Source organism: Spea bombifrons, chromosome 13 (genome assembly GCF_027358695.1).
Source record: "Spea bombifrons isolate aSpeBom1 chromosome 13, aSpeBom1.2.pri, whole genome shotgun sequence".
In the NCBI taxonomy this organism is placed as follows: Eukaryota; Metazoa; Chordata; class Amphibia; order Anura; family Pelobatidae; genus Spea; species Spea bombifrons.
The window spans coordinates 2,361,768-2,426,807 of record NC_071099.1 but is presented as its reverse complement, the minus strand read 5'-3'; the positions used below and the strand labels follow the sequence as shown (position 1 = coordinate 2,426,807).

The 65,040-nt window shown below is 40.0% G+C and overlaps 3 long non-coding RNA genes across 3 annotated transcripts; all 3 read right to left on the bottom strand.

The window, feature by feature from the left end:
- Positions 1–7,004: 7,004 nt before the first annotated feature.
- LOC128472015 (uncharacterized) lies at positions 7,005–8,076 on the bottom strand. The gene is made up of 5 exons (XR_008346140.1): positions 8,008–8,076; positions 7,875–7,926; positions 7,544–7,607; positions 7,384–7,460; positions 7,005–7,183 (listed from the first exon to the last, which is right to left on the bottom strand). It is a non-coding gene; the product is annotated as an uncharacterized LOC128472015 (long non-coding RNA).
- Positions 8,077–15,568: 7,492 nt separating this feature from the next.
- On the bottom strand, positions 15,569–16,504 carry LOC128471360 (uncharacterized). The gene is made up of 3 exons (XR_008346105.1): positions 16,335–16,504; positions 16,080–16,184; positions 15,569–15,698 (listed from the first exon to the last, which is right to left on the bottom strand). It is a non-coding gene; the product is annotated as an uncharacterized LOC128471360 (long non-coding RNA).
- An 8,327-nt stretch (positions 16,505–24,831) lies between these two features.
- LOC128471021 (uncharacterized) lies at positions 24,832–25,877 on the bottom strand. The gene is made up of 3 exons (XR_008346086.1): positions 25,822–25,877; positions 25,258–25,318; positions 24,832–25,079 (listed from the first exon to the last, which is right to left on the bottom strand). It is a non-coding gene; the product is annotated as an uncharacterized LOC128471021 (long non-coding RNA).
- Between the last annotated feature and the right edge of the window lie 39,163 nt (positions 25,878–65,040).

The window sequence follows — 65,040 nt, the reverse complement described above, 5'->3', positions numbered from 1 at the left end:
GATTCATCAAAAGACTGTTAGAACATGTATTAAATAAACACATTTTTTCTTGTTTTGTTCTAATAAATCTAAATATTACTATGAGCTATAATATGTAAACACAGCTCACCGTTGTGGGTAAAAGAGTTTTAAGGTTTTTATCCAAAAATGTGTTCATCACATTTGGCAAAATGCTGAAAAAAAACAGGAAGAAAACATCAACAGCATTTAAATATTTGTATTGAGTCAATTTATATTTCCATTACATTTAGATTTGTGTAAGAATCATACCTACCCCTTTGGCAGGTTAGCCTTAACATCAATGAGGTTGATCTGACATTCACTCCTAATGAATCTGGGGCAGCTAGAGTTGTCTTTATCAACACTGGTATAAGTAACAATGTTTACTTCCATCTTCATGTCCGTCCTTCCTCCAAGGAAACTATGAAACCATAGAACATGTACTTGTTGCATAGGTTGTGACTTGGTACTTATAGCTACATACACGGTTCTAGTTCTTATATCATGCCTCCTACCTTTTCCCACTAAGATGTATCTTGTTGGTCACAGACATTCGAATGCCAGTTCCTGGTAAGAGGTTGAGGGAAATTTCAGTGAACTGGAGTTCTTCAACCTTAATACTATGGATAAGACATATGATATCAAAACACAAATAGTCTATCTCCATGTAGACACACCTGGTAATAACAGATTTTGTATCACAGTTGCTGAAAGATATGGTAACTCCATGATTCCAGCTACTATCTGTGGTTGGGATGAAGCCACACAATACCTCATATTGTAGATTTTTCTACACTAGGACAATCTGGTGTTAGGACTGCTTCTTGGTTGTTAATGCAGAGATAAGCCGCTATGGTAGCCATAATGTGAGAGAGAGATTGGTAAAACAGTATGCATTACTTTGATCATTATACTACCAGCATCTTATCATTCTACATTCGCCATTCATGGTTTTAGTTTCACAAATTAAGGTTGGAGGTCCATGTGGTCTACTATTTGACGTAATTGAACTAGGTACTATTTTTTTCTTTCTATTACCTCCAATCGTTTTGAAAAGCTATTAAAAGGGGCAGAATATTATTTCCAACCAATGTATATAACGGAAATATTGATCAACATGTTTTTTATTGAACAGTAAGAATTATAACTTCATAGAATTCTGAAATATTCCTTTAAACGAGAGGTATTTATGGAGCAATTAAATAAGCAAAATAATTAGTCGATACACACTGTACTCTATCCCTGTGTATATTAGAAAGCATAAATAATACGGCACTCCTTTCGTTAATATTTTCACGTAGTTAATATTTACTATTTAGGTGGTGACCAATATTGGGTTAAGGTTATATAGAACCAGACGTTTGGTGTGAAATGTGCACCTCACCACTAACATGGAGGGATTACGCCAGAGGAATCCGCTATTAACTCACAGATCCACATCCCTTTTAGTTTAACTTACGAAGAATGCAAGTTCTTTAGACCACACTTGAGTATTTATCTTGTGGAATAAGGTTGCCTTTTCAGACCCAGACACTACTTTACACAATCTGTATCAAATAACTTCACTGACATTATTTCTGTCTCTTTTCTGCAACATGACGAAATGTTGGGCCACAATGGCACGGTGAAACTAATATGGAGCCAACACAAACATAGTAAACCTACGCAGCCCATGTAGGAGGATGCAATACCGAACAAAATACACAATGTTGTAGGTCCCTCATTTCTATAGAATTATAACACAAATAGGCTTTCCTTCAGAAATTAAACAAATGAGGGGATGTCACGTGACCCCTTCAATTAGGAGACAACTTGGAAGTCCTACTAAAAGTTTTCCTTGGTCCTTTTAGCGAAGTAATAAATATTATAAATAGTACATTGAGAAAATGTATTATTATAATTCATACTTACTGTGAGATGCCCTTGAGAGGACTAGCACCCTTTTTACCAAGAACGCTCTTTGCACCAGGTAGCTTTGCCATTTTATCCAAAGTCTCTTTATTTGTTAATATTTCTGTCACCACTGGAAAAAATGATGAGGTAAATCATCATTTGAGGTTTAAATTAGACAAAAACAATCCACACAAAGAGCTTCAAAACATATTTGTTATATTGTTTCTTACATTGTTACACATTATATTTTCCATGACTTAATCTGCTTTGAACAAATTGGGCTTGAGTCAGTGACCTGACTAAACCTTAATTGGTCTCAATCAAAATAAAAAAAACACAGAAATTCAACCACTTGTCTCTCCCTAACCAGCCTAAAACTAAGGTAGCGCATGTAAGTGTGTTCCCTGTGTGGTGTCGACAGGGGGATCATGCCCCCCCCACATCATGCTGTGCCCCCCCCAATAAAAACGCTGTATGGCACCCAGACGGAGGGGAAAGAGGGGTGCCGAGTGGTCGCTCATGAAAGAGTTTTCAGCTCGGTGGTAGGAGCGTGAACCTTCTGTCCCGGTGCCGGCGCTTCATGCTGAGCTCCGGAATATGAAGTCATATCTGACACTCAGCAGTGAAGCTGCGCACCAGAGGGGATGAAAGGGAATAGTGAATGAGGTAGATAATGAATTATTGTGTGAATGAATGAGAGAATTAGTGAATTAATGTGTGGGTAAATTGCTTGGATGATTTGTGAAAATGCATTAATGGATATGTGTATCATGGATATGATATAGGGAAAGGAAAGACAAGCAGGGTGTTTGAGCCTTGGGGACCAAGATGGCACAGGGCGAGGCTGTTTATGCTAGGTTTCCATACATTATTTATGTAAACCTGCAAATACAGGATTTGTATGTCTTATTCAGTTGATTAATACCTGCAGTGCTGTTTCCATGTGTTGTTTATTTGAGCTATTCCTTCAGTGCTGAGGTTACATGTGGTTTTCAGTTGATCAATACCTGCAAAGCTGGGTTTGTGTGTTATTCTGTTGATCTATACCTGCTATGCTATGTTTCCATACATTATTATTGTATACCTGCAAATGCAGTATTTGTATGTCTGATTCTGTTTATTTGATCTATACCTTCAATCCTGAGTTCACATGTGATTTTCAATTGATCTATACATGCAAAGCTGGGTTTGTGTGTTAATGTGTTGATATATATCTGCTATGCTATGTTTCAATACATTATTTATACCTGCAAATATAGGGTTTGTATGTCTTATTCAGCTGATCTATACATACGTGTGTTGTTTATTTGATCTATACATACATTATTTGTATCAGTGTTTCAAGTTATATATTATTCTACTGCAAAAAAGGGATGGGGAGAAAGTGGGGTAGTATATAGTGAGGAAAAAAGATACCTGATGGAGAGAAAGAAGGGGGTATCTGATGGGGAAAAAAGCTATCCCCCCAGATTTGTAGGGATTCCTATGCCCATGACCACAGTCCATTAATATTAAAACTTATTGAAACTATTTAAATAAACAAATAGGGAAAGAAATGCAAGCTGTTGGCGTCCTTGGGGCCACTAAGTTGGAGAATGCTGCTTCTATCTTCCATGTGTGTTAGGTTTGGCGTAGCGGTAAACCAGGCAAGACTTCCCATTTCAATGTCTTCCATTATGGCCATTAATAGTCTACCTAGTTCTAGGTTTCATGTTTTCTACCTATGAATTGATGTTTTATACCTATTCTGATAACTGAGTAGTCTACCTTGTACTGTCTCAAATGTCTACCTCGTTAAAAATTGGTAACCTTGAACCACCTAATATGGATGACATAATAATAATAATACTTCAAACACAAGTCAATTATTATAGCCTTTAAAAACCTAGAACAAAAATGGGTACTGATACCACTGAATGTTTTTGTTGCCTTAAATAATCATTAAATGGTCTGTATTGTAGAAACCATGGGGTAATGGCCTATGTAAACTAAATTCAAAAGTGCTAAATGAATAGGTATGACCTGTCCATTTGCAGTGTGGTTCTTACCATTTTGTAAAGCGCAGCCATCCAGCTGAAGAACTGGCCCAATATCCTGGGTATGACATGCCACTGGAAGGGTGAAGAAGACCATCAGGTACCAAAACTGGGACATGTTCTCAATTCAAACTGTACTGTAAGGATATCCACTATGAGACCAGGAAAAATGGTAAAACGTAACTTTATGCTTTTATGCACAATATTTACAACATTCAAACTCTGCAGAAGATATAATGTAGAGTTTCAAACAGATATCTATACAAATGTTTAACTGCAGTACCCAATATCCTTTACTGGCTCAAATACCAGCTAATGATAATTTCACTAAATCTCTACTGCCCACCTATCTTTTTTTCTTTTCTCCATTCGTAGGACTTTCGGGACAGCAACCTTTTATGTATTTATTCTTTGCGCTCACAAGTATTTATACAACACAGCAAGTCTACTGAATCCAGGAAGCTGTTCAAATAGCTGGTTTTAATTCTGCGCTCTTAAATTACTTGTATCTCACATTTCAAGAGCTCTGTTTGCTGGGCAAATATTTTCATAGTACAAGCCAAGCTTTAAATAAGGATTAGTGTATAAGGATAAGTCCATTATAATGCATTTCCTTGTTCCTGACTCATCCTCTCCTCATAAGAACATCAAACAATATTATTTGTGAATGGAAGATGGTCATTTTCAGATGATTTGAAATGCAATGGCAATTTTCCAATATTCATTAGTAAAACCACTGATTGTTTTGGGTTGACCTATTAAGTGCTATATGACTAAAGCAGCATGGATGTTATCATTGTTCTTATTATAGTTGACGGTCAATAATCACTTTTCTTGGGTCTTAAAACAGAGTCCTCTAGGGCAACTAGACTCTGAAACAGCATGTAGCGCTAGATGTATCTGTGAACTGACCAATTCCAAAATCTGATCCTGAGGCCAAGAAGTCATAAGCCTCCTCAGCACTAAACCTGCGCTGCATCATACTAAAAAAAAAAATAAAGTAAAAATTAACCCCAAGAGCTTTAAAAAAGTGCAGTAAGCAAAAAAGAGGTGGCTGGGAACCTATTTTTATATTTTTTATTTATATCTGATTTCAATTTTTTATTAGTTTTTATTTCAATTGTTATGTTTTTATTTACATCTTGAAACTAGATGGTTCCCTTTATGATTTCATGGTGACATCACTGGAGTCATTATTATTGTTAAATGTTATTACATTTTTATTTACGGTATTTAACAATTTTACATTTTTCAAATGATTTATATATATATTTGTTTTATTCTTAACCCCAAGACGTACCAGGCATGTCAATTGTCACGAACTACATGTTTTTCCGTAACATACCTGGCACGTCAATTGCCGTTAAGGGGTTAATCTGTGTAAGAAATCATTTGCCCTGCCAGACCCAGCTAAGCCAAACTCTGGACTCTTCTCTGTTCTGTTATTACTGCTTTTTGGAAAGATGAGATGGGAAGCTAGATCTCAAACCGTCTGCCACATACAGCAGCTTTTCTGTCGTAAAATAGTCCATTAATTTAAACTAATTACAAAATGTCATTAAACCTCCTACGTGTGTTGAGCCAGCTCTGGAGCTGACATGCCAAACACGTTTCCCGCGTGGCAAATAGCTATGGGCCAAGTACACATGATGGCTGGAGTGTCCTTTTAATAAATATAATTATTTTATTAAACTCTATTAAGGTGATCTCTGAATTTACTCTACATTAAGCCGGTTTCCCAGCAAGGCCTTTAAATGAATCTATTGATAAAATAATCCTTATCCCATTTTTATCTCATTTTCTGGATTAAGTCTTGTTAATCATTTCATGAGCGTGAGGATTTATCTTTATCTGTTAGATATCCAGAATCATATTTCCGCATGAGACAAAGCCGCAGTGATGCTTCTTTTCCCAGTCTTTATTACGATGACGAGATATTCGCATTGGTTCGGTCAATGTGAGGGAAATATGATACATAATATTGTGGATCAATTTACCCTTTCATAAACCTATACTACAAAAGGAAAAACAATTAGTGTAGCATATTACCTGGGGTAATAAACAATGTATGCTGCACCAGACCATAAGATTCATGTGAAGTAGATATTAAAGGTGTGATATAGATGGATGGGGCAAGTCATTGGCAGGCATGTTTTACCTGATGGTTCCTCTAAAATTTACAATAAACAAATACTCCAGGAATCTGTTTGGTGTGGTTTACATGATATCCAGTAACTACATAGAAATCCAAATATGTAGCTAGAGCCATATAACACATAAAATAAAATGAAGAAATAAACAAGTCTTACGTTCGCTATTCTATTATTTGCAGGTCATCACTCCTGTCTGTTTTTAATTCTTTCTGTAGTCCTCTAATAGTTTCTGCCCCACCATTTCATAAAGATATCCTTAGATATATGTTTGTCATTTATCGTTTTCCCATTTTTCTTTTTAATTTCCGTATGTTATTTCAAAATGTTTTCTTGAACACATTTTTTTAATAGCAGCAGAAGACTTTCTTCTGTGTTATTGGTTGAAAGAGTATTTTTGCTAAAGGAAATAAAATGACAATGTTGCTTAAACTATTGTTGTTTAACAGCTTAATAGTTGCTGATATTTTGTCAGGTAGGAACAGCAATTCTGTAGCCTAGATTCCTTGCTCAGGTATACTTTGCCTGTGACCCTTGGGCTACGTCCTGATGGAGAATTTGACTTCTTGCCTGTTTACCTGACTATGAATCTCGATCGTCTGATGCACTTCTGGTTATCCTTCTGTATCATGCTGCTGGACCTGGCTGTGTGCCTATTTACAATGCTTGTGTGATTTGTGGCATACAAGTTTGCAAGTGTGTCCATTCCTCGCAACTGGACTACACGTTTTAGATTGTGTCCCTGTGTGGGACCCTGACATTACCATCCTAGAAAGTCTTCGGGCCTACCACCACCAACCAGTTGAATGGCCCACTTCTTCATCCTTGTTCAGTTATGCAGGGTAGTATGATTTGATTGAGTATAACATGTTTCACAATAATAAACAGTAAGAAGTTAAGCAGAAGAATAAACCAAAAAAAAAAGTTTGTTTCATTGCACAGACGTTTAATGTTATACTTAGAGCAATCGGACTAAAAAGTTATTTTCCATGATCCGACCTTCTGCTTGGCACTTTGTCTTTAATTATTGGGTCTTTTCCCATAAGCAGATACTGACATCACTCATTTAATGTACTGAATATCACAAGACATGACCGCATAATCCTATAAAGAGAGTGAGAGGCATTAAAATACAATTGGAGACAGAGTTACTAAACAGTGAGTCCTAGTTAAGCAGTGGTGAGATAAAATGTCATCTCATCAACTATACATTATCAAGAACCAATTCAGATGAGTTTCTCTTGGAAGAATGACATATGACACCAATTATATATAACTCTCTATATTGATCCAGGTTTACTTACCTCCTTTACTTCTACAACTTGATGAATTAATTGTACATTAGGTAAAGATGGCAGTGATACGCCAATACTCAGTGCCTCTGTAGGAGAAATAAAACCAGTCAACATGGACAGACCAACTCAGGCTTATGGGGGCAAGATTGTTCTCCATAGTACTACTTACCGTTGATCTGAAGCAAGTAAGCTTTTTCAAACACCCTTCGCATGTATCCAGACAGCAAAGATGCCTGTGGGACAAAGTAAATGAAAAATGGATTTAAACCCATGCACATCTTAAATTCAGTGAGGTTAATAAAATCACTATTACATGCCACATTGATAGTGGGGGTTTGTATAGTTGTGAATCGTACGTTATACGACCGGCTATTATAAGCCCTTTGTCATTTAACAGAGGCAGCTTAGATGTTTCCTCCCCAGTAGCTTGACAATCTGAGCATGTGTCAAGAACATAAGAGATCATTATCACGAATGACCTAAAAATCTGCTGCGCTCACCTTGCATTTACTTTGTCCAGATGATGCGGAGACGAAAGCAAGGTCTAGATCTCTATGGGGAAAAAATGTTCATTATATTGACCAATTACCAACACATTAAGAATGAGTTAAAAAGTTAGAAGCAACAACAAACCCTTTTAATGAAACAGATATCTGCAGTTTTCCTCCTTTTACATTCAGTAAAGCAACCAAGTTAGCACCCTGTAATAGCAAGAAAATAGAGTAAATTGCAGGTCCGCTTCAGTTACATGGAAAGTCTAATTATGGCCAAGAGATGGCCTGCTTGTGGTAGACCAGAGAATATAGACTACATCATACAATTCCATGATCATAGAATCATCATGGAGCTGAAGTTCCCGAACTGTATTATTGTTCTCTACCTGCAGTAGCCTTACAACTGTGAAAGCTGGCTTTTACTCACATAGATCAACCATGATACTCACCACACTGACTGTCATCAGATGTTGATTATGTGAGCTGGAGGATACCGCAAACATCTCCACCAAAGGAGAAATCTGAACAATTAGTTGATTAGACTGAAAAGTTACAATGGGAGTTTGGCTGAGTACGATGTTCAGGTTCACTGGCAGAGACTGAGGGTATTTCGACTTAATCTGCGTATATATAAGACAAAAGACAAAAAGTATATATTAGTATTAGACCTGACCAAGAGCAGAGCTCTAGCTTTGAAGCCATCGACTACCTCCACAGCCTCTGTCCTCTCAGAAGCCACCTTAGAAAGACGCACTGCACCAGATGCAACATTATTTGTAATGCATTACGGTCCTTCCATACTGCAAATGGGCAGGTTGGGAGATCAGTTCTGTCCCTTATAACCAGGTGACCATATCTATGGCACTTTGCCTTGTTGGCCTAGACCAGAATATACTAATGCAAATAGGTACTGCTACTATAAATGTAACCTTGGACTTATTGTGTTGGTCTCATCTTGTCCAAGACATTTTCTTTTCTTTTATAAAGTAAAGTTTATTCAGATTTTAGTAGAACGTTTCAATACCGTTCCTGCAGTTACAAGAACAGACTGAGAACTCCTCGTTTACAGAGGAATCCCTGTTCATTTAAATTGGACAATGTTACATTCATGGAATATTTTTGCGGGGAAGCTTAAACCTAGAACACAAAGACTATGTCTCGTAAAAACTCAAGCTCCTGTGAGACCCATCAAGCCAATTCCACTAGGTTTATTGCCATCCCATAACTACATGAAGGAACCCATGGCCACAAAGAGATAAGAAAAAGAGCAATGTAGAAGGTGCTCCAGATATATTTTTATGGCTACTAAATCAAAAGACAATTTAAGATGTGTAGAGTAGAAACATCAAATATTTTTGTGTATTGATAGAAAGAAGCATATGTGTTATAACCTCTTATAAAGTAAAAGGTGCTTTCTTTATGTAATGTACATAAATTCTTGAATTTATATTTCATTATATGAAGGGACAATGCATGTAAAGTGATATAGAACCCTTGTGTTCAATTCTGATTATCACCCCAAATTTGTAGTTCTTAAGGATATGCAACTAGACTGAAAATAATATGTATATCTTGAATCTAGAATAATAACCTCAGGTATGTGGCATCCCAAAGCAGAAGTACTCAGCTGACTTGAAATAGATGCCTGCAAAAGAACAAAATAATATTATTTAGTAAATTTCTGTATATAGTTTTCATGGCTATTTTCTGGTGTAATTTTAGGCAGGTAAAAACACACCTGCAGTTGACAATAGGTCTCACAACAGTCTCAGGTTTCCCAAATGCATAACGTTATACTTTACAATGGTCAACGTCCAGCTGTACCTACAGTATGTAGCTCTGTTGCCTGTTTGAATGTAGGTAGCAAGGGGTATAGTTCTTAAAGGGCAGCGTTCACAGGACAGGGCAGTAATGCCACTTACACCTACAATCCCCTTTGTGTATCTTCTGACCCACAGGATGAACCAGGGGAGGGCTGGCAGCCTAAGGCCTGGGGGGCAAGTCTAGTCAACTGGCCCATTGCACCATCAAAGCGGCTGCGAGCGACATTGAAAGTGGCCGTCGTGCGGCAGTCACTCCACCAGCGCCTAATGAAATTAAAGTGGCCGGCGTGCACACACCGCATGCCTCAGCTCTTCATTACACCCCTTTTAAGACGTGGGAAGAGGAGCTGAGGCATGGCCGTTGGGTCTGACTGCCGCATGATGCAGGGGCGTACCTAGAGTATTTGGCACCTGTGGCAGACCCTGTATGTGGCACCCCCCCACACATACACACTTTAAAACTGCATAGTTTATATGGTTAGGCAAACATTGACAGGGGTACAGCATAACTGTTATCATTATATACTTAGGGATTATGCTGTACCACCGTCAATGTGTGCCTATACATTGAGCCAGACACTGACAACCCCTATCACTATATACTAAGCCAAACATTGATGTGGTGTAGGCTTACCACTTTAGTGACTGGCATAGTATATAGTAGGGATGCACCGAAATGAAAATTCAGTTGGCCAAAACTGAAAAAAAAAACTTTAAAATACTTTATTAAAAGTAACACCAAAATTAGACAAAAAAATCAACAACAATATTAACATATATATATATATATATATATATATATATATATATATATACACACACACATATATATAACAACAATCACAATCCTATCATGCCCAGGTTCTAGCATGTGCTGGTTGACTTAGCATGATAGGAGTGTGATTGCTGTTTGCAATTATATATATATATATATATATATATATATATATATATATATATTAATACTGTCATTGAATTATTCTGTCCAATAAAAGTGTTAACACACCGAAGTTGGACCAAAAAATAATTTATAACAGCAATCACACTCCTATCATGCCTAGGCAGCCACTACATGCTGGAATCTGGACATGAAAGGAATGTGATTACGGACTCCCTATGCCAAGCTATCCCCCAACACTTACACATCCATGCTATCTGAAACCCTCATTCACAAACATTCAGCATAACACCCATCACTCTCACACACTTACATTCAGCATAACACCCATCACTCTCACACACTTACATTCAGCATAACACCCATCACTCTCACACACTTACATTCAGCATAACACCCATCACTCTCACACACTTACTAATCCACTCTCTCCTACCTTTTCTTCTTTCACTCTCACTTTTCCTCCTCCTACTCTTCTTCTACTTCTTCTTCTTCTTCCTGTCCTTCCGGTGCACTGAAGACGGTGGGCGTGGCTTCAGTGTTGTGCGCCGGGATTTGACATCAAGTCCCGGCGCACAGCCGCGCGCATCATTTCAGAAGGCGTGCCGGCATGGTGGCACCCTTCAGATGAGCGGCAGCCGGGGCGGACCGCCCCCCCCCCCCCCCGCCAGGTACGCATGACGGCCGCATTCAATCCTGCTCGCGGCCGCTTAGTTTTTAACTTTGCGGCCGCTTAGTTTTTAACTTTGCGGCCGCAGCCGCATTGAATGCTCGTCCGTCCGGCCCACCGGCCTGGATTTAGGGCGGCCTGGGGGGCAATTGCCCCCCCCGGCCCAGTCCGCCCCTGGGATGAACCCAGTATTATAGTGATGCCTAAAACATGTTTGGGAGATTGTAATGAGAGGAATTTGATTCTTATTTGTCATTCGTATATTCTTTATTACAGCAACTGTGGTGAGAGCCCTGAGACTACCCTATGATGGACATCTTGCAACTCATTAGTGGGTCCAGACCCTAATTTTGAACAACCCTTATCTAGAGTTTCCGCTTGCATCTCAGAGTCACTGGGTGACCACAGTTGGTGAGTTGCTACATAGTTGTTGATCGATTTACATAGCAACTGGTATTTTTAGAGTGTCTTTCTCTCAAAGCCCTTTTAGCACATGTTCTCAGAACTAACCGAATCGGTTTGTTAGTAAAGGTAATTATCAAAGGAGTTATCTCACCCATACCAGAAACATCTCAGTAATAAAGACCCAATTTATGGTGAGAACACTAAATGTGTTATTTCTGTGTTTAGATATACAAACCCCATATACAATAATGAAAGAGCACATTGTGAAGTTATTAGGCTATTGCACTTACATAGTTTGATGGGATTTTCATATTAAACCCTCCTGAGGACTGAAAGGCTGTAAACAGAGAAATAAAAAAGTCCTGCGAAAATCCCATATTGACCATAGAATCCGAAGAACCTGCTCCTGGAGGCAGAGTGAATTCATGTGACCCAGTAGGTAGCTCAACAACCTGATCGTGTACGGTATATTCAACCTGAGAATAGAATGTGGCGGTCAATATACATACATTATTATTATTATTATTATTGCAGTACAGTTCCAGACAACTTCCCATGGAAAAATAACAATAATTATAATTAATCTGTTTGGTTAAACCATTTTCAATACATGTTAAATTGCATCGATGAAGGTAATATATTGATTTACAAATTTGATCAGAAGAACTTTTGAATCATTATATTAAGAGGAATACACACTTATGGTAACAAGCAATCCTGTTTAGATTTAAAAGGCTTTACTGTCTATGTTGTCACCACCTCCACAGGTAGTGTATTCTTACCATGAAGACCATGAAGAATGGTCTTTTGTAAGATAGAACCATAGGTCATATAATGCCTGATCTCTCGTTATCTGCTCTGTTTGTGGACGATTCCCCCTGAAGGAGTCTGATGCAGACCTTGAATGGATGCGTTTATTGGAAAGAGATTAACTTTAGGAAACGCTTTCCTAGTGCAAATAAGCTACTCATAATATATCCTCTATATTAATGTTGTAAAAGTGCATAGTCCAAATAAGCCGTAACAAATATTTGAAAGTTTAGAAAAAGTCCTTTAATAAACATTTTTTTTGGTGAGCCTGTCTGGATATTATATTGTTCTTTTAATTGACCATGTCAAAATCTCTTTAATTCTTACCAATTTTGATATTGTCATTTTTCCATTAATTTATATCTTTAGTATGGTCCTGGCAAAAATGGAAACTGTTGTGCACATCAGTATAAATTTAATGTCTCTTTCTTGTGGACGGCAAATATACTTACATTCATGCCCATGTCCATGTAGTCATCAGTTACAACAGGAGGACTGGGAAGACTGTACTGCAACGCAAGGTCATCGCTAATGGGACTAATTTCTAGACGTGACAGATTGGAACGCTAGTTAGTATTCAAACAACACTATTATGATATTAAAGCTTCTTTTTTTGCATAAATTATGTTATATTTAATTAAGGTAACAAAAAGAAAACATAAATTGTGGTGTATTATAAAATTCTCACGTAAAATACTTATTATAAGTATATATATTTTACTTTGCAGAAAAACAAACTGTTGAAATACAAATTGCACTCCCGTAATACTCCCCTGTTACCTCTAGATTAACCCCTTAAGGACAATGGGCGGTCCCTAAACCCATTGAAAACAATGCATGTACATGTACGGGCTTTGTCACTAAGGGGTTAAAATATTTTTTTGTGCTGTCAAAATATTAAACAATATTCGTCATTTAAATTTATATTGATTTATTAACATACTTATCATTTGTCATTGAGTACATAATAATTTAAAATAAATAGCATTGAATGAAAATAAAAATAAATTCCCTCACCTGCCATCAGACCCAAGTCTGCGTTCAATCCTAGAAAAACATTAGAAACCGATACACACAACTAGAGGGAAAAAAATCATATATTGTTAGGCTAATAGGCAAAGAATACACATTACTATAAGAAGAACAAACATGGTGATTTAGTTCTTTGGTTTACTGGGATTAAAAAAAGGACAGAACCCCATCACGTCTTACCCTACAGAGCTCAGAATTGTAACTGATAATCTTTTTCTAAGTTTGTTTCAAGAAAAATGCCATTTGTTTAATTCGACTTGATTCCTCATACAAATAAACGTTAGTATTTGTGGACTCATGTGGCCTGACACGTGTTTCTGATTGTTCCCTACCCTTCCATTTATTGGATGTGTTGAACTTGTCGAGTTGTATTTGAACAATGAACACAATTGCTAGGAAAAGCTGCTTTAGGAGCATGTAAAGGTGCTCTCATTGGCTGTGTATGGCTATGAAAATGCGTGGACTGTAGGCTAGATTTGGGTGCCGACCAACTCTTTGTGTTCTTCTTCGTGGGGAAAAAAATCTTCGTATTCTATGAATATTCGCCCATTCCTGTGTTCGGTTCAGGCGAATATTTGTGTACATTCTTTGTGTTCATTTTTTTAAATTATTTTTGAGAAGGGGGTTAATATGGGATTAACGCGGTATGCAGTGCCAACATTTTAAAAGCCTGTATGAGCGACTCTATTGGTCGCCGGCCGGGGTCTCCTCTGCCATCAACCAATGAAGTGCATCAGACGAGCCCCCTGCTGGCGACCAATAAAGTCGCTCGTATGGACTTTTAAGGCCTGACACCGAAACTTTGCCTGGGGAGGGAACAGGCATTAAAGGTCCATAAGAGCGACTCTATTGGTCGCCGTGACTTTGTGTACAAACCCTTCATGTTTGTTTTCATCTTCGCCCGAATACGAATGCACATGTGTACTGCAGACTGATACGTCATGACTGGGTCGCATGAACAAAAGAACTAGCTGCATTTTACACTGAATTTACACTGCATTTTATTTACTGAAATAAGGATCAGTGAAGTTTTGGTTGAAAACGCAACTGTGTTTTTATAAAGTGATTTTAAATGCAGCCATATATACTATATCACAAAAATAGATTTGGTAAGAGCCTACTCACTGAAATCTTGTTTGGGTAAATCTATAAAAAGGGCTCATGAAAACACAAGACTCCCCTTAAATATTTTTTTCAGCTAATGGATGATTCCAGCAAATTTCTTAACTTACCAGCTTCTGTTAAAACTTACCCTGTCACTAAGAATGGTGTGGATATGTCCTTGAATTGCATTCACTATTGGACGAAGTAAGCTGAAATTCAGAAAAGAATTGAGAAATCATTGCTCTTTGTGAATAATTCGATACAAGTTTTGATAATTATGCAAATATCTTTTTTTTGTCTTTTGCTGTCTGTCATTATGGAGCTTGATTTTGCTATTATATAGCTTGATCATCTATTTATGGGTAAATTAACCCCTTAAATGATTGAATTGTAAAGCATCTAAAACATCTAGCGGGCTACATGTTTAGAATCCACAGAGCCCTACAGAGATGATGATGATGGTCTTTCATTATTCTTTTATCAGCTTTGTCTAAAGCCACTATTCTTTAAGACAATTTGCTACAATTCAACCACTGTTTTCCTTTGTCAGAATTCTAGAAAAAAAAAGGTCAGATGGACAGTGTGGTATTAAGCAAAATAACTGTATTTTCACATTATACCTAGTCCTATTATACCTAACACGCATTAAAAAAATAGACTATAATTAGTGGCATTCTGCGGATCCAAAGTATCCCTTTTCTATGTCAGAACTTAAGCAACAACAAAACAGTATAAAAATAACAGAATAAGTAAAAAAAAAAAAAAAAAAAAAAAAAAAGGAATAGATATCTTTGCCATTGCTTAACTCATAGATGATAAGCATGTGTATTAAGCATGGTACAATAATGCTATTAATATTTCAAGAGTTTGTATTAAATATAATAAATATAAAAACAAACATAAAAAAGTGTGTACTTGATTGATATTTGAATTATTACCCAAAGCCTCCAACTGTGATGTCTATATCTCCAAGCAACGACTTGCATGCAGTAACAGCTAGAATAGGGAATCCTTTGGATGTCTTTGAGACCTTGACATCTGCAAGGACTCCAGCTCCTACTCTTAATTCAATTCCACCAATTATTGCACTTAAGAAAACAAAAAAAGTTGTATCATTCATGATATAAAAAACACAATAAACAATGTTGCGTGCCTACAACGTGACATTAAATGATTGGAAAGAACAGTTTCTGAAACAAACAGAATTACTCATTCCCTCGCAATTACACATTATACATCCCCTGCATATCTCTGGAATGATGGCGCCATCATTCCAGAGATATGCAGCAGCTTGGAGCCAACATTGGTATAACGGTATATGGGAGAAGTTAGATAAGTTACATCTTTTAAGACAAATCTCAGATAAGACTTGCGTTTCTTAGATGATGTATGATTACTTATCTTAAAGCTTCATACCAAGTGCCGAATTAACTTCACCTGCAGTATATTGATTGATCACAGATACTTACAGCTTTCCTTTGATATGTAGGTTAGTGTCTATTGACACTTGAACTCCGACTCTTGGTACAAGTTTCACATTTAATTCTGGAAGTTTGACGTCCAGTATTTTTATCCTAGAGTAAAATAAATATATTAAACTTGGTATTCATTATAAGTCAATGGTGTTTGTGTGTGCGGGGGGGTATTTCTGTGGATATTTTGGATAAGTTCAATATAAAATGACTTCCTTTATCCAAACGCTTGGAAATTCCTTGAATACGTACCCTACAAGACTGACTATATTTCCAAGAACTTTTCTACCAGCTCCAAGGAGTCCTCCATTACCGATTATCTTCCCAAGTAGTCCTCCTCCACGCCCACCTTCTGTTTTCTGGGATAGTTCAGGAATTGGAATAATGCCAAAAGCTTTTTGTATATGTCTTCTCTGAGTTTGACAGGCTTTCCAAAGTGAAGCACAAAGAACCACAAGAGATATTTAAGTCAAATGTCTTGGTTATGCCAAGGTAAATGTAATGGTGTTACTTACCATACTCCATCGCTTGATGCTTGATTCTCAATACAGTTTTGCAAGGAGTTGTCCCCATTGGAGAAACCCATAAGAACAAGATCATAGCCATACATAGCAACTTCATCATGTCTTCAGCTTAAATTAAAAAGAAAAAATGAATAACAAAACAATGTCTAGAACACTACTTAGGAGATTATATAAATTTAATCTGTTTTGAACATTAAAACCAGGTTCTTCTCATCTTTCATGATGCTGTAGATAAAAGTACTCCATTAAGAACATCTAGACTGACATCATTTGCCTACCTGGGAACTCTCAATATTAGTATCTAGATTTTTACACCAGTCTAAGGGTTTCGAGATAATTAGACAGAGTTTAATGGTCGTGCAGTGTGCAGTTAACTTAATTCAGAATATCGTAACCACCATTTTCCTATTGACTCAAAAATGTCACATGTACAAACTCCCTTAAAGCCAATTATTCTTTCAAGAAAGTACATTTTCTAAAATATTTTATTATGTTAATATGCAGCATTGTGCATCTCCCGGTATCCATTCATCCTTTTCTCTCAGAATTTATATTACTTTTTGTACATTTAAATATCAACCATGTATCAACCATGCATTACATCCCAAAATATACACTATAGAATAACGTACAAGCATATTACGCCCCTGCAAATATGTAACTGTCTAAGAAAACAAAAGAAAAGGAAACCAACCAGCTACCATTGTAGTGTTATTTTGTGAGTGTTCCAAATGCTTGTCTGTCCTAAACTATTACTTGCTTCATCCTCTTTTTCAAGGATCAGAGGCAAAAGTTGCTCCTACGCCTCCACAATAACTAGAGGGAACCTGGTTTAAAGGATCAGTATACCTACTCTTGTAACGCTTCTAAGGTCTCGTTTAGTTGACTAGGTTTCCGATGTGATAAATAATTATAACCTCTTTGAAGACCTCTTAGAGACACAGTGTTTGGATAGTTCTTGCATATTTGCTCCTAGCACCCGTTCATCTTTAATTGCTATTACTGTAGGTAAAATATGATATTTTTATTTTCTCACCTGGATTTCTTATGTGTTTAAAAAGGTTCGTTCCTCTGGTTCGTGGCTGCGCACTGGTTTTGAAACAGCGGTTTTTATACCTGGTATCCACAACGTTTCTGAAAGATAGAGCAAATAGTATAAGGATTATCCATGGGGTGTAACTCATCGAAGTTACAAAGGTGGTATTTGACACGTTCAAATAAAACCTATTGCCAAGTTAAGTTTCTTTTTCTCACAATGCCCTGAATTCACAAAACAATCGGAGAAAAATCTTAAAAAATGTTTGAGGAAACAATTGAAACAGGATAAATCTAGGTCAGTGATGGAGATATGCGCATGATTTTGGATATGGTAAACACAGATGTCCCAGTGTTTCCAGTGCCAAGCAGAGGTTTCTTAAAGGTCCATGTAATATGCTGAATTTAGCACTTCTGTAACTACTAATGTTGACATTAGAAATATCATTCCAAGTTCTAATGAATGTTCTTCCCTGAAATTATTTATGAATCATGTAATATTTTGCTTATTTCAGATTTTTCGAGGTAATGCTTAATTGTCATGTGCATGAAAAAGGTTCTCTTAAAAGTTCCAGTGCTTCATCTCATATGATGAAAAGTGATGTATGAATGGAACATCACCTTTGACATAATGATTTAAGAATACTCTCTTGCTAGCATGTAACACAGAGGAGTAGGTAGTGTCTACATGATATCTAGAGGGCCACTTGGGTCTTGCTACCAAGTCAACAGGTTATCAGACTGTCCCTTGAGTTTGAGAGTCCAATTACAATGTAAAGCATGGCATGGGGCTCTGTCACATCTCAATTGGTTAGGATAATCAACTTGTAACTCCAGTCCAGATTAAAAGTAGTACCCTCCCCAGGCAAACCACTGAATGTGGGGTATGTCTAGGTTATGTCTTCTGTGCCGGTAATTTGCTGGCCATCTCTGCTCATACACAAACGCCCAACAACATCATCCAACAAGATCTGGAAGCATTATCCTTTTGGTAGCTGATGGATTAGTTATATGCTAACCCAGATGTCATGTGACATTAGTATTGGTTCCTCTATGGTCAAAACACAAAGGTTCCCTTGGCCTGTATTTTATGGTTGACATCCTCACAGATAATCTACCAGTGTAGAATGGCTGAAATGAGCTTCTTGAAGCTCCTTACGAGGAATGCCTGCATTATTTTGGAACAAAATTTCTGTTGTGAGCAACTGACCTCTTATTCTGCCTGTGGGTACCCATTTCTGTTTACTAACTGAATATATTGGTCGTTGCTCAATGGAAATTCAATCCAAATCTAAAAATAATTCAGTATCATCTTATCATGATACTGATATTTTTCGTCAGCTCAGTTCATGTTCAGTGAAAGTCAATAAAGAATTGCCAGATTCAGATTCATTGTGCCATTAGCTCAAGACGCTATACAGGATTTTTGTAGGCTATTCAAGGTCAAACCCACTAAACTTATTTAAATAAGCAGGTTGCGTTAAGCTACACCAAGGCTGAATAAACATTCTGACAGCAAGTGAGAGCTAACTCCTGAAGAACTAACAATAAGTGTTTATTTCAACGCTTAGACACAGAACATGGCTTAGTGTGAGGCGTGCTTTCCACTTCTTCTCACACTGCTGGCCATCACCAAAAGACCAAAGCACTGTCAATTACATTGTTACATTTATTTGTTTTGCTAATGTAAGAAAGGCAAAGCTTTGGTAGTGAAAATTGTACTTATTTATAATGATCTCCCAATTTAACCCTAGTATTCACCAGGGCAGCATGTTTTCAGAGTATTTTCTCCATTAAGCTACATAGGGTTTGAGATACAGCATCCACATTCATAAATTGGAGATCATAGCAGCCTTCTTATTGTCCAATCAATTGGCTTTGATCTGGTGGCCTTCATTGTAGAGCCATCTTATTGCTGACCGGGGCAGGACACGTAATATATTTGAGAATAATAGTCTTCTTATAAAGAACTAATGCTGTTATAAGCTCTATTTTCTATAGCGATAACAAACGCTATTTATTCTGAACCCATGTTAAATAAGGTCCCTGGAACAGTAAAAGCTATTAAATCATAGCTTAGTAACAGATCACTCTGCATTATGGGTCTAGAGCCAGTTAAGCTCTGGGAAGGACAGGCAAGCTGCCCACGGGTGCTTGCCCACAAGGGATCAAAAATCTGAGAATCCCGAGAACCAACTTAGATCTGCCCACTTCCCCCTTAAATAGACCACAATGTCAGTGGGACCGCCAATCTGCATCAGCCGGACGGCCACCAACGTCGACTTGACCTCCCGCACATCAGCCCAAAGTGGATTTGCTTCCTGCGTCCTGCAAGGGGGGCTTTGGGTAGCCAGAGTGCAAAAAGTTCCCAGGTGTGGAAATAATTACCCCAAAATCTTTTCCTCAGATGTGGAGGTTAGGACAATATAAAATATTCAATGCTCTGCCCTTGGGTTTGTATGCCCCAGGTGCATTACCTTGAACTTTTCCCCAATTAACATCATGTGACAGAGCTCTGACCATTTTTCCAGTTTACGTTAATCATTTGTCATTAGAGTTATCCCTCCAGGAACATCAACCATGTTGATCTTTGTATTATCAGCAAAAACACATTAATTATATATATTATTATACTAGAAGCATTAATGTTTTTTTGAGAAATGTATTGCACTTGAGAAATGTATTACAGTTCATTTATTATAAAATCATATTTATATGTATATTAGCATCCATCTCCTTTTGTCCAAACCTTTCCATAAGGAAACATTATAGTTGCACTTGTACAAGAAATGCATGCATTACTATAAATACATTAAGTTGTCCTGTATCCATAACGTCCATTACAAAAGTTGCAGAGGTTAAGTGTCACTAGCCACTCAGGGGGTAAGTATATCGAGTGGCGTCGGCAGGGGGGGGTCAGAGGGGGCCATGGCCCCCCTACATCATGCTGTGCCCCCAGTGTGCCCCCCAATTGAAACGGCAACCGTTCGGGCACTCTCTTTTCCATGAGGCCTCTGCCTTGGTCGCGGACCAGGGAGACAGAGGCCTCGCAATCCCACCGCTGGACTTCTACAAGGTAAAGGGGAGAGGGTAGAAAGTGAGGCGGAGGTAGATAGGGTAGGGAGGGAGTGGGGGTAGCTAGGGTAGGGAGGAAAGGAGAAGGGGTAGATAGGGAGGGTGGCAAGAATATTGAAATAAAGAGTCAGAATGAGAGAGAGAATGAATGGATTAATGTGTGGATGCATTAATGAATATGTGTAAATAATTTGTGTGAAAGAATAAATGATTGTGTGAATGAAAGTGAAATAGTGAGTGACTGTAAAAGTGTTTGTGATTCATAGGTGTATTATTGATTTGTCAAAAAAGCACAGATGTATAAGCAGGGTGTTTTAAGCACTGTGGACAAAGATGGCACAGGGTGTTTATGGGACAAAGATGACGTACGCTCAGCTGTTTGGGTACAATGTTGACTCATGCTGGGCTGTTTGGTGACAAAGATGGCACGTCCTATGTATGTGTAATTTGGGTGCTGGTCAGGTTTTATGTGGGCAATGTGGACGCCAGGGTTGGCATTGGGGTGTGCGACCTGTGATCTATGCCTGTAATTTAGGGGGTTTTATCTATACCTTTAATGCAGAGTTTATATGTAATTTCCAATTGATCTATACCTGCAAAGCTGGGTGTGATTCTGTTGATCTGTATCTGCTATGTTACCATACATTATTTATGTTTACCTCCAAATATAGGATTTGTATGTTATTCAGTTGATCAATACCTGGAGTGCTATTTCCATGTGTTGTTTATTTAATCTATACCGTCAGTGCTGAGTTTACATGTGATTTCCAGTTGATCTATACCTACAATGCTGGGTTTGTGTGTTCTGTTGGTTTATACCTGCAATGCTATGTTTCCATATAATATTTATATATATACCTGCAAATACATGTTTTTTTGTCTTATTAAGTTGCATGTGCTGTTTCCATGTGTTGTTTATTTGAGCTATACCTGAACTAAGTAAAAGAGCGGTATGGTTTAGTGAATGAGGGGACAAAGGGACTCTGGGGATGATTACAGAGGAGAGGACCTCTCAATGTCACGGTGCAGTCAGAAGGACTGACTCTCACTGTCTTCCCCTGATCTGCAGTCAGTGTGGCAAATATATTTTTTGGTGTGGTAGCGGAGGGAGCGTTGAGCGGGGCCCAAGGAAATGCTTGGGTAGGGTCCAATTTTTTCACTATAAAATATATTGGCAACAGGTTCTAATATTTATATATATTGGCAGCAGGGGCAAATATATATATATGTTTTGGCAGCAGGGGCTAATATTTATTTGTATATTGGCAGCAGGGTCTAATATTTATATATTGGCAACAGGGTTTAATATTTATATATATTGGCAGCAGGGTCTAATATTAATATATATTGGCTGTAGGGGCTAATATTAATATATATATCGGAAGCAGGGGCTAATTTTTATATATATATATTGGCAGCAGGGGCTAATATTAACATATATTGGCAGCAGGGGCTAATATTAATATTTATTGGCAGCAGGGTCTAGTATTTATATTCATATTGGCAGCAGGGTCTAATATTAATATATATTGGCTGCAGGGGCTATCATCAAAAAATATTGGCAGCAGGGTCAAATATTAATATATATCGGCAGCAGGGCATAATTTTTATGTATATCGGCAGAAGGGTATAATATAAGTATATATCCGCAGCAGGGGCTAATATTAATATATATCCGCAGCAGGGGTTAATATTAATATATATCGGAAGCAGGGTATAATATTTTATTAGTGGTTTTTTTTTAAAGAAAATGTATGCAAAGTCAGGTTGGTGGATTTAATGATTAGAGCAGTGATGGCGAACGCGTGGTACGCGTGCTGCTATTGGCACGCCGAGCCGTCTCTGTAGGCACGCCGTGACCAGGGCCGGACTGGGATACCGGGAAATTTCCCAGTGGGCCGGCAGATTCGTAGGCCGGGCGGCTGCCCGAAATCTAATCTGAACGTCCGGCGCTACTTCAATTCTTTTTTTACAAAAGTATTAAAGCAGCGCCGGCAGGCGGCATCAGCACTCAGCGGCCGTGTGCGATGGCCGCCTACTGATGGGAGCAGCGCGAGGGGTGAAAGCCCCGCCCCCTCGCACGGACCTTTCACCCCTCATGTTGCTCCCATCACTATGCGGCCATCAGATTAATGGAAATTTAATCGAAACGGCCGATGCGTGCTGACGCCGCCGGCCGGAGCTACTTTAATACTTTTTTTATTTTACTTTATATGGCAAGCCGACCCGGCATATTCAATTTAAAAAAAAAAAAAGAATTAAAGTAGCTCCGGCCGGCGGTGTCAGCACGCATCGGTGCGGACCGCCCCCCCGCCCCCTGCTAGGTACGCTACTGCTGGGGCAGATGTCTGGCACTCCACCAGAATTGATCTGTGTTTGTTTTCTGGATGTACCCTGCAATACGAAAAGACACCAGATTCTACTAACTTAATCAGGTTCTATTAACTTAAGTAATTGAAAGCTCCTTGACATGGGGCTCTGTGCAAAAGAAAATACAAAGGGGGTAGAAGGGGCTGTTGGTAACCCTATTAGAGGAAGGGAAAGATTGCATCAGGTTCTGGGCAACAGCGACTCGCGTGATATGCCTTTTAAGGCATTTATGGAGGCAGAGGGGCATATAGGGGGTTAAAAGCAGGCAGAGTGGCAAGTCTGGGGCAGATGTGCATAACTGGGGGGGGCAGGTTGGCAAATAAAAGGAAATAAAAACAAAAACAAAAAATGTCTCAATCTAAAAATGTTTGCAGTAGTAAATGTTTTGATTCCATTATGTGTAATATATTTCATTTATTAGGGCCTTTTAACAGTTTTGCTTTCTGGTATTTTAATACAAATAATATGATAAAAAGAATGTTTTATAGTTATTTGTACGGCAAATAGTGTGACTCGGGTATGTATAAGGGGTGCGTGTGGGTATAAGAGCTCAATCGCGAGATAAACTATATGGGGCTGCTCTCCAAATGTTTCCAGGGCTGCTTTTCAATCGCAGTCCGGCCCTGGCCGTGACTACAGTCATACACTGTAGTCACGGCGTCGGCTCCCGCGGACTACATCTCCCACAGTTCTCTGGGGAGAACCCTCCCCAGAGAACACTGAAGCCACGCCCCCCCGCTCTCAAACATTCAGGTTTAATTGCAGTGTTGGCACTTTGAAAAAAATAAGTTGTTTTGGTTTGCAGTTTGGGCACTTGGGCTCAAAAAGGTTTGCTATCACTGGATTAGAGTATGATAAGGACTGGATCGCACCTTTTGTTTATGGAAGGTATAATTTATTTATGGAAATGATTTCAGGTAATTTGACCGAAAGTATGTGGAGGGCACTGGGTCCCCCCTCATAATTATAGAGTTAAGGTGTTCGTGGTCATGTAGTGAAGATGCCATACATTCAACATCTGCACATGTGCGTCAAAGTTTCAGTCGTTACATGGAAGCTTTGCAATGCTCAATTAAAAAGGTTTAATTCAATTAAATCACTTAACGCATGGATTCACTTACAGTAAATTCATGCCTGTTTGTGATCCTTCATGTCTGCCATTCAACACGCCTACCCTAGACTATGATGGCACTGTGTAAGTTGCCATGTACTTGTATAATTAGTAGAGTTATGGCCTTGTCCCACATGTCAATGAGCCCCTTGGTGCCTATGAGACCACCTGCATACCACCTCATTAGAACAATCAGCATCTTCCCGATTGGCCCCACATGTCCAAGTTTGAATCTATTGGCCACTTTGAAGGGACACTCACTCGTCACCTTCACTGTCTCATTGTTCTAACTATAACCAAACCGTTTCGTGTCTTGTCTGTTTACCCTTAACTTTTGTCTTTTGTCCTTTAAAATCCTGTGTTTACCCACAATAAACATTAGTTGTTTTTGCATCTGATTCTGTGCCGTGTGATCACAGTTCATTTTGAGGTTCCCTTCCAGAGTAGGACCTTGTTCCGAGGACCATGGCAGCTACCCATCTGTAGCTGGCTCAAAGCATGACGACCATGACAAGGATGGCCAGGAACATCCCAGAAGATCCCTTGTTCCCATTACAAGATGCACATAAGGGAACATGGGTAAATTTGAACATGACTTGGCCTCTCCTTCCAAAAATGTCCTTAAGTGCCCATTGTAAAAATTTGCATAAATACAAACATCTTCAAATGTACGATAAAGTTATCATTAGAAGCCAAAAAATGATGCAATGTATGATTTATTGAAAATGTGTAGCCTCTATTACAAAAACTTTGACATCACATTAACAAATGTTAGGGAAACACTAGAATATTTATTCTACTGCCATCGTTCCCTTTTTAATCATCTGGGATTGTGGAGGAAATAGGATTATGAGCACACCAGTGGGCCCGTGTAGCAAGCATCTGCAAAGAGCAAAAAACAAATTAGTTTCAACGAACAGATATAATCTTCAAAGCAAGTCATGTTTGTCCCACTGTCCTGTGTTTGCAACGTGGGGATCAAACACAACAGTGTTTGCAAAATGTGCAGTTCTTTGTAAGCCGTCGTACTTGTATGTATGGCTGGAAGAAGTGTGCTTACCATGTGGAAAATCGGGATCTTGGTTTATAGAAGCCACCCACTCACCACATCGAGTAGACCACTATAAGGAAATATGGACATATATTTTAATTCAACATATTTAGCACAAATATTCACATTTTGACATACAATTTTAGTTATTATATTAGCTGTATGATTTCATTGCTTTCTGTTACTTCTTTGAATTAAAACAACAAAACGCATTTTGTTTGTGACGTTTAAATTCCATATGGGATTATTTAAAGGTGAAGAATCCTGTCGCTATATAAAACCATTGACTTATGATACTTGAGGACTGGAAGTCATATGATGTGCAGTGAATGCATATGGAGTAGAAATGAAAAGGTGATTAACAATACAATTAGCTATATGGCTATACTTTGAACCACAGGTCCCTAGTGCTGTCAACAGCAATTGCTAAACACTCCGTCCTGTATGCTGTTACCTTTTGTATAATGAGTGCTGTGGTTCTATTACTATTTTTTGTTAAGACACCATTACGCTATTAGGCAAAACCTTAGATGAGATTGTAGAGTTGTTCAAGTGTTGATTTTAATATCATACCTTGTCAAGAAGGTTTTTTGTGAGCTCTGCATAAAGAGTGCATTGCCCTGCCAGAGTTATTCTGAAAGAGAATATAAATTGTGATTAGTAACATGAATGGAATAAAGTTCAACCGGACATTAGAGTGAATTGCATGATACGTGAAGCTAACTTCCAAAAACCCTGCATCCTCAATATAGTGGCAATAAGGACTCGTCCAAAGACCCTTTGAACTTTAGAACAGTTAGGACTTCATTGTTTCTCCTCCCCATTGTATCAGCCATCACCGGGCCCTTCCAGTATACTGGGTTTAGGGCTTACCACTGTGACTACTGGTGGCTTCATACCTCTACAATGTCCACAATCATATTTAGTTTTTAGTTACACATTTTGAAAGCCAAACAAACTGTATAGCAGTTACCCGGTTAGTTTTTTTTTAACAAATATTCCAATACTCACTTAGTTAAACCAGCCAGTTTGGCAGTACGACTTCCTTTTCCATCAAGACTTCCTTTTCCATCAAGACTTCCTTTTCCATCAATTTCTGTGCCAATGTAACCTACAATTTCAGCCTTAATAATTATGGTGATAGTAAGTACCAAGTTTCCTGATACATCTGCTATAGGCACTGGGAGCATCCCGCTTGTATCCCTGAAAAGACATGTAAGCATTAGACATTGTTTCCGAAAATCAAGACTTGCATCACGCAAGATATACAATTATGTTTTTTCGTTTTTTATTGATAATAAGGCAAAAACATCATGAACTTATAATGTACAATGGACTTATCCTATATTATAAGGCTTAAGAAGCAGGTTTAATACACATTAAGTTGTGTCTTATCATCCTAAAGGGAAACTGCTGCCATTGCAGCTTTCCATAGGTTTGTTTAATGTATGGAACTGCAAATGTCGATTTGACAGATCTGCTTTAACAAAGATGAATAGTGCAGCACACTATTTGTTCTGTCAAAGATTAAGGATATCTGGTAAAATCTATTTATGGAAAAAGTTAATATACTTACGTAAGTTTAGCTTCAATCAATCCATTAAAGAATAACTTTATTGTGTCAGACCCATCATCATTTGTGTGAACGGCCACACTACGGGCCTGGATTAGAAATCGCTTTAACTCTAGACTGTAAAAAGAAGGTACAAATATATACAGTATATATATATATATATAAACACACTTTGTATAGCTAGAGTTGGTCTATTTAACTGCTTAAATGCCAATACATCAGCTTGGAATCAGATGGTATTGAAAACCCTAACCCCAATATGTTATTGGTTACAGGGCTAGCTAAAGATCTTGGCGCCTGGGTCAGGGCCACTTCTGGAAGTGGAAGGTGGCCCAGGGACATTGATTCTCAGTGGCCCAAGTGCATCCTCCGTCTTGCGGGACCTGGGGAAGACCCCCCTCTTACTGCATAGAAGTTACGGCCCTAATTAGATACATAGTATTAGTGAAATTGTAGTCACATATTTTTCTCTTGATGTTGGCAAGCTAATATCAAATTTGTGCTTATGTGACAATATTTGTTGTTTTGTGTCATTATTGGTCCTGGAAAAAAACGTTCTGTTAAAGTTACTTAACAACTGGGGGCGGGGGCGATGAAAATGAACATTTACATCTCCTTAACACTGGGCATTGCACATATCAACTCAACAAATCCCCAATCAATTTTTGGTTTGATCCAATAAATCACAAGTGATTGAACAGCAATCCAATGGTAGACTGTAATCAGTCATTATTATTATTATTATTTTTTTTGTTTGTGTTATATAGCGGCATCAGATTTCGTAGTGCTGTACAATGGGTCATAGCCTCTTCAGAATAGCTATGTTCCTACCCTATGGTTGGTTAAATTCCCCCACTGTACTAACTTCTAAAACTTATGCTTGGAAGCTTTTCATTACATTATATGTGTCTCAGTTTATTTCGGTCTCTGATCCCATTGTTTAAGATTATGACCTCTTTTTCTAACATTTCTCCTCCTTTGAAATAACATTTCCCCATGGACATTATATATATGTTTCAATATCCAAAATAAAATGTATCAATGATGTATTTTTTTCCATTTCAGTCTATGGGTGCTTCAATTATTTGTGATAAATGTATTTGTCGGAAAGGAAACCAGTATTTACCTTCATTATTTACCATTATCTATGTTCCATCACATACTTAGTTACCACTATAACTATTAGTATATATATATATATATGCTTACTTACTTTACTAATATCAGAGACGCCTCTGCATTGTTGATGTTTATGTTCACAAGAAGCGAATCAAAAATCTCTTGAGGTTTTTTAGCATTTTTAAAATCTGCAATATAATATCATACATAATGTAATCATTTTTGTTCTATTTCTCTGACTTACAGAAGTAATATTGGACATTTATAGCTTTCTTTGATGTTTATTTCTAAGATTTAGATCAAAAATATGATATAATCTGCCATTTTTTAATCTCTATGCATATAAAAGCCTTGTCATGATAGGAATTGTAAAAAACAGACCGAGAGTGAAAAGAAAGGAGGAAAAAGAATGAGGGACAGAAATATTATGGACATTAAGTAGATAAAGGGATTTCTGGGGGGCAGAGTGGCATATAGGGGGGTTAAAATGCATATATGGGAGGCAGAGTGCCATATAGGGGGGTATAAGGCATTTCTGGGGAGCAGAGTGGCATATAAAGGGGTATAAGACATATCTGGGGGCAGAGGTGCATAACTGGGGCAGATTGGCAAATAAAAAGAAATAAAATCAAAAAATAAATATATCTGTCACGTTCTGCCCAGGCTGCGGAGCTGCATATCTGTCTTGTTTCAGTTTCCCTGTTTTGCTTCGATCCATTCCTGGATTTCCTTTTGCTCTGTTCTGATCTTCCATTCCTTGCTTCTGCTTCAGCTCTGTTTCCTTTATAAGGTGTGCCCCACCCGTGTGTTCTGTTTGTCTCAGTCTTCAGTCTAAGGTATGTCTCAGTGCTATGTGTTTGGTTTACATGTGTGGTTTGTTTCGTACCACTGTCAGCAGGGATTAGTGTTAGGACCCACCGTCATTGGAGTACTTTGGCGTAGTGGTGGGCTAAGCATACTATGGCCATATCATGTGACGGAATCTCCAATTGTTATCAATGAGTCTTAGGCTAGTTTCTGTATTCATGTTTGTTTGTATCTTATGTTCCTTTGCCCTTCTTCCTTGTATCATCTGAGGATTCTGGTTCCTCTCTCCTCTCCCCATGTCCTAGTTAATATGGCCTATCCTTGCTTAAATGAGAAGCGTCCAAGGATTCCGGCTCCTCACTCCTTCCCCTGCGTTCCTTGCCTTCTTCCCTGTCCTTTGTTGTGCCCTGTATCATGTATATCTTGTTTAGTAATGTTTTATCCTTGTCTGGTTCACTGTAGTACCCTGTAACATGTATATCTTGTCTGGTTATGTTTCGTGCCTGGTCTCCCTATCCCTTGCTTGTTATGTTTCTGCTATATCCTTTGCTTAGCTTCCATACTCCCTGCCTGCAGCATCCTGCACATGATTCTAGTGATATCTTTCATGCCTGCTCCGGGGTGCCTGCAGGATATCAGTTTACTTCATTCTGGACTTCAGCCGCTGCTATATCAGGGCGCTGGTGTTTGGCTGCACAACCCTAGGTGCTCAACACCTGCATCAGGCCCTGTCCAACTGCACTGTGCCTCCTGCATACAAACATCGGGCGCGCTGGGTCCTTTCAGCCATCTGCTTGGACCCAGTCCGTGACAATATCTTAATCATAGTTTTTATTAACTATGAAAAAATAGTTTACATGAATTAACATTTACTGGTTAAACTTTTTTCCTATAGGGTCGTCTTATATTCAGGCTTTTTCTTTTTTTCCTAAATTAATATTAAAATTTTGGGGGGTCGTCTCATAATCGAGCAAATACGGTATATGTTTTTTACTTTTCAATTATACTTTATTCACATTGGTACATGTTACATTGATACAATAGATATATTAATTGTATTCAATACTGCACAGCATTTTATTTATTCACTTTAATAATATATTTGTTATAAATTATTGAGCGCTGCACTTTATCTACTTTATCTAATTAATAGTCACATGGGGGTCACGTGCTTAGTGCTGGCAGCTTTTCCTACTTTTTGCACAAAGCACCAAATATTAGTTTTTATTTTGTACATATCACAATTTATAAGTTTATTTGAAGTGCCTTAAATCACTTTGATCTATGGTAACAGAAATGTTATGGGAAGAGAGAAGAAAGATAGAGCAACAGATGGAAAGAGAATATAACAAGGCAGAGATAAGAGAGAGAGACGGGGAGACAAAAGGGAGGAGGTGCAGTGGGACAGAGTTACAATTGCGTTGTGTGACTCTATGGTAAGATTACCACAGCTCCCATATGTGAGGAGCCATAGACCAAGGCTCTGGACAAAGTAAGGTGTGATAGTGTTTTAAGGAGTGAGAATGTTTTATTACGAGTGTGTAGTAGAGTAGAGTATTTTAGTGTGTATGTGTTAGTATGTGTGTTGGAGTGAGTGTGTGTGTCCTAGTGCATGTATTAGTTCTCTACCATATAACATTATACCTCATACAGTAACAGTTTAAATAGACAGCTACCTAGTGACTGGGTTTGAACATAAAATATATTTCACTTACATTCTGATATTTTACAATAGCTGCAGTGAGCATCAATGGGTAGGAGGAAGTATCCAAGAATGAAAGCCAAACAAAGAATCTTCCACATTTTTGGTGGACAATTTGCTTGGCTGGGAACAAAACACAAAATGCACATTTAACACCATTGTATCATAATAAATGCGGCAGGGATGAAAATATCCTTGGCTGTTTGTGAATTGAGAACCAAAATTATTGGAAAAATCAAATTATACCTGCCTTTGGATAAATTATTCTGGTTAAAAAGACACAATAGTCCATAAATTGCCCCCTAAATCCATAACCACAGGCTACAAAACATTATTTTCCTACTTATGCCCCAAATAAATCAACCTAGATTTTAATTAATCTCTACCCAGGAAAAATGAATAACAACATAGTCTTGAGTGCATCAATGATTTCTAGAACAAAAAAAAAAAACTTTATCAGAAGAACACCAATAGATTGTATGATTATTGCATTGGAAGTAAAGACGAGCATATGTTAAAATAGATTTTAGTGGTGCTTTTTTAATCTTACCCAAGCTTCAATGGTGAGATGAAATGAGATATCTGGTCACCTGTTGATGGGGAGTCAGAGCAGAAGGCTGTTTTATACTTATAAAATAAAGTATTTGGTAAACATCATTTATTATTTTGTTCCAAAGTAAGTATGACTTAATTACGTTGGAAGCAATTGTGAATTTGGCCCCCAGGCAATTTTATTCTTGGGCAGTTGATCAATTTTAAAAACTAATCTGGCACTAGTTGAAACAATTGCTTGACGCCGCAGGGCTGGCACACCACGTTTTTTTTTGTTCCTAAATTCTAATTCTAAGTTCCTTATTCCTAGATTTGCTACCTAATTATAACACAATTTGCAAATGTTGGCATATCTGCGCCGTATGCAGTATTAAGATGATATGCTAATATCAACACATATCAGATTTCTGTAAAATTCAGGATAGCCATATTTTTGTAAAAGTATAACAAAATAGATGGCTCCTATTTAAAGAAAAGATATTTGGCTATCAACCCATTGGTTCTTCAACTCCTGGATACCTAGGATCATAGATTGACCTTGATTGGACTTGCTAATATGTTCTGCAAGTCCTAAAGTAAATTTCCTTTTGCACTGTAGGCAAGGATCACTACACAGTGAGGTCACCTCTCAACTTGCACAGACGAAACATAATTTGGCAGGATGTGAGGACTTAGGTAATAAAAATAGGTATTGCAAGTAATAGGGATTGATTAACCACAGAGCAATCTGTGTCCCATTACTACCCTTCACTCACCAACAGTAGCCTGTACTCTGCGAGCTGGGACCCTGTGAGGAAGCCTAATGGTAAAACACATTTTTATACATTATATTAAACATTATACATTATATTTTAACACTGTCTTTTATATTTATTATTGTATTAACTACCCTTATATTGCATCTACCTACAGTTTATATATATGTATAAATACAGGCCCGCCCAGGGCTGGATTGACGTAGGGGCTGATGGAGCTGTAGCTCCAGGCCCCTACCTTAAAAAAGGCCCAGTCAGGGCCGCATTAACGCAGGGCAAAAGGGGCAGAAGGGGGAGAGGGGGTACATACTGATAAGGGGGAACATAGTGAGAAGGGACAGATAAGAAGGGGAGGGGGAGAGGGGGTAGTGTGAATGCTTACGAGAATGCATTCATGTGTGGATAGATTGTGTGAATGTGTATGAAAATGAATAAATAAATGTGTGGATGAATTGTGTGAATGTGTACGAGAATGAATTAATGTGTGAATGAATTGATTTGTGAGACTGCATTAATGAATATGTGTAAATGATTTGTGTGAATGAGTCACTGTGTAAGTGTTTGTGTCTATCATGAATGTTTAAGTGATTTAGGGAAATGCAAAGATGGCACATGAAGGGTGGGCTGTGTGTAAGACAAAGATGTCTTACACTGGGCTGTTAGGGGACAAAGTTGGCTCAGGCTGGGCTGTAATGTGTGTGTAATCTGGGTGCTGATCAGGTTCTATGTGGGCAATGTGGACACCAGGGCTGGCTTTGGGGTGTGCAACCTGTAAAGCCTGTAATTCAGGGGGTTATCTATACCTTTAATGCTGAGTTTATATGTGAATTACAATTGATTTATACCTGCAAATCTGGGTGTGTGTTATTCTGTTGATCTGTATCTGGTACGCTCTGCTTCCATACATTATTATTGTATACCTACAAATAGAGGGTTTGTATGTCTGATTCTGTTTATTTGATCTATACCTTCAACGCTGAGTTAACGTGATTTTCAGTTGAGCTATACCTGCAATGCTTGTTTTTTGTGTTGATTCTGTTGATCTATACCTGCTATGCTATGTTTCCATACATCATTTATGCATACCTGTAAATATAGGGTTTGTATGTGATCTATACATGCAAGTGCTGTTTATATGTGTTTGATCTATAGTTCACAGGGAGGAAGGAAAGGAGAGGTAGTGAATGAGAGACAAAGGGACTGTGAATGATTTCAGAAGAGAGAGGACCTCTCAAAGTCATGGTCAGGGTGAGAAGGGGGGGAAGACTGCACTGACTCTCACAGCCTTCCCCTAATCTGCAGTCAGTGTGGCAATTTTTTTTGGTGTGGTAGCGGAGGGAGTGATTGCATGCTAGGGAGCGTGGAGCAGGGCCCAAGGAAATGTCAGTGTGGCAGAGCCTGTCCTGTTGTGTGTGTCTGGGTGGCAGAGCCTGTCCTGGTGTGTGTGTTTGGGTGTCAGTGCGGCAGAGCCTGTCCTGTTGTGTGTGTCTGGGTGGCAGAGCCTGTCCTGGTGTGTATTTAGTCATCTGTTTTCTGGCCCTTTACTGTCAGGGTTCAGCCCCAGCCCTGCAAACTGCCAGACGTGGCCGCCCCTTTAAGTGGTATGCCTGGAGTTAAACTCCTCTCCACAGCTTGCTGTCCTGTTTATTTCTGTCTGTATGTTATGTACCTTTGCCCTCTTTCCCTCATACATCTGATGATCTCAGCTCCTCACTCCATCCCCTGTGTTCTTTGCCACGTATGCATGTCTTGCTATGTATATAATTAATGTGCTGTGTATTTATGTTCAGCTGTGTTTTGTTATACCATTACCCTGCCTCCCTCACCTGAAGCCTAGACCACTCACACCTATATAAAGCTTGACCTAATGAACAGGCTTTATATCCCTGCCTCCCAATAACAGAGGTGTGAGTTCATTAAGTTCCAGACGCTGGATCTGCCTGTTGGATTTACCTGCCTGCGTGCCACCTCTTTGACCTGGACTGCCTTTTGGATTTACCCTTTTGCCAGCCTGTTACCTGTTTGACTTGGGCTGCCTACTGGATTTCCCATTTTTTGCTTGCTACCTGTCCCAGACCCTTTTGAATACTTATCTGGACCTTTGTACTCCCCAGCAGTTTGTATGCATGATATGCCTCCTACTCAGCTGCTTCTGGTGAGATACTTTCCTTTTGTAATATATCCTATAACTAAACTTTCCGCTTGTGTCATTTGTGAAGTTTGTTTCAATCACTGCGTTCTTACACTACTGCGCTCTGGACTCCAACATCCAGTTAAGGGCTGCAATATGATGAGCCTGACATTTACTTTCTGTAGGAATAAATTCAACTATTTAATTTTTACTTATCCAGAGATATAACGTTCCTGAATTTGTAGTCACTTCAGAGGACAAAACATTCTTGGCCCAGAAATCAGTGAGAGCAAAACTAAAGGGGGTGTATGAGGGGCTCTGCCTAGAGGATTGGCTGAGCGCCGCAATTCAGTTGGGGTGGTCTGAGGTCTGAGTTTCTTCCCTGCAGTGCTGTGAGTGTTACCCAAAGAGTGCCACACTGCCACTATTTTTTTTTTAAGTACCAACTAAATGGTCAAAGATTAGTTACTGTGTTAAATCTTTTATTAAAGATATAGCGCTTTATAAATTGCATGACGTTATGATTCATTTATTATATATTTATGTAATGCTAATTGATTACAGTGACAAAAGCATGCTGAAATATAACTAATAGACAACAAGAAATGGTATATTAAATTTGTCAGAATTTGGTTTAACAATAAATAACGTCCATTATAAAAGTTCCAGAGGTTAAGTGTCACTAGCCACTCAGGGGGTAAGTATATCCAGTGGCATCGGCAGGGGGGGGTCAGAGGGGGCCCCCTACATCATGCTGTGCCCCCCCGTGTGCCCCCCCAATTGAAACGGCATCTTTTTTTTTGCAATAGACGCGGAGGAGAGAGAGGTGCCGAACGGTCGCTGAGGAATACGTTCTCAGCAACCGTTCGGGCACTCTCTTCTCCATGAGGCCTCTGCCTTGGTCGCGGAGCAGGGAGACAGAGGCCTCACAATCCCACCGCTGGACTTCTACAAGGTAAGTGAACTTCAAAGGGGGGAGAGGGTAGGGAGGGAGTGGGGGTAGATAGGGTAGGGAGGGAGTGGGGGTAGATAGGGTAGGGAGGAAGGGAGAAGGGGTAGATAGGGAGGGTGGCAAGAATATTGAAATAAAGAGTCAGAATGAGAGAGAGAATGAATGGATTAATGTGTGGATGCATTAATGAATATGTGTAAATAATTTGTGTGAAAGAATAAATGATTGTGTGAATGAAAGTGAATTAGTGAGTGACTGTAAAAGTGTTTGTGATTCATAGGTGTATTATTGATTTGTCAAAAAAGCACAGATGTATAAGCAGGGTGTTTTAAGCACTGTGGACAAAGATGGCACAGGGTGTTTATGGGACAAAGATGACGTACGCTCAGCTGTTTGGGTACAATGTTGACTCATGCTGGGCTGTTTGGCGACAAAGATGGCACGTCCTATGTATGTGTAATTTGGGTGCTGGTCAGGTTTTATGTGGGCAATGTGGACGCCAGGGTTGGCTTTGGGGTGTGCGACCTGTGATCTATGCCTGTAATTTAGGGGGTTTTATCTATACCTTTAATGCAGAGTTTATATGTAATTTCCAATTGATCTATACCTGCAAAGCTGGGTGTGATTCTGTTGATCTGTATCTGCTATGTTTCCATACATTATTTATGTTTACCTCCAAATATAGGATTTGTATGTTATTCAGTTGATCAATACCTGGAGTGCTATTTCCATGTGTTGTTTATTTAATCTATACCGTCAGTGCTGAGTTTACATGTGATTTCCAGTTGATCTATACCTGCAATGCTGGGTTTGTGTGTTCTGTTGGTTTATACCTGCAATGCTATGTTTCCATATATTATTTATATATACCTGCAAATACATGTTTTTTTGTCTTATTAAGTTGCATGTGCTGTTTCCATGTGTTGCTTATTTGAGCTATACCTGAACTAAGTAAAAGAGCGGTATGGTTTAGTGAATGAGGGGACAAAGGGACTCTGGGGATGATTACAGAGGAGAGGACCTCTCAATGTCACGGTGCAGTCAGAAGGACTGACTCTCACTGTCTTCCCCTGATCTGCAGTCAGTGTGGCAAATATATTTTTTGCTATGGTAGCGGAGGGAGCGTTGAGCGGGGCCCAAGGAAATGCTTGGGTAGGGTCCAATTTTTTCACTATAAAATATATTGGCAACAGGTTCTAATATTTATATATATTGGCAGCAGGGGCAAATATATATATATATGTTTTGGCAGCAGGGGCTAATATTTATTTCTATATTGGCAGCAGGGTCTAATATTTATATATTGGCAGCAGGGTCCAGAGCCGGACTGGGACTGAAAAGCAGCCCTGGACAAATTTGGAGAGCAGCCCCATATAGTTTATCTCACGGTGAAGCTCTTATACCCACACGCACCCCTTATACACACCCGAGTCACACTATGTGCCATTCTTTTTATCTCATTATTTGTATTAAAATGCCAGAAAGCAAAAGTGTTAAAAGGCCCTAATAAATGAAATACATTACACAGAATGGGATCAAAACATTTACTACTGCGAACATTTTTAGCTGAAAAAGTTCCATTTTATTCAGTGGAACAAAACACTGATCACATTATTCTTCACGATATTCTGGTAAGAAACTTTTATTTCTTTATTAATTCATGTAGACTATTTTTGTTCCATATTTAATAAAAGCTATGATTGAGACGTTTTTTTTTTTTTATTATTTCCTTTCATTTGACAACCTACCCCCGAGTTATGCACCTCTGCCCCCAGGCTTGCCACTCTGCCCCCTGATATGCCTTCTAACCCCCTATATGCCACTCTGCCATATAGGGGGTTAAAAAGCATATCATGGGACAGAGTGGCATATAGTGGGTATAAGGCATTCCTGGAGGCAGAGTGGCATGAAGGGGGTTAAAAGGCATATCATGGGGCACTCTGCCTCCAGAAAAGCCTTATGCCCCCCTATATGCCACTCTGCCTCCCTGATATGCTTTATACCCTCCTATATGCCACTCTGTCCCATGATATGCCTTCTAACCCCCTATATGCCACTCTGCCATATAGGGGGTTAAAAGGCATATCATGGGACAGAGTGGCATATAGTGGGTATAAGGCATTCCTGGAGGCAGAGTGGCATGAAGGGGGTTAAAAGGCATATCATGGGGCACTCTGCCTCCAGAAAAGCCTTATGCCCCCCTATATGCCACTCTGCCTCCCTGATATGCTTTATACCCTCCTATATGCCACTCTGCCCCATAATATGCCTTTTAATCCCCTATATGTCACTCTGCCTCCAGAAATGCCTTATACCCCCCATATGCCACTCTGCCTCCCTGATTTGCCTCAACCCTCCTATATGCCCCTCTGCCCGGTGATATGCCTTTTAACCCCCTTTTTGCCACTCCACCTCCAGATATGCCTTTTGACCCCCTATATGTCACTCTGCATCCAGAAATGCCTTATACCCCTATATGCCACTCTGTCCCATGATATGCCTTCTAACCCCCTATATGCCACTCTGCCATATAGGGGGTCAAAAGGCATATCATGGGACAGAGTGGCATATAGGGGGGTATAAGGCATTTCTGGAGGCAGAGTGGCATAAAGGGGGTTAAAAGGCATATCATGGGGCACTCTGCCTACAGAAAAGCCTTATGCCCCCTATATGCCACTCTGCCTCCCCGATATGGTTTATACCCTCCTATATGCTTCTCTGCCCCATGATATACCTTTTAACCCCCTTTATGCCACTCTGCCTCCAGATATGCCTTTTGACCCCCTATATGTCACTCTGCATCCAGAAATGCCTTATACCCCTATATGCAACTCTGGCATATAGGGGGTTAAAAGGCATATCATGGGACAGAGTGGCATATAGGGGGATATAAGGCATTTCTAGAGGCAGAGTGGCATATAGGGGGACACACTTACATACACACACATGCCGATTTTTTTTGTTTTTAACAAATACAAAAAACATTATCCAGTACAAAAAATACATTATTTTACTCACCTTCTACTTCTCTTGACTTCCTGGTAGCTGCACACTGTTCTCCTCTATGCTGACAGGATGCCACTGACCTGACATGCGGTGCTGCAGCAGTCTGCGTGCGAGGGGGCGGAGCTTCCATCTCACGCTGCTCCCATCACTATGCAGCCATCAGACTGCTGGGAATGTAATCTAAACGGCCGGTGCATGCTGATGCCGCCGGCCGGAGCTACTTTAACACTTTTTTTTTATTTATTTATATGGTAAGCTGGATCGGCTTGCCATATAAAGTTAAAAAAAAAAGTATTAAAGCAGAGGCGGCCGGCGGCATCAGCACGCATCGGCCGTTCAGATTACATTCCCAGCCGTCTGATGGCCGCATAGTGATGGGAGCAGCGTGAGGGGTGAAAGGTCAGTGCGAGGGGGCGGAGCTTTCACCCCTCACACTGCTCCCATCACTAGACGGCCATCGCACACGGGTGCTGATGCCGGCCGGCCGCATCAGCACCCAGCGGCCGCTTTGATTAGATTTCGGGCAGCCTGGGGGGCAGCTCAGCGGCTGTCTTCATGGCCGCCCAGCCCACGGACCTTCCGGCCCACCGGGAAATATCCCGGTGGGCCAGTCCGGCCCTGGCAGGGTCTAATATTAATATATATTGGCTGCAGGGGCTTTCATCAATATATATTGGCTGCAGGGACTAATAATATATATTGGCAGTAGGGGCTAATAATATATATTGGCAGCAAGGTCAAATATTAATATATATCGGCAGCAGGACATAATTTTTATGTATATCGGCAGAAGGGTATAATATAAGTATATATCCGCAGCAGGGGCTAATATTAATATATATCCGCAGCAGGGGTTAATATTAATATATATCGGAAGCAGGGTGTAATATTTCTATATATCGGAAGCAGGGTATAATATTTTATTAGTGTTTTTTTTTTTAAATAAAATGTATGCAAAGTCAGGTTGGTGGATTTAATGATTAGAGTATGATAAGGACTGGATCGCACCTTTTGTTTATGGAAGGTATAATTTATTTATGGAAATGATTTCAGGTAATTTGACTGAAAGTATGTGGAGGGCACTGGGTCCCCCCTCATAATTATAGAGTTAAGGTGTTCGTGGTCATGTAGTGAAGATGCCATACATTCAACATCTGCACATGTGCGTCAAAGTTTCAGTCGTTACATGGAAGCTTTGCAATGCTCAATTAAAAAGGTTTAATTCAATTAAATCACTTAACGCATGGATTCACTTACAGTAAATTCATGCCTGTTTGTGATCCTTCATGTCTGCCATTCAACACGCCTACCCTAGACTATGATGGTACTGTGTAAGTTGCCATGTACTTGTATAATTAGTAGAGTTATGGCCTTGTCCCACATGTCAATGAGCCCCTTGGTGCCTATGAGACCACCTGCATACCACCTCATTAGAACAATCAGCATCTTCCCGATTGGCCCCACATGTCCAAGTTTGAATCTATTGGCCACTTTGAAGGGACACTCACTCGTCACCTTCAATGTCTCATTGTTCTAACTATAACCAAACTGTTTCGTGTCTTGTCTGTTTACCCTTAACTTTTGTCTTTTGTCCTTTAAAATCCTGTGTTTACCCACAATAAACATTAGTTGTTTTTGCATCTGATTCTGTGTCGTGTGATCACAGTTCATTTTGAGGTTCCTTTCCAGAGTAGGACCTTGTTCCGAGGACCATGGCAGCTACCCATCTGTAGCTGGCTCAAAGCATGACGACCATGACAAGGATGGCCAGGAACATCCCAGTAGATCCCTTGTTCCCATTACAAGATGCACATAAGGGAACATGGGTAAATTTGAACATGACTTGGCCTCTCCTTCCAAAAATGTCCTTAAGTGCCCATTGTAAAAATTTGCATAAATACAAACATCTTCAAATGTACGATAAAGTTAGAAGCCAAAAAATGATGCAATGTATGATTTATTGAAAATGTGTAGTCTCTATTACAAAAACTTTGACATCACATTAACAAATGTTAGGGAATATCTATTCTACTGCCATCATTCCCTTTTTAATCATCTGGGATTGTGGAGGACATATGATTATGAGCACACCAGTGGGCCCGTGTAGCAAGCATCTGCAAAGAGAAAAAAACAAATTAGTTTCAACGAACAGATATAATCTTCAAAGCAACAGTGTTTGCAAAATGTGCAGTTCTTTGTAAGCCGTCCTACTTATATGCATCGCTGGAAGAAGTGTGCTTACCATGTGGAAAATCGGGATCTTGGTTTATAGAAGCCACCCACTCGCCACATGGAGTAGACCACTATAAGGGAATAAGGGCAGAAAGATGTATTCACATTTGGAATTATATTGCACACATGAACATATATTTCAATTCAACATATTTAGCACAAATATTCACATTTTGACATATAATTTTAGTTATTATATTAACTCTATGATTTCATTGCTTTCTGTTACTTCTTTGAATGAAAACATCAAAACGCATTTTGTTTGGTGACGGTTAAATTCCACATGGTATTATTTAAAGGTGAAGAATCCTGTCGCCATATAAAACCATTGACTTAAGGAAATATACTTATGATACTTGAGGACTGGAAGTCATATGAAGTAGAAATGAAAAGGTGATTAACAAAACAATTAGCTATATGGCTATACTTTAAACCACATGTCCCTAGTGCTGTCAACAGCAATTGCTAAACACTCCGTCCTGTATGCTGTTACCTTTTGTATAATGAGTGCTGTGGTTCTATTACTATTTTTTATTAAGACACCATTACGCTATTAGGCAAAACCTTAGATGAGATTGTAGAGTTGTTCAAGTGTTGATTTTAATATCATACCTTGTCAAGAAGGTTTTTTGTGAGCTCTGCATAAAGAGTGCATTGCCCTGCCAGAGTTATTCTGAAAGAGAATATAAATTGTGATTAGTAACATGAATGGAATAAAGTTCAACCGGACATTAGAGTGAATTGCATGATACGTGAAGCTGACTTTAGAAACCAAAAACCCAGCATCCTCAATATAGTGGCAATAAGGACTCGTCCAAAGACCCTTTGAACTTTAGAAAAGTTAGGACTTCATTGTTTCTCCTCCCCATTGTATCAGCCATGACCGGGCCATTCCAGTATACTCTGGAGCATGGCTTATGGATATAGGAGGCCCAATCTGCAATTACCCTAAACGTTAATTGTTTGACTGCGGTGCTGTAGGCCAGCTTCCAACCTGGGGCAGTCCAGGCCTGTACGTGGGTTTAGGGCTTGCTTCTTTTTATTCCTCACGTAGTATTGTGACTACTGGTGGCTCCATACCTCTACAATGTCCACCTTTAAAATCATATCTAGTTTTTAGTGACACATTTTGAACAAACTGTTCAAAACTGTATAGCAGTTACCCTTTTTTTTTTTTTTTTTTTTTTTTTTTTAAACAAATAATCCAATACTCACTTAGTTATACCAGCCAGTTTGGCAGTAAGACTTCCTTTTCCATCAATTTCTGCACCAATATAACTTAAAATACCATCCTTAACAAGTATGGTGACAGTAAATATCAAGTATCCTGATACATCTGCTATAGGTGCTGGGAGCAACGCGCTTGTATCCCTGGAAAGACACGTAAGCATTAGTTTCCGAAAATCAAGACTTGTATCACGCAAGATATACAGTTATGTTTCTTAGTTTTTTTATTGATAATAAGGCAAAAACATCATGAACTTATAATGTACAATGGACTTATCCTATATTATAAGGCTTAAGAAGCAGGTTTAGGACACATTAAGTTGTGTCTTATCATCCTAAAGGGAAACTGCTGCCATCGCAGCTTTCCATAGGTTTGTTTAATGTATGGAACTGCAAATGTCGATTTGACAGATCTGCTTTAACAAAGATGAATAGTGCAGCACACTATTTGTTCTGTCAAAGATTAAGGATATCTGGTAAAATCTATTTATGGAAAAAGTTAATATACTTACGTAAGTTTAGCTTCAATCGATCCATTAAAGAATAACTTTATTGTGTCAGACCCATCATCATTTGTGTGAACGGCCACACTACGGGCTTGGATTAGTAATCGCTTTAACTCTAACCTGTAAAAAAAAAAAAAGATACAAATATATACAGAATATATATATATATATATATATATATATGTGTGTATATATATTTGTATATACAGTACATAAACACACTATGTATAAGTCCTGATAGATTGAGCACTCGTCAGTTGTATAGCTAGAGTTGGTCTATTTAACTGGTTAAATGGCAATACAGCAGCTTGGAATCAGATGGTATCGAAAACCCCAACTCAAATGGAGACCAAGCAACGATATTTAAATTTATAAATATGTTATTGGTTACAGGGCTAGCTAAAGATCTTGGCGCCTGGGTCAGGGCCACTTCTGGAAGTGGAAGGTGGCCCAGGGACATTGATTCTCAGTGGCCCAAGTGCATCCTGCGTCTTGCGTGACCTGGGGAAGATCCCCCTCTTACTGCATGGAAGTTACGGCCCTAATTAGATACATAGTATCTAGTCACATATTTTTCTCTTGATGTTGGCAAGCTAATATCAAATTTGTGCATACGTGACAATATTTGTTGTTTTGTGTCATTATTGGTCCTGGAAAAAAGCGTTCCACTAAAGTTACTTAACAACTGGGGGCTGGGCATTATTATTATTTTTTGTTTTATATAGCACCATCAGATTCCGTAGCACTGTACAATGGGTCATGGCCTCTTCTTAGTCTCTTCTTAGATTCATGATAGCCATATGCCTACCATATGCATGCTTAAATTCCCCCACTGTACTAACTTCTAAAACTTATGCTTAGAAGCTTTTCGTTACATTATATGTGTCTCAGTTTATTTCAGTCTCTAATCCCGTTCTTTAAGATTCTGACCTCTTTTTCTAACATTTCTCCTCCTTTGAAATAACATTTCCCCATGGACATTATATATATGTTTCAATATCCAAAATAAAATGTATCAATGATTTATTTTTTTTCCATTTCAGTCTATGGGTGCTTCAATTATTTGTGATAGATTTATTTGTCAGAAAGGAAACCAGTATTTACCTTCATTATTTACCATTATCTATGTTCCATCACATACTTAGTTACCACTATAACTATCAGTATATATATATATATGCTTACTTACTTTACTAATATCAGAGACACATCTGCATTGTTGATCTTTATGTTCAGAAGAAGCGAATCAAAAATCTCTTGAGGTTTTTTAGCATTTTTAAAATCTGCAATATAATATCATACATAATGTAATAATTTTTGTTCTATTTCTCTGACTTACAGAAGTAATATTGGACATTTATAGCTTTCTTTGATGTTTATTTCTAAGATTTAGATCAAAAATATGATATAATCTGCCATTTTTAATCTCTATGCATATAAAAGCCTTGTCATGATAGGAATTGTAAAAAACAGACAGAGTGAAAAGAGAGAAAGGAGGAAAAAGAATGAGGGACAGAAATATTATGGACATTAAGTAGATAAAGGGATTTCTGGGGGGCAGAGTGGCATATAGGGGGGTTAAAATGCATATATGGGAGGCAGAGTGCCATATAGGGGGTATAAGGCATTTCTGGGGAGCAGAGTGGCATATAAAGAGGTATAAGACATATCTGGGGGCAGAGGTGCATAACTGGGGCAGATTGGCAAATAAAAGGAAATAAAAACAAAAAAAGTTTCTTAATCATAGTTTTTATTAACTATGAAAAAATAGTTTACATGAATTAACATTTACTGGTTAAACTTTTTTCCTATAGGGTTGTCTTATATTCAGGCTTTTTCTTTTTTCCTAAATTAATATTAAAATTTTGGGGGGTCGTCTTATAATCAGGGTCGTCTCATAATCGAGCAAAAACGGTATATGTTTTTTACTTTTCAATTATACTTTATTCACATTGGTACATGTTACATTGATACAATAGATATATTAATTGTATTCAATACTGCACAGCATTTTATTTATTCACTTTAATAATATATTTGTTATAAATTATTGAGGGCTGCACTTTATCTACTTTATCTAATTAATAGTCACATGGGGGTCACGTGCTTAGTGCTGGCAGCTTTTCCTACTTTTTGCACAAAGCACCAAATATTAGCTTTTATTTTGTACATATCACAATTTATGTGAAGTGCCTTAAATCACTTTGATCTATGGTAACAGAAATGTTATGGGAAGAGAGAAGAAAGATAGAGCAACAGATGGAAAGAGAATATAACAAGGCAGAGATAAGAGAGAGACGGGGAGACAATAGGGAGGAGGTGCAGTGGGACAGAGTTACAATGGCGTTGTGTGACTCTATGGTAAGATTATCACAGCTCCCATATGTGAGGAGCCATAGACCAAGGCTCTGGACAAGGTAAGGTGTGATAGTGTTTTAAGGAGTGAGAATGTTTTATTACGAGTGTGTAGTAGAGTAGAGTATTTTAGTGTGTATGTGTTAGTATGTGTGTTGGAGTGAGTGTGTGTGTCCTAGTGCATGTATTAGTTCTCTACCATATAACATTATACCTCATACAGTAACAGTTTAAATAGACAGCTACCTAGTGACTGGGTTTCAACATAAAATATATTTCACTTACATTCTGATATTTTACAATAGCTGCAGCGAGCATCAATGGGTGGGAGGAAGTATCCAAGAATGAAAGCCAAACAAAGAATCTTCCACATTTTTGTTGGACAATTTGCTTGGCTGGGAACAAAACACAAAATGCACATTTAACACCATTGTATCATAATAAATGCAGCAGGGATGAAAATATCCTTGGCTGTTTGTGAATTGAGAACCAAAATTATTGGGAAAAATCAAATTATACCTGCCTTTGGATAAATTATTCTGGTTAAAAAGACACAATAGTCCATAAATTGCCCCATAAATCCATAACCACAGGCTACAAAACATTATTTTCCTACTTATGCCCCAAATAAATCAACCTAGATTTAAATTAATCTCTACCCATGAATAACAACATAGTCTTGAGTGCATCAATGATTTCTGGAACAAAAAAAAAACTGTTTATCAGAAGAACACCAATAGATTGTATGATTATTGCATTGGAAGTAGAGACGAGCATATGTTAAAATAGATTTTAGTGGTGCTTTGTTAATCTTACCCAAGCTTCAATGGTGAGATGAAATGAGATATCTGGTCACCTGTTGATGGGGAGTCAGAGCAGAAGGCTATTTTATACTTATAAAATAAAGTATTTGGTAAACATCATTTACTATTTTGTTCCAAAGTAAATATGACTTAATTAAGTTGGAAGCAATTGTGAATTTGGCCCCCGGGCAATTTTATGACGACTTTATTCTTGGGCAGTTGATCAATTTTAATAACTAATCTGGCACCAGTTGAAACAATAGCTTGACAAGGCTGGCACACCACGTTATTTTTTGTTCCTATATTCTAATTCTAAATTCTAAGTTCCTTATTCCTAGATTTGCTACCTAATTATAACAAAATTTGCAAATGTTGGCATATCTTCGCCGTATGCAGTATTAAGATGATATGCTAATATCAACACATATCAGATTTCTGTAAAATTCAGGATAGCCATATTGTTGTAAGAGTATAACAAAATAGATGGCTCCTATTTAAAGAAAAGATATTTGGCTATCAACCCATTGGTTCTTCAACTCCTGGATACCTAGGATCATAGATTGACCTTGATTGGACTATGTTCTGCAAGTCCTAAAGTAAATTTTCTTTTACACTGTAGGCAAGGATCACTACACAGTGAGGTCACCTCTCAACTTGCACAGACGAAACATCATTTGGCAGAATGTGAGGACTTAGGTAATAAAAATAGGTATTGCAAGTAATAGGGATTGATTAACCACAGAGCAATCTGTGTCCCATTACTACCCTTCACTCACCAACAGTAGCCTGTACTCTGCGAGCTGGGACCCTGTGAGGAAGCCTAATGGTAAAACACATCTTTATACATTATATTAAACATTATACATTATATTTTAACACTGTCTTTTATATTTATTATTGTATTAACTACCCTTATATTGCATCTACCTACAGTATATATATATGTATAAATACAGTCCCGGACTGGCCATTGCCGGGCCACCCAGGGCTGGATCGACGTGGGGGCTGATGGAGCTGTAGCTCCAGGCCCCTACCTTTAAAAAAAAGGCCCAGTCCGGACTGACTGGGCTTATGCGGCCTCTACGGCCGCATTAACGCAGGCCAAAAGGGGCACCTGCCCCTTAAGTCTGCAGCAACTGCGACTGGGCCCACCACTCTAGGGGGACGGGCAGCCCCGCCAGGGCCGGCCTTAGGAGTGTGCGGCCGCACAGGGCGCCGCGGTTGCAGGGGCGCCTGCTAGCGACAACAGTAAAACATTGGGGCTTTTTTGTATGTTGTTTTGTTTTTTTTTTTACTTTATTTAACATCCTCCATGTTAAATAAAGTAAAAAAAAAAAAACACACACAAAAAAATGTTTCACTTTTGTCGCGGGCAGGTGCCCCTGCTGGGCCTTTTTGAAGTTTTCAGCAACCGCTCGGCGCCCCTCACTGTCCGTGACTCCGTCGCGGTGCTGGCGTTTCATTCTGAGTGCCGGAATATGATGTCGCTCAGCTGTGAAGCGCACACTGCGGCAGAGCGGGAAGACTGACGCCTTGCGCCCCCCACCGCAGGACTCTGGTAATAAGGTAAGTAGGGAGAAGGAGTAGATAGAGAGGGGGAGGCAGTGAGAAGGGGGAGAGGGGTTAGATGGTGAGAAAGGGGGAGAGGGGTTAGTGAGAAGGGGTACATATTGAGAAGTGGGGAAGGGGGTGCATAGTGAGAAAGGGGGGAAGGCAGTGAGAAGGGGGAGAGGGGGTACATACTGATAAGGGGGAACATAGTGAGAAGGGACAGATAAGAAGGGGAGAGGGGGTAGTGTGAATGCGTACGAGAATGAATGAATTCATGTGTGGATAGATTGTGTGAATGTGTATGAAAATGAATAAATGTGTGGATGAATTGTGTGAATGTGTATGAGAATGAATTAATGTGTGGATGAATTGCTTGAATGATTTGTGAGACTGCATTAATGAAAATGTGTAAATGATTTGTGTGAATGAGTCACTGTGTAAGTGTTTGTGTCTATCATGAATGTTTAAGTGATTTAGGGAAATGCAAAGATGGTACATGAAGGGTGGGCTGTGTGTAAGACAAAGATGTCTTACACTGGGCTGTTAGGGGAAAACGTTGGCTCAGGCTGGGCTATTATGTGTGTGTAATCTGGGTGCTGATCAGGTTCTATGTGGGCAATGTGGACACCAGGGCTGGCTTTGGGGTGTGAAACCTGTGATCTATGCCTATAATTCAGGGGGTTATCTATACCTTTAATGCTGAGTTTATATGTGAATTACAATTGATTTATACCTGCAAAGCTGGTTGTGTGTTATTCTGTTGATCTGTATCTGGTATGCTCTGCTTCCATACATTATTATTGTATACCTACAAATAGAGGGTTTGTATGTCTGATTCTGTTTATTTGATCTATACCTTCAATGCTGAGTTAACGTGATTTTCAATTGAGCTATACCTGCAATCCTTGGTTTTTGTGTTGATTCTGTTGATCTATACCTGCTATGCTGTGTTTCCATACATCATTTATGCATACCTGTAAATATAGGGTTTGTATGTGATCTATACATGCAAGTGCTGTTTATGTGTTTGATCTATAGTTCACAGGGAGGAAGGAAAGGAGAGGTAGTGAATGAGAGACAAAGGAACTGTGAATGATTTAAGGGGAGAGGACCTCTCAAAGTCATGGTCAGGATGAGAAGGGGGGGAAGACTGCACTGACTCTCACAGCCTTCCCCTAATCTGCAGTCAGTGTGGCAATTTTTTTTTGTGTGGTAGCGGACGGAATGATTGCATGCTAGGGAGCGTGGAGCAGGGCCCAAGGAAATGTCGGTGTGGCAGAGCCTGTCCTGTTGTGTGTATCTGGGTGACAGAGCCTGTCCTGGTGTGTATCGTAGTCAAACTGCCAGACGTGGCCGCCCCTTTAAGTGGTATGCCTGGAGTTAAACTCCTCTCCACAGCTTGCTGTCCTGTTTATTTCTGTCTGTATGTTATGTACCTTTGCCCTCTTTCCCTCATACATCTGATGATCTCAGCTCCTCACTCCATCCCCTGTGTTCTTTGCCATGTATGCATGTCTTGCTATGTATATAATTAATGTGTGGTGTGTATTTATGTTCAGCTGTGTTTTGTTATACCATTACCCTGCCTCCCTCACCTGAAGCCTAGACCACTCACACCTATATAAAGCTTGACCTAATGAACAGGCTTTATATCCCTGCCTCCTAGTAACAGAGGTGTGAGTTCATTAAGTTCTTTGGAGCCATAGTTCATGCCAGACGCTGGATCTGCCTGTTGGATTTACTTGCCTGCCTGCCACCTCTTTGACCTGGACTGCCTTTTGGATTTACCCTTTTGCCAGCCTGTTACCAGTTTGACTTGGACTGCTTACTGGATTTCCCATTTTTTGCTTGCTACCTGTCCCAGACCCTTTTGAATACTTATCTGGACTTTTGTACTCCCCAGCAGTTTGTATGCATGATATGCCTCCTACTCAGCTGCTTCTGGTGAGATGCTTTCCTTTGCTTTTGTAATATATCCTTTAACTAAACTTTCCGCTTGTGTCATTTGTGAAGTTTGTTTCAATCACTGCGTTCTTATGCTCCTGCGTTCTTATGCTCCTGCGCTCTGGACTCCAACATCCAATTAAGGGCTGCAATATGATGAGCCTGACATTTACTTTCTGTAGGAATAAATTCAACTATTTAATTTTTACTTATCCAGAGACATAACGCCTTCCTGAATTTGTAGTCACTTCAGAGGACAAAACATTCTAGGCCCAGAAATCAGTGAGAGCAAAACTAAAGGTATTGTGTTATTTACTTTATTTCAACCTGCGTATCTTATTAAAAAGGATTAGAGGCACTAAATTGTGGCTTCAGGGGTCCCGTGTATGAGGGCCTCCGCCTAGAGGATTGGCTGAGTGCCGCAATTCAGTTGGGGTGGTCTGAGTTTCTTCCCTGCTGTGGTGTCAGTGTGACCCAAGGAGTGCCACACTGCCACTATTTTTTTTTATTTTTTTTTAAGTACCAACTAAATGGTCAAAGATTAGTTACTGTGTTAAATCTTTCATTAAAGATATAGCGCTTTATAAATTGCATGACGTTATGATTCATTTATTATATATTTATGCAATGCTAATTGATTACAGTGACAAAAGCATGCTGAAATATAACTAATAGACGACAAGAAATGGTATATTAAATTTGTGAGAATTTGGTTTAACAATAAATAAATAAAAATGGGCTGCTCAGTCTTAAATGCCCAGTCCGTGTGTATGTGTGTGTGTATATATATATATATTTCTCAGAAAATACTGCTGTGCAATGTATTCGATAACCCCAGGGAGAATGGTTTGTTACCGACAAAATAATGGTAATACTGTAGTTTATGTTTGGGTCCCTGGGGTGGAGCATTTGGAGAGAAGGGAGGGCCAGTGCTCCACTCCACAGTTTACTTGCAGCAGGTGATGAAGCCAGTCCAGGAGTTCTGGTTCTCTCAGATTGTTACTCACCTGTTAGCAATGAGCAGCAGGGGGCTGCTACAAAAAGGAGCCCTGTTAGTTATTCAGGTGAGAAACACACAAGCAGTGAGTGAGACTGCATTTTTCTCTACTGAATGGTTCCTAAAAGAAAAGGTCTGTGCTAAATGTTTTTGTTGGTAGCGGGAAAGCCGTCCAACGAGAGTTAGCTGCTGTTTGTCAGTAAGTGCTCAGAGAGCAAGGCTTCTCTTTTTGTTTGTTTTATTTATGTTTGTTTACAGACCTTTTAATAAAAGGACTACAATTTCTAAAAAGAATTCAGCCTTATGTGGTATTTCAAACCTTAAGACTGTGTGGTTACATGATCCCAGCTCACAATATATATATATATATAGATAGATAGATAGATAGATAGATAGATAGATAGATAGATAGATAGAGATATAGACATATCCATATATATATATCTCTGCAACAAGTCAATCTACATCCAGCAAATTACATGGGTGAGGGGGGGCATTTTCAAAGGAGGGAGGGGTCACTGCCACTTTCTGCAGCAAGGTTTAGAAAGTGACCACGTTTCCCATAAATTACCGTATTTGCTCGATTATAAGACGACCCCCCAAAATCTGAATATTAACTTAGGAAAAAAAGAAAAAGCCTGAATATAAGACGACCCTAAAGGAAAAAAGTTTTACCAGTAAATGTTAATTCATGTAAACTATTTTTTTTAAATAAAAGCTATGATTGAGAAAAATATTTTTTTTGTTTCGGAATCTCCAATAGTTATCATACAGTCCTAGGCTAGTTTCTGTATTTGTGTGTCAGTCTGTCCTGTATTCCCTGCAGCGGGGTGTCCTGTCCTGTATCCCCGGCAGCGGGGTGTCCTGTCCTGTATCCCCGGCAGCGGGGTGTCCTGTCTTGTTCCCTGTTGTGCCCTGTATTATGCATATCTTGTCAAGTTATGTTTATTCCTTGTCTGGTTCACTGTAGTGCTCAGTAACATGTATATCTTGTTATGTTTCGTGCTTGGTCTCCCTGTCCCTTGCTTGTTATGTGTCTGCTATATTTCTCTGCTTAGCTTCCATACTCCCAGCCTGCAGCATCCCGCACATGAGTCTTGTGTGATGTCTCATGCCTGTTCCAGGGTGCCTGCAGGATTTGACTTTGTTCTGGACTACATCCGCTGCTATATCAGGGCACTGGTGTTTGGCTGCACATCCCTAGATACTCAACACCTGGGTGAGTGTGGTCGCCCTGCAACCAGGCCCTGTTCAACTCCACTACTGCACCGTAAGGCTTGGTTTCCATTTGGGTTTTTTTTGCTAAAAACGCCAATAGCGCCACCTGGCGTTTTTTTGTGAAAAACGGCTGCAGCCAGATGTTACCTGTAATTCAATAGGAAATCGCAAAATGCCATTTCCACTTGGCGTTTTTCTGTCTGGCGTTTTTTCAGTCCTCTTTGGCGTTTTTCTGCTTTTTTGGGCGCTGTGGCAGTTTTTCAAAACTGCAGCATGTTGACACTCTGGCGTTTTTTGCAAGAAATCTTGGCTTTTTTTCTCCAATAGAAGTCTATGGGAGAGAAAAAACGCCATGAAAAAGCCATGTGGGTTTATTGCCTTGGCGTTTTTTATGGCGTTTTTTCCACAGTTACAATGCAGAGGATGGACCCAGTATCTGTGTGCCCTACGAGAAATAGGCTGAAAACAAACAGTTTCACACAAAACAAAGTCCTGGACTGGTTCATATTGAATTTTACACCATTTGGAACAAACATGCCATTACAAACAAACATACGCGACCGGATCCTGCGTGCCAAAAGCAACAGCAAACAATTTGCACCATCATTTGGGGCCAATCTTCCCAGAGGAGCAGACATTCGAAATAAAGCATGCCTTACAAACCACAGAAAAGAGACAAAAGGGTCTACCAGGTAAATGACATCAGGAGAGGGCAGATACTTGCCATTTATCCTAATCCCTTTTAGCTGGGTGAAACTTCTAACTTGTAAAGGCTGGAAAAACTGCCTAAGGTCAAAAAAAGCAATTTCCACAGAAAGGCTAAAACGCCAGAAAAAACTGCAGAAAAAAACGCCAAAACGCAGGTAAATGCAGTGGCAGTTTTCTTTGCAGTTTTCCTGACGTTTTTCATCAAGAAAAAAACGCCGGACAAAAACCCAAGTGGAAACCTAGCCTAACTCTTGCACACAATCTTTGGGCGCGCTGGGTCTTTCAGTCATCTGACAAATGGTCCATCCCTCACAACGGCACTTTTACCTAATGTGTAAATACACCCTAAATCCCTCTAGATTGTAAGCTTGTTTGAGCAGGGCCCTCCTCACCTGTTTTCTCTAAGCCAAATTGTTATGTTACATACTACTTGTTGTGTCCTGTCCACCCATTGTACAGCACTACGGAATTTGATGGCGCTATATAATAATTATAATTGGTCCCAAGGTTAAGAAAGTATTGTATATGAGTTATGAGCATTATCTCAGCCTCTGCTAACTAGATGTCACACTCCAGCTCTCTAGCTACTTCTACCTTTTAGTCTTTGATATGTACCATTGTATACACAGTCCTTCCAACTTTACGGCTTGTAATGGCGGCTACACGTGGCGATGAATGGACAAATCATGATGAATTTTCTGAACTTTTGCAGTTTGCTTTTGTCAGTTTCGTCAGAGAAGACCCTTGTTTTCAGCGATTTTGTTGGGGGGGGTTCATAAAAACAAGAAAGCCTAGTCCATAGTATCATATTAAAATGATCTTCTTTTCATATGTTGGCAGTAAATATTTATTCCGGTTATTATATCCTTATTATACTAATCGCTATGTAAACATATTGCTCATACATCAAACACTGCAGATGACCTAGTTTAGAGTTGCACATACTGTTCTTGTACTGTTTTAATGGTTGTTCTTTGAGCACTGGAAATACAATGCCAATATTTATTTCTTATGAGAATGTTTCTCCATTACATTTCACATCATACGTAGCTCTGCGCACCCCAGCTGTAAGAAACCAATGTATTTCATCACCATTTTATAATGTACATGATTTTCTTTCTTTCCTCTTTTCTCCGTACTGACTCATTGATCCTTCATAGAAAAATTATTTTAAACATCATTCTTGAAATTGCTTCGTATATTTAGACCAATAGCTTTCTCCTGGGTTGGATTTGGGGGTACTGCTTCTGACAGGAAAAATAAGTACCTTCCTTCAATTTTACCTGCAGTGGCGCAACTTTTAGCCATCCCGTATCAGCTTTTTTCAGTTGACCATAATTGGTCAGGTACCTAAAGACTCACCGCGTCTCGTAACTTCCTTGCAGAGCCGGCGTCACCGATAGGCAAAGTAGGCGCCTACTTGGAGGGGGCGCTGGCCGCGGTCATTCAGTAAGCGCAGCCGCGGCTCGCGGCCACTATGGGGAGGAGAGGGGGCGAGTAAGCTAGTTAATAGGACCTTATGGGAGCGCCGCGGCATGCTTGCACGGCGCCCCTATTGTAATTATACTCCTGCCCTGCGCATAGATATTGGTGGGAGGAGGGAGTGGGGAGGCTCATGCTGAGCTGCTGTCTGCTGAGACTTGGTTGGGTGCGGCCCTGCATAACAAGCATTAAAAGAAGTGGGTGTGGTAAAGGGGGAGGTGTCATGATTGACTCATGGAATATAGTGAATGCATGGAAGGGTAACCCAGCAGAGGTGGTTAGTTTCTTTGTTTAAGCATTCAATGAGTTAATCTGAGGTTGATTTAAATGTTTCTTTGTGCATGCCCTTTGTATCTGTTCTGGCTAGAGGTGTCATCTTCCCAAAGGACCCCTGTGGTGATTCATGGCCTAACAGATAAGGACCCTGAGTTATAGGAATTCCATTCCTATCTTAAGTGGAGGGGTTTCCATCACTTTTACCCCACCATAACTTATTGGCACATCAAAGATGGGACCTGATTCTTGGGGATGGTGTCATATAATCGGTCATGTGGTCAGAGGTGTTTTCTTGAAACAGAATCTGATTTAGGGGCAATGTAACGACCTCAAAGCAGAACTCCACGAAATTCTGTGATCAGAACAACATCATGAGAAACCACAGGCCTACTTATTGGAGAAACTCATGAGTGAGGGTCCTGTGTTTAAGTCTGTGTTTGCTGTTTTATTTTTCTTTTGTATGTCTTGTTTTTTGTAATTGTGGCACTGTAATCTTTGTCTTTTTGTTATTAAAATATTCAAGTCTGTCTTTGGGCTCTAGTATTGATATCCACAAACCCTAAGAGAGGATAACACGTTACCGTATTGTTATTAAGTTCTACAGGATATATATATATATATATGTATATTGTGAGACTGTGAACCCCAGGGAGTTGATTGGCATGGCATCTGGGTACAGCTGCTATGCAAATTATACATATGGGTCCCTGGGGTGGAGCAATTGGAGAGCAGGGTGGGCCAATGCTCCGTTTCCCCATGCTGTGGAAATTCCATGCCGGGTTTTCCAGGAGGCAAGAAGTCTGCAGGATCCGGTCCGGGATTTCTATGAGGCCGGCATCAGGCACAGGTGCTGGACATTAAAAACCCCTGGAGCCTGATACTCAGGGAGACTGTTGGGGGAAGAGGAGGTTCCCTGTATTCCCAGGGCAAGGAGAGGCCCTGAAGAAGACAATCCCTGAGCCAAGTGAGGCAATACCTGCCTGGACATTTTGTGTGTTGTCTGGGGGAGGTTTTCCAGAGCCTGGAGTAGCTGGGTCTGGCTGGGAGGTTGAGGTAGTGGGCGATTAGGCTGGTCAGTCTAGACCAGCATAGTTAAGTTAGAGAGGGCTCCAACTGGGAGCTAGGTTTTATTTTTATGATTTGGTTTTTGGGGTTTCAGCAATTAAGAATAAAGTGCTGTTTTGTTCAAAGCTGCTGTTCCTGACTCTGATTGCCCTAGAGGACTGTGCTTAGGACCCCTAAAAGTGACATGTATGGCCCTCATGCTATAGGGTTTGTCACATATGGTGGAGAATGCGGGCAAAGCACTGCTATGGTCTGTGGGCAGAAAGCAGGAACCAAGTGAACAACTGAGTGGATGCTGGTGACGAGTGCTACACTGGATCCAGGAACCCCAAGTGTTGTGTGGCCTGAAGCTACCAAGCTGCAGTGGATGTGCCAGAAGAGATTACAGTTTAACCCAGAGGATTGAGTGGAAACTCTGCAAAGACTGTTGCATGGTATGTGCCCTTGTGTATTGCTCGCTGAAATACATATGCTTATGGAGGATGGCCTTGATGTGTTTGACGACTTATTGATGATCCGGACGTGAAGTTTCTATTTGCTAGGTAAAAGTATTGCATAGCTGTGAAACCTGCAAAAGAAAAGCATTTTGTCGCTATGACCTGCTGGTAATTACTTGATTATATACTGCAGAGGGAGCAATTAAAGACTCTGGGATTTGGTCTAATGCAAGATGGGAAAAGGACAGCAAAGCGGAAATAAAATGTCCTTTCCATGTTTCACTCGCCAGCCAACCTGCAGTGGATATGTGGAACCACTGAAACTGGCACAAAAGGCATATATAAACTGTGCAGGGTCCTGTGTTGAGGCTCAAGAGTTAAAGGAGGAAATTGAATCCTTAAAGTGGCTGCACCAGGGTGAAGTCTCTGATTTGAACTTGCAGCTGAAAGAAGTAACAGATCAACTAAATGCTGCAGGAAATAAAGTGGGAATGCTACCTATGTCTTGCAAATGTGCACATGGGGACAAAAGAGACTGTACAGTAGCTAGAGAAGTTCTTCAACTTCAGGAGGAGAAACACAAATTACAGAAAGAGCTTGTCTCCAACAAACAAAAGTATGATGATGCTATCAAACAGAGAGACTGTGAAATTAAGAGACTGACAGAGTTAAATGTTTGCTATGACAAACTGAGTCGTGGTGTATGTAACAACGTGGCATGGACTACTAAACTCAGGAAAGTGGAAGCTATGCCCAGAGTTGAGCTGAATCTCTATGTGATTGAGCAGTCAGAGTATGTTGGGAAACAGATCTGCAAGAACAAAAAACTGACTGATGAGTGTATGCTAAAAGAACATGAATTAATAAAGGTTAAAAACCAAGCAGCACAATTACAGGAGGAATTGCACCGAACTATTGGCCAGCTTGAGGGAGAAAACCTCACTTTGCAAAATGAAGTGGCTGCTTCTAGAGAAAAACATGATGTTGACACGTCAGCAAAACTTCAAGAGATGCAACAGTTGCAAGAACAAAAGCTGGTGGTTGAAAAACGTCTTGCAGAGGTGTCCCAGAAAGGTAAAGAGGACGCGGGGCGTGTATTTAGGCTCCTTTCTGAGAATAGCAGTGTGAATTTAACACTTGCAGTTGAGCGTCTAGAAAAGGTAAAGCTACAGGAGACTATAAAACAACTACAAGATGAAATCCAAGTCTTGTTTAAAACCAGTAAAGAGAATGCTGAACTTCTTAAGGCCAATTCAATCCTAAAAGATAAGTATTCCCAAGAAAAGGCTGAACTGGAATCTTGTAAGGATCAGCTACAGACCAAAGAAGCCCAGCTAAAACAAATGGAGGCAGTTATGCTTCTAAAAGAGGAGGCATTAGCCTTGGCTATCCGTGCCAGAGATCAAGCTTTAAGGGAAAGCGAGATGGTCCAATGTAACCTGGAAGCAATACTGACTAACACAGAGCGGGACAAGCAAACTTTATTGAGGCAGGTTGCTGATATCCAGGCTGAGAGAGACAAAATGGCAGAGAGTCTGGAGAATGCCAAGACTGAGTGTAAAGCTTCAACAAGTTGGGCTTGAACTGGATAAAGACAATAAATCCCTCAGACATCAACTGGAAATATCAACCTTAGAGCTGAGAGAGGTGAAAGCAACCCTTGAGGAACAAAGGGTTACTGCAGTAGAAAAACATGTACTACTACAACTCCAGTTAGATGAACTGGATATACAGCTAGCTGAAGAAAGGGAGGCCAAGCTAGCTCTGCAGCAACAGATTAAGGTCCAGGAGGAAGAGGACACTGTATCTGAAACGTTCAATATTGTACAAGCAGCAGGTGAGCAGCCACAGTACAATACAAGATGTCTGGAGAAAAAGACTGTGATTAAGAATGCCATTAAATGTAAGCTTTATGGGTTAAGTGAAGGAGGGTCCATGCATGGTGCTAGGAGTACTGGCCAACTAGAATATCAACATGGCAGTAAGCTGCTCCAGGGAGCAGGTGGTCCCAGGTCCAGTAGAAACCCTACTTCAAAGATGGAACCTTCTACAGGTGACAGTAAGGTACACCATTTACATGCATCTAGGGTAAATGGCCATAAACATGGGCTTGGCATTAAATGGAGCAATGGCGAAAAAGCCACTGGGAAACAGCTAGAACATGGTGTGCATCTGGCTGTATCGTGTAGACCGCACATAGTAGAACTTTGTGATGAGCAAGCTCCAGTATCGTTCATGTGTGCAGAGAAGAGATGTGGCTGTGAAACGCGTTTCCTATTCACTGATGGCTGCAGAAACCCAGAAGGGCAGATTGATACAAGGAGAAAGTCTCCTATACGAGGATACGTTTATGGTGTGTGGACAGGAAAGCCCCCTGATGCCAACCTAAGAGGGACGTCATCAGCAGAGCTGCTTAGTCCCATGGTCGCTCAGCCCCATGGTTCTGAGCTGGTGGGGATATGTGAGACTGTGAACCCCAGGGAGTTGATTGGCATGGCATCTGGGTACAGCTGCTATGCAAATTATACATATGGGTCCCTGGGGTGGAGCAATTGGAGAGCAGGGTGGGCCAATGCTCCGTTTCCCCATGCTGTGGAAATTCCATGCCGGGTTTTCCAGGAGGCAAGAAGTTTGCAGGATCCGGTCCGGGATTTCTATGAGGCTGGCATCAGGCACAGGTGCTGGACATTAAAAACCCCTGGAGCCTGATACTCAGGGAGACTGTTGGGGGAAGAGGAGGTTCCCTGTGCTCCCAGGGCAAGGAGAGGCCCTGAAGAAGACAATCCCTGAGCCAAGTGAGGCAATACCTGCCTGGACATTTTGTGTGTTGTCTGGGGGAGGTTTTCCAGAGCCTGGCATAGCTGGGTCTGGCTGGGAGGTTGAGGTAGTGGGTGATTAGGCTGGTCAGTCTAGACCAGCATAGTTAAGTTAGAGAGGGCTCCAATTGGGAGCTAGGTTTTATTTTTATGATTTGGTTTTTGGGGTTTCAGCAATTAAGAATAAAGTGCTGTTTTGTTCAAAGCTGCTGTTCCTGACTCTGATTGCCCTAGAGGACTGTGCTTAGGACCCCTAAAAGTGACATGTATGGCCCTCATGCTATAGGGTTATATGTATATGAGATAAAGGTTCTAATTCGGATTTCTCACAAATCCGGTATCAAAATCGTGAGTGGTGGCAGACTACCTGTGGGGATACAGGCAGGATTTGGGGGTTAATTTGGTGTAACTTATGCCTTGTTAAGGGGTGAAGTTAGTAAATCCAGAGGCCTGGTGCTATTAACCCCTTCATGCCAGGGGTGGCAAAATTATGTTTTGCCTAGGGTGGCAAAAATCCTTGCATCAGCCCTGCTTCCTTGCATCCATCTCTCAGAACTTCGTCAAACACTCTCTGCCAAATATTTGTCTTCGATTCCAGACCATGGTCTCTGTCAACTCTTTTCCGATTTAACTTTCGACTGAACTTTTCCCAAATCAAAGTATTATGACTGGTAGCTTTTGAGGTCATACTGGCTCGTTTTTTAAAAAAAAATTCAACAACTTTTCTGACTCCCTTCCCCTCTACTTCCACACACTATCCTCATAGCGCTTCTCTCCATGGAGCTACTCATCACATTTCCCATTGCACCAGTTTACAGATCAGACACAGAACAACGATGTCCTAAAACACACCCCTGCAGAGAAATTTGTTTTTTTGTGTCGGAAGGAGATAGTGTAACCTCCAACAATTATACCATAAAAGTCAGAATACTTCTCTCGCCAGAGACAGTATAACCTCCAACAATTATCCAATAAAAGTCAGAATACTTCTACTGTGTGGTCATCCCTTCTCGAGGTCCAGATGCCATGCATTTCCGAGTACTCCTATACCTTAGGGTTCCAAATTATGTAGATATCTTTATTGAGCGGCTCGAGAGAAATCAGACACACAGACTGGAGTGTATGTATAATAAGATCTCTGTTTATTACGGCGCATTATGGCTGTATTTATATGCTTATCACAAAAACCTGAAATAAAACTATTCTAATCCAATCTTATTACATGAAGTAGCAGTATGCATATCTACAAAATAACATGGGAAAAAGGGTGGGCAATGGCTACTTCTTGTTGCATCCAAAAGAACCTTGTACCTAGTTCCAGCCAAAATATGGGATGGAGTTCATCCTGTATTCTTCCACACTGGCTCAGTGGACAGTGAAGAAGATGACCACGAAGAGTAGGCCGGCACCCAACTCTAATTAAAACTTTTATTTTATTTCTCAGATATCAAGACATTGAGCAGGGCACCAGCACACCCACTCACATCAAGCCCCCCAATCCATCACTTGGACAAAATTCCTAACCGTGGTACTAGGGGAGTATAGATTCTGATTTCCCAGGGGTATCATCAATATACGGCAGAAGTGGGCACAAAAAGATATATGCTAGTGCTTGCATAAAGGGCAGTCAGGAGCAAGATCAAACATATGGTAACCTCAACCATAATATAATGCACATACTGAAAAGAGGAGGCTATGAGCTGCACACATTACACGAAAAGTTAAGTATGCAAAAGTTAAACTTATTCTAGGTAATGGAACAGTTCCTTGATTACAAGAACAAAAAAATAGGTGGTTCATAATTGCTAGATATTAAAGGAGCTGAAGAGGGGCAAATTAAAGCGAAAATAATAGCAAATTAATATGTAAACTGCAAAGAGAGCTTGTCAAATTATTGTACCGATCCCTATATTAGTTGTAAACAATTCATGTGATTAGAAACAAATAATCATGCAAAGGGCAAAAAAGGCTGTCAAATTCCTTACAGTAATCAATCCATCAGAGCGAAATGAATAAACTCCAAAAACGATAAAATTAATTAAGAGAACAATGGATACACATTAGATTGATTGAGAATTCATCCAAAAACACAAAGTGGCATTGTGAGAGTGGGACCCAGAACTTTAACTTGCCCTCCCCTGTTTCTTTAATATCTGGCAAATATGAACTACCGTTCTTGTAACCAGGGAGTGGTTCCATTACCTAGAATAAATGTAAATTCCACATACTTTCATTTTCTGACATATTCAATTTGGTGTGAGTAGTTTTCTTGTAAAGGGAGCTCGTGGCCTCCTCTTCTAAGAGGTATTTACATAATCTGTAATATTTACATCTGATTTAGGTTTTTAGTAAAACTACAATTTTGAGTGCTGTTAAACAGATGTTTTCATTAACTTTTAGAGCAAGCTATCCAACAGCTCTGGGGCTACTTTGCTGTTAGTGAAAGGCGTCCCATGTGATGAGAAAAAAGAGAAGGAGAAAAAGGCACCCCCATAACGTTTTAGGTCATAGCAATCCACCAACCTTCCAGGAGGGCTTTGTGTTGCTGTTGTGTTATATGTACTGAGAATATTATCACATACATTTGCATTTTCTTTTTTATAAATGTATATGCTTTATTAGATTTAGTAAACAAGTATATACGAACATTCACACAAAAATATATTGATACATAAATAGTGAGATACTTAGTTCATAATTGTGTGTGTGAGCATTGATGTGTAATTGTATGTGTGTGAGCATGAATGTGTAATTGTGTGTGGGTTCATATCGGCTTTGTCGGTGGTATCTCATAGGGCGCTCTGGCTGAATTCCTAGGCTGCGAATAATGCCTCAAAGCATTGCCTGTGTAGCATCCCCTTTGAAGGAAAGGAACTGTTTGGGAATGGAATTTGAAGTTCTTCTAAAGAAAACTACTAGGAATAAGAATGATCTCCCCAGGAGAGAAGGAATTCAGGATGGAATCCAACAGATCCACAGTAGAGATTCTCTCTCAGGGAGATTTCATGGCGACTCTAGATTTAAAGGACGCCTACCTTTATGTATCTATTCTACAGGAACCTCAGTTCCGTCTTTTGTGGGGCTCCTCCACCTTCTCCAAAATCATGGCAGCAGTGTGACTAATGAGACTTTTAGGTCTATAGACCTCAACCAGGCAGGCTCTGCCTTGAGCATTGCTTCATATGTAATCTTAAGTGCTTTTCTCAGAAATGGATTTTTAAAATGGGCTATATCTTTCCCCTTCTACCTCTCATAGCGAAGGTTCTAAAAAAAAAATCAGAGTAGATAAATATTGGGTGATAATGATATTGAGTGCCCTTTTTAATGAGTGTCTGGCTCTTAATCCTTGTGTCAAAGCCTTTAGAATTCGGCCCTTCAGAAGGCATCTGATTACTTCATGGGAGCTGAATTTGGTCCTAAACAGTTCAGTTCGAAGCTTTTAGAACACATTCCTCTGAAACTTCTCACCTGCAAGACGGTCTTGCTAGTTGCCATGACATCAGCCAGGAGAATAATGATATTTGGGTCCTATCAGCCATAACTCCTTACCTTAAATCTTTTAAGATACAGTTGCCCTTCGTACCCTTCCTGAATACATTCTTAAGGTTTTCTCACCTTTCCATATGCAACATGCTATTGTCTTACCTGTATTTTGCCCCAAACCAAGCAATGATAGGGAACAACAGTTTAATTCTCTGGATCTACATAGATGTTTAAAGATATAGCTAGAGAGAACCTCTTCTTGGAGAAGATCAACCAATTTGTTTGTGGCCTTCGCTGGACCTAGAAAAGGATCAGCAGTTTCCAAAAGTTCGATGGCCTGATGGATTATTTTCGCTATTTCAGTGGACTACAAAGCAGGCAGGAAAGAAGCTCCTGGGGATTTACAGCTCACATCTCTGTGGAGTCTTGATGTCTTAGGCAGAGCCAGACGGGTTCTAACGGATCAGATCTGCAGAGCAGCGACATGGAAAAGTGCACACATATTCATCAAGCACTATAGCCTCCAGAATTCCTTTTCAGATGATGCTAAATTTGGAAGCAGTGTCTTGCAGTCTGTGGTTTTGGATCCCATCCTGTAGCTTTGTGACATCTCCTACCATGCTACTGAAAGTGAGCTAGAAAGAGTAAATTCTTACCTGATAATTTCTTTTCTTGGTCACTTCTGGTTGCAAGAAATTTTTGTCCCTCTTGGTTATTTACTGGGGAAGTGGGGAGGTGTCGGGAGTTTTATTTCCTGTCCTACCTGGATAAGTGTCATATTCTGAGACTCAGCAGTAAAGCAGCGCATACCGCGACAGAGCAGCCAGACAGAGTCCTCTTGCCTCCAATGCAGGATTTCAGCAAGGTAAGTGACTTAAAGGGGGACATTCTGTTAGAAAAGGGGTAGCTAGTGAAGAATGGGGGGGAAGAGGGTAGATTGTGACAAAATTGGGTAGGTAAGTCACCAGAATCAGGAATCTGCACACACTCCCCACAGGAACTCAGTGTCACGGTCCGCGTCACGGACCGCAACGTAGCAATTCCCCCGAGTACCCGCGGCTAGCGGGTACTCGAAACTCACCTCTCCCGCAGCTCCGGGACCTTGCTTCGAGGTGCCAGCAGCCAGCAAGCACCCGGGGCAGGTCCTGCAGGGTATCCCCATCGCAAATGATGGGCGGTACGTACGGGGGCGAACCACGCCCCCTCTCTTATAGCTTGCCTCCCTGGAGACGACGTAACGTAACTAACGTTACGTCACCCGCTGGGGGCGGAGCCTGGTCTGAGCGGCAGATTCAAAAGCCGAGCACTGACTTCTATTCAGTGCTCGGTTATTGTTCCTGCTGAGTAGTTGTTTAAAGAGTTATACTTACCTGATTGCCTCTCCGTTGCTGACCTGTGCCTGTTCTTGACTTTGCTGCCTTCTCTACTCCTACCCGGCTTGTATGATAACCATCTCCGTTGCTGACCTGTGCCTGTTCCTGACTTCGATACCTTCTCCACTCCTGACCTGGCTTGTTTGACGATTCTTGATACTTTTGTGCCTTGCTGCATACTGGGTTCCTCACACAAGAACTTTGTGACACTCAGGTGCTTAGCTGTGCCAGGAAGGGCCAGCTCCCCAGTAAATCAAAATAGAAAAAGGCTACAGGCACTCAAGGGTTCCATCAGGCAGATTTATTGAAAGAGACGAACAACAACGTTTCGACCTCACAATGAGGTCTTTATCAAGTTGATAAAGACCTCTTCGTGAGGTCGAAACGTTGTTCGTCTCTTTCAATAAATTTGCCTGATGGAACCCTTGAGTGCCTGGAGCCTTTTTCTATTTTGAAAATTGGGTAGGTAGTGAGGAGAGGGGGTAGATAGTGAGAAAAGGGAGGGAATTGTAGATAGTGAGGAAAGGGGCATATAGTGGATAGTAGGTAGATTGTCATGCGGATTGTTAACAGGATATAATTTGGGTGCTGAGGCAAGTCCTGTGGATGTAATCTGGGTGCTGGGTAAGTGGTTTGGATGTAACTGTTATGTTATGTGGATGCAATCCTGGTGTTGCAGCAAGTCCAGTGGATGCAATCGGGATGCTGGCTCAAGTCCCATGTATATAATCAGGGTTTTGGGGCAAGCTCTCATGTGTGTAATTAAGGTTCTGGGGCAAGTCCCATATGTGCAATCTGGGTGTTGGGGCAAGTCCTATGAGTGCTATCAGGGTGCTGCATGTAAACACTGGTGAATATTGACGTGCATTTCTAAGTAGATCACACTTTGGTAGTTTTCTGTTGGTTTTCATTCTAACTTTGTTTATACCATAAAAAAATAACTTGTTGATCTGTGACAAATCAAAATTAATTAATTCTTAATTGTGGCCAACATTTATAATGTGATCATATATATAATTGGCCTCTGACAATATATGGTTATTGCAAACATGTTTTACCCACAATTACTTGGTGTAAAAACTAGGAATGCTTTCACCAATGGCCCAGCACATAAAATTTAAAAGTGATACTAATATACTGATATGATATTGGAAGTTATGCTGTACTATTGTCGGTGTTTGGCTCAGTATAAAGTGATGGGAGTTATGGTGTTTTACTGTCAATGTCTGACACAGTATATAGGGATGGGAGGTATATCATACCACTGTCTGCATCTGTCTTACTATAATCAGATATACACTATACCACCCTCAGTGCCTGGATCACTATATAATGATAACATTTATACTGTTTTGGTATACCACTGTCAGGCTAAGCATTTAAATTGATGGCAGTTATGTTGAACCACCCTCAGTGTCAAAATCTGAATAAATCACTTGGTTTGGGGAAATCGTTTTACTGTTATGTTTTGGCAGTTCTATCTTGAATTCCCTTTGTCCCTTTGATATCACTGGCACATTAAGTGTAATGCGGTTTCAGGGACAGATATCTCAATGATGACCCAATTGGGCACCCAGGCGTCAGTAACTCTAGGCTCGGCCATGCATAGGAACTTTCTGGGATTGGGCGGAAGACTTCAGGAGTAGCTCCTGTTCACCGGGTCAACACCTGAAACCTCCGCGTCATGGAAGCAGGGCCCTGACACACCCCACTCCCTGCCCATCAACCCTTTAAATGGAGGTATTTCCCACAATATCAGCAGGAACGCCCACTGATGTAATCAGAAAGGCCCAGGCATCACAGAGAATCACATGGCAGCAACTCAATGCATTTAGGCATGTAGAGGTGGTCAAGGCAACTTGCTGAAATTGAAACCGAGCATCGGAATGGGGAAGAAAGGGGATTTAATGTGGCATGCTTGTTGGTGCCAGACGGCTGGTCTGAGTGTTTCAGAAACTGCTGATCTACTGGGATTTTCATGTACAACCATCTCTAGGGTTTACAGAGATTTGAGAGAGATTCTTGCAAAAGATCCGGCAATGAGCTCCAAACCGTTGATATGTAGTGATCTCTCTTCTGTTGCGGAACCTACTCAAGATGCGATTCCAAGATGAAGTCTGGCTGTGACCCAAAAATCGCGGACCCGTTCCAGGCCTCCATGTGTCGAAGCCACCATCTGAATTCGAGGCGCACCTTGTCTTCCACTGGCACCATTATTACCTCTTAATCATTTCTCTACAGTATTCATTATTAGAAGAGGACACAATCAAGATACCTAAAGTAGACATCAACCTCTAACTAAGAATAATGATAGGTAAGTTCATGTGTTTTACCGTTGTTGTTATTACAGTGTGGTTGAAAATGATGAGAGCTAGAATTGAGAATTAGTACATGTTGCAAAGAAACACGGTAACATTAACAATTGTTCAACGACAGATTTGGCTGCAGGTTTAACCCCTTAATGACAATTGCCGGTTCTGGCACGGCACGGAAAAACATGTTGTTTACGACAAATGATGTGCCACGACCGGCACGTCTTTAAACGGGTGCAGAAAGCGATCTACGTTCGATTTCTGCACCCAAACGGCGTTGCTGTAATGCCTCGACCTCGAGGCATTCAGCAACGCCACAATCGGCACCAGGGGCCCCTGGTCTGGCCCCTCCCCGGGGCGTCAACAACTGCCATACATTGTATGGCGCCGGACGCCCGTTTTAAAAGCGT